The sequence below is a fragment of the Cibotium barometz genome, chromosome 32 (assembly GCF_041138505.1).
Source record: "Cibotium barometz isolate CiBa-2024 chromosome 32, ASM4113850v1, whole genome shotgun sequence".
Classification (NCBI taxonomy): Eukaryota; Viridiplantae; Streptophyta; class Polypodiopsida; order Cyatheales; family Cibotiaceae; genus Cibotium; species Cibotium barometz.
Window position 1 is genome coordinate 40,789,342 of NC_141077.1, and position 72,089 is coordinate 40,861,430.

The window sequence follows — 72,089 nt, forward strand, 5'->3', positions numbered from 1 at the left end:
AATTTCTTTATGCATCTTTCCATGCATAAAATCAAAATTGATAAGTATAACTCTTTTGAAAAAAAATCTCTAAGCATCTTTCCATGCATAAAATCAAAATTCATGAGAATAACTCTGTTGAAATAAAAAAAATCTTTATGCATCTTTTCATGTATAAAATCAAATTGATGAGAATAACTCTTTTGAAATAGAAATAAATTTCTTTATGCATCTTTCCATGCATAAAATGAAAATTGATGAGAATAACTCTTTTGAAATAAAAATAAATTTCTTTATGCATCTTTCCATGCATAACATCAAAATTGATGAGAACAACTCTTTTGAAAAAAAAATCTTTATGCATCTTTCCATGCATAAAATCAAAATTAATGAGAATAATTCTTTTGAAATAGAAATAAATTTCTTTATGCATCTTTCTATGCATAAAATCAAAATTGATAAGAATAACTCTTTTAAAATAAAAATAAATTTCTTTATGCATTTTTCAATGCATAAAATCAAAATTGATGTGAGAATAAATCTTTTGAAATAAAAAAAACTTCTTTATGCATCTTTCTATGCATAAAATGAAAATTGATGAGAACAACTCTTTTGAAATAAAAATAAATTTCTTTATGCATCTTTCTATGCATAAAATCAAAATTGATGAGAACAACTCTTTTGAAAAAAAAAATTCTTTATGTATCTTTCCATGCAAAAAATCAAAATTGCTAAAAATAACTCTTTTAAAATAAAAAAAATTCTTTATGTATCTTTCTATGCATAAAATCAAAATTATTGAGAATAATTCTTTTGAAATAAAAATAAATTTCTTTATGCATCTTTCTATGCATAAAATCAAAATTGATGAGAATAACTCTTTTGAAATAGAAATAAATTTCTTTATGTATCTTTCTATGCATAAAATCAAAATTGATGAGAATAACTCTTTTGAAATAGAAAAAAATTTCTTTATGCATCTTTCTATGCATAAAATCAAAATTGATGAGAATAACTCTTTTGAAATAAGAAAAAAGTCTTTATGCATCTTTCCATGCATAAAATCAAAATTAATGGGAATAACTCTTTTGAAATAAAAATAAATTTCTTTATGCATGATGAGAATAACTTCTTTGAAATAAAAATAATTTTTTTTATGCATATTTCTATGCATAAAATCAAAATTGATGAGAATAAATCTTTTGAAATAAAAATAAATATCTTAATGCATTTTTCTATACAAAAAAGTAAAATTAATGAGAATAAATCTTTTGAAATAAAATAAATTTCTTATGTATTTTTCTATGCATAAAATCAAAATTTATGAGAATAACTCTTTTGAAATTTAAAAAAAAATCCTTATGCATAAGAACAACTTCGGTGAAAAATAACACTTTAATAAAATCTATTTATGCATAAATTTAATTTTAAGGAGAATAACACTTTCTAAAAAAATAATCTTTTATGCATCTTTCTATCCATAAGTTTAATTTTAATGAGAATAAATCTATTGAAATAAAAATAAATTTCTATATGCATCTTTCCATGCAAAAAATCAAAATTGATGAGAATAACTCTTTTAAAATAAAAATAAATTTCTTTATGCATCTTTCCATGCATAGAATCAAAATTGATGAGAATAACTCTTTTGAAATAAGAAACAATTCTTTATGCATCTTTCCATGCATAAAATCAAAATTGATAAGAATAACTCTTTTGAAATAAAAATAAATTTCTTTATGCATCTTTCCATGCATAAAATCAAAATTGATAAGAATAACTCTTGAAATAAATATAAAATTCTTTATGCATCTTTCCATGCATAAAATCAAAATTGATGAGAATAACTCTTTTGAAATTAAAAAAATTCTTTATGCATAAAATCAAAATGGATGAGAATAACTCTTTTGAAATAGAATTAAATTTTTTTATTGATAAATGCATAAGAATAACTTCAGTGGTGGGAAATAACACTTTTATAAAAATCCGTTTATGCATCTATTTATGCATAAAATCAATTTTAAGGAGAATAACACTTTCTATGCATAAATTCAATTTCAATGAGAATTACTCTTTTAAAATAAAAAAAATCTTTATGCATCTTTCCATGCCATAAAATCTAAATTGCTGAGAATAACTCTCTTGAAATAAAAATAAATTTCTTTATGGATCTTTCCATGCAAAAAATCCAAATTGATGAGAATAACTCTTTTTAAATAAAAATAAATTTCTTTATGCATCAATTTATGGATAAGAACAACTTCAGTGGAGAATAACACTTTTATAAAAATCTACTTTCACATCTATTTATGCATAAATTTATTTTTAAGGAGAATAACACTTTCGAAAAAAAATTAAAACTTTTATGCATCTTTCTATGCATAAATTCATCTTTAATGAGAACAACTCTATTGAAATAAAATTAAATTTCTTTATGCATCTTTCCATGCATAAAATCAAAATTGATGTGAATAACTCTTTTGAAATGAACATAAATTTTTTTATGTATCTTTTCATGCATGAAATCAAAATTGATGAGAATAACTCCTTTGGAAAAATAAATAAATTTCTTTATACATATTTCTATGCACAAAATCAAAATTGATGAGAATAACTCTTTTGAAATAAAAATAAATTTCTTTTATGCATCTTTCTATGTAAAAAATTAAAATTGATGAGAATAAATCTTTTGAAATAAAAAAAATTCTTTATGTATTTTTCTATGCATAAATCAAAAGTGCTGAGAATAATTCTTTTGAAATAAAAGAAAATTTCTTTATGCATAAAAACAACTTCGGTGGGAAATAACACTTTTATAAAAACCCGTTTATGTATTTATTTATGCATAAATTTAATTTTAAGGAGAAAAAAATTTTTCAAAAAAAAATAAATCTTTTACGCATTTTTCTATGCATAAGTTCAATTTTAATGAGAATAAAACTTTTGAAATAAAAAAAATTTTCTATATGCATCTTTCCATGCATAAAATAAATTTCTATATGCATCTTTCCATGCATAAAATAAAAATTGATGAGAATAACTCTTTTAAAATAAAAATAAATTTTTTTATGCATCTTTCCATGCATAAAATCAAAATTGATGAGAATAACTCTTTTGAAATAGGGAAAAATTCTTTATGCATCTTTCTACGCATAAAATAAAAATTGATAAGAATAACTCTTTTGAAATAAAAGTAAGTTTCTTTATGCATCTTTCCATGCATAAAATCAAAATTGATACGAATAACTCTTGAAATAAATATAAAATTCTTTATGCATCTTTCCATGCATAAAATCAAAATTGATGAGAATAACTCTTTTGAAATTGATAAGAATAACTATATTGAAATTAAAAAAAATTTATGCATAAAATCAAAATCGATGAGGATAACTCTTTTGAAATAGAATTAAATTTCTTTATTCATCTTTCTATGCATAAAATCAAAATTGATGAGAATAACTCTTTTGAAATAAAAATAAATTTCTTTATGCATCTTTCTATCAATAAAATCAAAATTGATGAGAATAAATCTGTTGAAATAAAAATAAATTTCTTTATGCATCTTTCTATGCATAAAATCAAAATTAATGGGAATAACTCTTTTGAAATAAAAATAAATTTCTTTATGCATAAGAACAACTTCAGTGCTGGGAAATAACACTTTTATAAAAATCCGTTTATGCATCTATTTATGCATAAAATCAATTTTAAGGAGAATAACACTTTCAAAATAAAAATAAATCTTTTATGCATCTTTCTTTGCATAAATTCAATTTTAATGAGAATTACTCTTTTTAAATAAAACAATCTTTATGCATCTTTCCATGATATAAAATCAAAATTAATGAGAATAACTCTTTTGAAATAAAAATAAATTTCTTTATGGATCTTTCCATGCATAAAATCAAAATTGATGAAAATAACTCTTTTGAAATAAGAATAAATTTCTTTATGCATCTATTTATGCATAAGAACAACTCAGTGGAAAATAACACTTTTATAAAATTCGTTTATGCACCTATTTATGCATAAATTTACTTTTCAGGAGAATAACACTTTCTAAATAAAAATAAATCTTTTATGCATCTTTCTATGCATAAATTCAATTTCAATGAGAATAACTCTTTTGAAATAAAAATAAATTTCTTTATGAATCTTTTAATGCATAAAATCAAAATTGATGAGAACAACTCTTTTGAAAAAAAAAATCTTTATGTATCTTTCCATGCATAAAATCAAAATTAATGAGAATAACTCTCTTGAAATAAAAATAAATTTCTTTATGCATCTTTCAATGCATAAAATCAAAAATATTGAGAATAACTCTTCTAAAATAAAAATAAATTTCTTTATGCATCTTTCTATGCAAAAAATTAAAATTGATGAGAATAAGTCTTTTGAAATAAAAATAAATTTCTTTATGCATCTTTCTCTGCATAAAATCAAAATTGATGAGAATAACTCTTTTGAAATTAAAAAAATTCTTTACGCATAAAATCAAAAGAAATGAGAATAACTCTTTTGAAATAGAAATAAAATTTTTTATGCATCTTTCTATGCATAAAATCAAAATTGATGAGAATAAATCTTTTGAAATAAAAATAAATTTCTTTATGCATCTTTCTAAAATCAAAATTGATGAGAATAACTCTTTTGAAATTAAAAAAATTCTTTATGCATAAAATCAAAATTGATGAGAATAACTCTTTTGAAATAGAAATAAATTTCTTTATGCATCTTTCTATGCATAAAATCAAAATTGATGAGAATAAAATCTTTTGAAATAAAAATAAATTTCTTTATGCATCTTTTCATGCATAAAATAAAAATTGATGAGAAAAACTCTTTTGAAATTAAAAAAAATTCTTTATGCATCTATTTTTGCATAACAATAACTTCAGTGGGAAATAACACTTTTATAAAAATCCGTTTATGCATAAACTTAATTTTAAGAATAACACTTTTCAAATAAAAAAATCTTTTATGCATCTTTCTATGCATAAATTCAATTTCAATGAGAATAACTCTTTTGAAATAAAAATAAATTTCTTTATGCATCTTTCCATGCATAAAATCAAAATTGATGAGAATAACTCTTTTGAAATAAAAATAAATTTCTTTATGCATTTTTTTATGCATAAAATGAAAATTCATGAGAATAACTCTTTTGAAATTAAAAAAGAATTTCTTTATGAATCTTTCCATGCATAAAATCAAAATTGATGAGAACAACTCTTTTGAAAAAAAAATCTTTATGTATCTTTCCATGCATAAAACTAAAATTGTTGAAAATAACTCTTCTGAAATAAAAATAAATTTCTTTATGCATCTTTCTATGCATAAAATCGAAATTGATGAGAATAAATCTTTTGAAATAAAAATAAATTTCTTTATGCATCTTTCTCTGCATAAAATCAAAATTGATGAGAATAACTCTTTTGAAATTAAAAAAATTCTTTACGCATAAAATCAAAAGAAATGAGAATAACTCTTTTGAAAAAGAAATAAAAATTTTTATGCATCTTTCTATGCATAAAATCAAAATTGATGAGAATAAATCTTTTGAAATAAAAATAAATTTCTTTATGCATCTTTCTATGTATAAAATCAAAATTGATGAGAATAACTCTTTTGAAATTAAAGAAATTCTTTATGCATAAAATCACAATTGATGAGAACAACTCTTTTGAAATATAAATAAATTTCTTTATGCATCTTTCCATGCATAAAATCAAAATTGATGAGAATAACTCTTTTGAAATTAAAAAAATTCTTTATGCATAAAATCAAAATGGATGAGAATAACTCTTTTGAAATAGAATTAAATTTTTTTATTGATAAATGCATAAGAATAACTTCAGTGGTGGGAAATAACACTTTTATAAAAATCCGTTTATGCATCTATTTATGCATAAAATCAATTTTAAGGAGAATAACACTTTCTATGCATAAATTCAATTTCAATGAGAATTACTCTTTTAAAATAAAAAAAATCTTTATGCATCTTTCCATGCCATAAAATCTAAATTGCTGAGAATAACTCTCTTGAAATAAAAATAAATTTCTTTATGGATCTTTCCATGCAAAAAATCCAAATTGATGAGAATAACTCTTTTTAAATAAAAATAAATTTCTTTATGCATCAATTTATGGATAAGAACAACTTCAGTGGAGAATAACACTTTTATAAAAATCTACTTTCACATCTATTTATGCATAAATTTATTTTTAAGGAGAATAACACTTTCGAAAAAAAATTAAAACTTTTATGCATCTTTCTATGCATAAATTCATCTTTAATGAGAACAACTCTATTGAAATAAAATTAAATTTCTTTATGCATCTTTCCATGCATAAAATCAAAATTGATGTGAATAACTCTTTTGAAATGAACATAAATTTTTTTATGTATCTTTTCATGCATGAAATCAAAATTGATGAGAATAACTCCTTTGGAAAAATAAATAAATTTCTTTATACATATTTCTATGCACAAAATCAAAATTGATGAGAATAACTCTTTTGAAATAAAAATAAATTTCTTTTATGCATCTTTCTATGTAAAAAATTAAAATTGATGAGAATAAATCTTTTGAAATAAAAAAAATTCTTTATGTATTTTTCTATGCATAAATCAAAAGTGCTGAGAATAATTCTTTTGAAATAAAAGAAAATTTCTTTATGCATAAAAACAACTTCGGTGGGAAATAACACTTTTATAAAAACCCGTTTATGTATTTATTTATGCATAAATTTAATTTTAAGGAGAATAATATTTTTCAAAAAAAAATAAATCTTTTACGCATTTTTCTATGCATAAGTTCAATTTTAATGAGAATAAAACTTTTGAAATAAAAAAAATTTTCTATATGCATCTTTCCATGCATAAAATAAATTTCTATATGCATCTTTCCATGCATAAAATAAAAATTGATGAGAATAACTCTTTTAAAATAAAAATAAATTTTTTTATGCATCTTTCCATGCATAAAATCAAAATTGATGAGAATAACTCTTTTGAAATAGGGAAAAATTCTTTATGCATCTTTCTACGCATAAAATAAAAATTGATAAGAATAACTCTTTTGAAATAAAAGTAAGTTTCTTTATGCATCTTTCCATGCATAAAATCAAAATTGATACGAATAACTCTTGAAATAAATATAAAATTCTTTATGCATCTTTCCATGCATAAAATCAAAATTGATGAGAATAACTCTTTTGAAATTGATAAGAATAACTATATTGAAATTAAAAAAATTTATGCATAAAATCAAAATCGATGAGGATAACTCTTTTGAAATAGAATTAAATTTCTTTATTCATCTTTCTATGCATAAAATCAAAATTGATGAGAATAACTCTTTTGAAATAAAAATAAATTTCTTTATGCATCTTTCTATCAATAAAATCAAAATTGATGAGAATAAATCTGTTGAAATAAAAATAAATTTCTTTATGCATCTTTCTATGCATAAAATCAAAATTAATGGGAATAACTCTTTTGAAATAAAAATAAATTTCTTTATGCATAAGAACAACTTCAGTGCTGGGAAATAACACTTTTATAAAAATCCGTTTATGCATCTATTTATGCATAAAATCAATTTTAAGGAGAATAACACTTTCAAAATAAAAATAAATCTTTTATGCATCTTTCTTTGCATAAATTCAATTTTAATGAGAATTACTCTTTTTAAATAAAACAATCTTTATGCATCTTTCCATGATATAAAATCAAAATTAATGAGAATAACTCTTTTGAAATAAAAATAAATTTCTTTATGGATCTTTCCATGCATAAAATCAAAATTGATGAAAATAACTCTTTTGAAATAAGAATAAATTTCTTTATGCATCTATTTATGCATAAGAACAACTCAGTGGAAAATAACACTTTTATAAAATTCGTTTATGCACCTATTTATGCATAAATTTACTTTTCAGGAGAATAACACTTTCTAAATAAAAATAAATCTTTTATGCATCTTTCTATGCATAAATTCAATTTCAATGAGAATAACTCTTTTGAAATAAAAATAAATTTCTTTATGAATCTTTTAATGCATAAAATCAAAATTGATGAGAACAACTCTTTTGAAAAAAAAAATCTTTATGTATCTTTCCATGCATAAAATCAAAATTAATGAGAATAACTCTCTTGAAATAAAAATAAATTTCTTTATGCATCTTTCAATGCATAAAATCAAAAATATTGAGAATAACTCTTCTAAAATAAAAATAAATTTCTTTATGCATCTTTCTATGCAAAAAATTAAAATTGATGAGAATAAGTCTTTTGAAATAAAAATAAATTTCTTTATGCATCTTTCTCTGCATAAAATCAAAATTGATGAGAATAACTCTTTTGAAATTAAAAAAATTCTTTACGCATAAAATCAAAAGAAATGAGAATAACTCTTTTGAAATAGAAATAAAATTTTTTATGCATCTTTCTATGCATAAAATCAAAATTGATGAGAATAAATCTTTTGAAATAAAAATAAATTTCTTTATGCATCTTTCTAAAATCAAAATTGATGAGAATAACTCTTTTGAAATTAAAAAAATTCTTTATGCATAAAATCAAAATTGATGAGAATAACTCTTTTGAAATAGAAATAAATTTCTTTATGCATCTTTCTATGCATAAAATCAAAATTGATGAGAATAAAATCTTTTGAAATAAAAATAAATTTCTTTATGCATCTTTTCATGCATAAAATAAAAATTGATGAGAAAAACTCTTTTGAAATTAAAAAAAATTCTTTATGCATCTATTTTTGCATAACAATAACTTCAGTGGGAAATAACACTTTTATAAAAATCCGTTTATGCATAAACTTAATTTTAAGAATAACACTTTTCAAATAAAAAAATCTTTTATGCATCTTTCTATGCATAAATTCAATTTCAATGAGAATAACTCTTTTGAAATAAAAATAAATTTCTTTATGCATCTTTCCATGCATAAAATCAAAATTGATGAGAATAACTCTTTTGAAATAAAAATAAATTTCTTTATGCATTTTTTTATGCATAAAATGAAAATTCATGAGAATAACTCTTTTGAAATTAAAAAAGAATTTCTTTATGAATCTTTCCATGCATAAAATCAAAATTGATGAGAACAACTCTTTTGAAAAAAAAATCTTTATGTATCTTTCCATGCATAAAACTAAAATTGTTGAAAATAACTCTTCTGAAATAAAAATAAATTTCTTTATGCATCTTTCTATGCATAAAATCGAAATTGATGAGAATAAATCTTTTGAAATAAAAATAAATTTCTTTATGCATCTTTCTCTGCATAAAATCAAAATTGATGAGAATAACTCTTTTGAAATTAAAAAAATTCTTTACGCATAAAATCAAAAGAAATGAGAATAACTCTTTTGAAAAAGAAATAAAAATTTTTATGCATCTTTCTATGCATAAAATCAAAATTGATGAGAATAAATCTTTTGAAATAAAAATAAATTTCTTTATGCATCTTTCTATGTATAAAATCAAAATTGATGAGAATAACTCTTTTGAAATTAAAGAAATTCTTTATGCATAAAATCACAATTGATGAGAACAACTCTTTTGAAATATAAATAAATTTCTTTATGCATCTTTCCATGCATAAAATCAAAATTGATGAGAATAACTCTTTTGAAATTAAAAAAATTCTTTATGCATAAAATCAAAATGGATGAGAATAACTCTTTTGAAATAGAATTAAATTTTTTTATTGATAAATGCATAAGAATAACTTCAGTGGTGGGAAATAACACTTTTATAAAAATCCGTTTATGCATCTATTTATGCATAAAATCAATTTTAAGGAGAATAACACTTTCTATGCATAAATTCAATTTCAATGAGAATTACTCTTTTAAAATAAAAAAAATCTTTATGCATCTTTCCATGCCATAAAATCTAAATTGCTGAGAATAACTCTCTTGAAATAAAAATAAATTTCTTTATGGATCTTTCCATGCAAAAAATCCAAATTGATGAGAATAACTCTTTTTAAATAAAAATAAATTTCTTTATGCATCAATTTATGGATAAGAACAACTTCAGTGGAGAATAACACTTTTATAAAAATCTACTTTCACATCTATTTATGCATAAATTTATTTTTAAGGAGAATAACACTTTCGAAAAAAAATTAAAACTTTTATGCATCTTTCTATGCATAAATTCATCTTTAATGAGAACAACTCTATTGAAATAAAATTAAATTTCTTTATGCATCTTTCCATGCATAAAATCAAAATTGATGTGAATAACTCTTTTGAAATGAACATAAATTTTTTTATGTATCTTTTCATGCATGAAATCAAAATTGATGAGAATAACTCCTTTGGAAAAATAAATAAATTTCTTTATACATATTTCTATGCACAAAATCAAAATTGATGAGAATAACTCTTTTGAAATAAAAATAAATTTCTTTTATGCATCTTTCTATGTAAAAAATTAAAATTGATGAGAATAAATCTTTTGAAATAAAAAAAATTCTTTATGTATTTTTCTATGCATAAATCAAAAGTGCTGAGAATAATTCTTTTGAAATAAAAGAAAATTTCTTTATGCATAAAAACAACTTCGGTGGGAAATAACACTTTTATAAAAACCCGTTTATGTATTTATTTATGCATAAATTTAATTTTAAGGAGAATAATATTTTTCAAAAAAAAATAAATCTTTTACGCATTTTTCTATGCATAAGTTCAATTTTAATGAGAATAAAACTTTTGAAATAAAAAAAATTTTCTATATGCATCTTTCCATGCATAAAATAAATTTCTATATGCATCTTTCCATGCATAAAATAAAAATTGATGAGAATAACTCTTTTAAAATAAAAATAAATTTTTTTATGCATCTTTCCATGCATAAAATCAAAATTGATGAGAATAACTCTTTTGAAATAGGGAAAAATTCTTTATGCATCTTTCTACGCATAAAATAAAAATTGATAAGAATAACTCTTTTGAAATAAAAGTAAGTTTCTTTATGCATCTTTCCATGCATAAAATCAAAATTGATACGAATAACTCTTGAAATAAATATAAAATTCTTTATGCATCTTTCCATGCATAAAATCAAAATTGATGAGAATAACTCTTTTGAAATTGATAAGAATAACTATATTGAAATTAAAAAAATTTATGCATAAAATCAAAATCGATGAGGATAACTCTTTTGAAATAGAATTAAATTTCTTTATTCATCTTTCTATGCATAAAATCAAAATTGATGAGAATAACTCTTTTGAAATAAAAATAAATTTCTTTATGCATCTTTCTATCAATAAAATCAAAATTGATGAGAATAAATCTGTTGAAATAAAAATAAATTTCTTTATGCATCTTTCTATGCATAAAATCAAAATTAATGGGAATAACTCTTTTGAAATAAAAATAAATTTCTTTATGCATAAGAACAACTTCAGTGCTGGGAAATAACACTTTTATAAAAATCCGTTTATGCATCTATTTATGCATAAAATCAATTTTAAGGAGAATAACACTTTCAAAATAAAAATAAATCTTTTATGCATCTTTCTTTGCATAAATTCAATTTTAATGAGAATTACTCTTTTTAAATAAAACAATCTTTATGCATCTTTCCATGATATAAAATCAAAATTAATGAGAATAACTCTTTTGAAATAAAAATAAATTTCTTTATGGATCTTTCCATGCATAAAATCAAAATTGATGAAAATAACTCTTTTGAAATAAGAATAAATTTCTTTATGCATCTATTTATGCATAAGAACAACTCAGTGGAAAATAACACTTTTATAAAATTCGTTTATGCACCTATTTATGCATAAATTTACTTTTCAGGAGAATAACACTTTCTAAATAAAAATAAATCTTTTATGCATCTTTCTATGCATAAATTCAATTTCAATGAGAATAACTCTTTTGAAATAAAAATAAATTTCTTTATGAATCTTTTAATGCATAAAATCAAAATTGATGAGAACAACTCTTTTGAAAAAAAAAATCTTTATGTATCTTTCCATGCATAAAATCAAAATTAATGAGAATAACTCTCTTGAAATAAAAATAAATTTCTTTATGCATCTTTCAATGCATAAAATCAAAAATATTGAGAATAACTCTTCTAAAATAAAAATAAATTTCTTTATGCATCTTTCTATGCAAAAAATTAAAATTGATGAGAATAAGTCTTTTGAAATAAAAATAAATTTCTTTATGCATCTTTCTCTGCATAAAATCAAAATTGATGAGAATAACTCTTTTGAAATTAAAAAAATTCTTTACGCATAAAATCAAAAGAAATGAGAATAACTCTTTTGAAATAGAAATAAAATTTTTTATGCATCTTTCTATGCATAAAATCAAAATTGATGAGAATAAATCTTTTGAAATAAAAATAAATTTCTTTATGCATCTTTCTAAAATCAAAATTGATGAGAATAACTCTTTTGAAATTAAAAAAATTCTTTATGCATAAAATCAAAATTGATGAGAATAACTCTTTTGAAATAGAAATAAATTTCTTTATGCATCTTTCTATGCATAAAATCAAAATTGATGAGAATAAAATCTTTTGAAATAAAAATAAATTTCTTTATGCATCTTTTCATGCATAAAATAAAAATTGATGAGAAAAACTCTTTTGAAATTAAAAAAAATTCTTTATGCATCTATTTTTGCATAACAATAACTTCAGTGGGAAATAACACTTTTATAAAAATCCGTTTATGCATAAACTTAATTTTAAGAATAACACTTTTCAAATAAAAAAATCTTTTATGCATCTTTCTATGCATAAATTCAATTTCAATGAGAATAACTCTTTTGAAATAAAAATAAATTTCTTTATGCATCTTTCCATGCATAAAATCAAAATTGATGAGAATAACTCTTTTGAAATAAAAATAAATTTCTTTATGCATTTTTTTATGCATAAAATGAAAATTCATGAGAATAACTCTTTTGAAATTAAAAAAGAATTTCTTTATGAATCTTTCCATGCATAAAATCAAAATTGATGAGAACAACTCTTTTGAAAAAAAAATCTTTATGTATCTTTCCATGCATAAAACTAAAATTGTTGAAAATAACTCTTCTGAAATAAAAATAAATTTCTTTATGCATCTTTCTATGCATAAAATCGAAATTGATGAGAATAAATCTTTTGAAATAAAAATAAATTTCTTTATGCATCTTTCTCTGCATAAAATCAAAATTGATGAGAATAACTCTTTTGAAATTAAAAAAATTCTTTACGCATAAAATCAAAAGAAATGAGAATAACTCTTTTGAAAAAGAAATAAAAATTTTTATGCATCTTTCTATGCATAAAATCAAAATTGATGAGAATAAATCTTTTGAAATAAAAATAAATTTCTTTATGCATCTTTCTATGTATAAAATCAAAATTGATGAGAATAACTCTTTTGAAATTAAAGAAATTCTTTATGCATAAAATCACAATTGATGAGAACAACTCTTTTGAAATATAAATAAATTTCTTTATGCATCTTTCCATGCATAAAATCAAAATTGATGAGAATAACTCTTTTGAAATTAAAAAAATTCTTTATGCATAAAATCAAAATGGATGAGAATAACTCTTTTGAAATAGAATTAAATTTTTTTATTGATAAATGCATAAGAATAACTTCAGTGGTGGGAAATAACACTTTTATAAAAATCCGTTTATGCATCTATTTATGCATAAAATCAATTTTAAGGAGAATAACACTTTCTATGCATAAATTCAATTTCAATGAGAATTACTCTTTTAAAATAAAAAAAATCTTTATGCATCTTTCCATGCCATAAAATCTAAATTGCTGAGAATAACTCTCTTGAAATAAAAATAAATTTCTTTATGGATCTTTCCATGCAAAAAATCCAAATTGATGAGAATAACTCTTTTTAAATAAAAATAAATTTCTTTATGCATCAATTTATGGATAAGAACAACTTCAGTGGAGAATAACACTTTTATAAAAATCTACTTTCACATCTATTTATGCATAAATTTATTTTTAAGGAGAATAACACTTTCGAAAAAAAATTAAAACTTTTATGCATCTTTCTATGCATAAATTCATCTTTAATGAGAACAACTCTATTGAAATAAAATTAAATTTCTTTATGCATCTTTCCATGCATAAAATCAAAATTGATGTGAATAACTCTTTTGAAATGAACATAAATTTTTTTATGTATCTTTTCATGCATGAAATCAAAATTGATGAGAATAACTCCTTTGGAAAAATAAATAAATTTCTTTATACATATTTCTATGCACAAAATCAAAATTGATGAGAATAACTCTTTTGAAATAAAAATAAATTTCTTTTATGCATCTTTCTATGTAAAAAATTAAAATTGATGAGAATAAATCTTTTGAAATAAAAAAAATTCTTTATGTATTTTTCTATGCATAAATCAAAAGTGCTGAGAATAATTCTTTTGAAATAAAAGAAAATTTCTTTATGCATAAAAACAACTTCGGTGGGAAATAACACTTTTATAAAAACCCGTTTATGTATTTATTTATGCATAAATTTAATTTTAAGGAGAATAATATTTTTCAAAAAAAAATAAATCTTTTACGCATTTTTCTATGCATAAGTTCAATTTTAATGAGAATAAAACTTTTGAAATAAAAAAAATTTTCTATATGCATCTTTCCATGCATAAAATAAATTTCTATATGCATCTTTCCATGCATAAAATAAAAATTGATGAGAATAACTCTTTTAAAATAAAAATAAATTTTTTTATGCATCTTTCCATGCATAAAATCAAAATTGATGAGAATAACTCTTTTGAAATAGGGAAAAATTCTTTATGCATCTTTCTACGCATAAAATAAAAATTGATAAGAATAACTCTTTTGAAATAAAAGTAAGTTTCTTTATGCATCTTTCCATGCATAAAATCAAAATTGATACGAATAACTCTTGAAATAAATATAAAATTCTTTATGCATCTTTCCATGCATAAAATCAAAATTGATGAGAATAACTCTTTTGAAATTGATAAGAATAACTATATTGAAATTAAAAAAATTTATGCATAAAATCAAAATCGATGAGGATAACTCTTTTGAAATAGAATTAAATTTCTTTATTCATCTTTCTATGCATAAAATCAAAATTGATGAGAATAACTCTTTTGAAATAAAAATAAATTTCTTTATGCATCTTTCTATCAATAAAATCAAAATTGATGAGAATAAATCTGTTGAAATAAAAATAAATTTCTTTATGCATCTTTCTATGCATAAAATCAAAATTAATGGGAATAACTCTTTTGAAATAAAAATAAATTTCTTTATGCATAAGAACAACTTCAGTGCTGGGAAATAACACTTTTATAAAAATCCGTTTATGCATCTATTTATGCATAAAATCAATTTTAAGGAGAATAACACTTTCAAAATAAAAATAAATCTTTTATGCATCTTTCTTTGCATAAATTCAATTTTAATGAGAATTACTCTTTTTAAATAAAACAATCTTTATGCATCTTTCCATGATATAAAATCAAAATTAATGAGAATAACTCTTTTGAAATAAAAATAAATTTCTTTATGGATCTTTCCATGCATAAAATCAAAATTGATGAAAATAACTCTTTTGAAATAAGAATAAATTTCTTTATGCATCTATTTATGCATAAGAACAACTCAGTGGAAAATAACACTTTTATAAAATTCGTTTATGCACCTATTTATGCATAAATTTACTTTTCAGGAGAATAACACTTTCTAAATAAAAATAAATCTTTTATGCATCTTTCTATGCATAAATTCAATTTCAATGAGAATAACTCTTTTGAAATAAAAATAAATTTCTTTATGAATCTTTTAATGCATAAAATCAAAATTGATGAGAACAACTCTTTTGAAAAAAAAAATCTTTATGTATCTTTCCATGCATAAAATCAAAATTAATGAGAATAACTCTCTTGAAATAAAAATAAATTTCTTTATGCATCTTTCAATGCATAAAATCAAAAATATTGAGAATAACTCTTCTAAAATAAAAATAAATTTCTTTATGCATCTTTCTATGCAAAAAATTAAAATTGATGAGAATAAGTCTTTTGAAATAAAAATAAATTTCTTTATGCATCTTTCTCTGCATAAAATCAAAATTGATGAGAATAACTCTTTTGAAATTAAAAAAATTCTTTACGCATAAAATCAAAAGAAATGAGAATAACTCTTTTGAAATAGAAATAAAATTTTTTATGCATCTTTCTATGCATAAAATCAAAATTGATGAGAATAAATCTTTTGAAATAAAAATAAATTTCTTTATGCATCTTTCTAAAATCAAAATTGATGAGAATAACTCTTTTGAAATTAAAAAAATTCTTTATGCATAAAATCAAAATTGATGAGAATAACTCTTTTGAAATAGAAATAAATTTCTTTATGCATCTTTCTATGCATAAAATCAAAATTGATGAGAATAAAATCTTTTGAAATAAAAATAAATTTCTTTATGCATCTTTTCATGCATAAAATAAAAATTGATGAGAAAAACTCTTTTGAAATTAAAAAAAATTCTTTATGCATCTATTTTTGCATAACAATAACTTCAGTGGGAAATAACACTTTTATAAAAATCCGTTTATGCATAAACTTAATTTTAAGAATAACACTTTTCAAATAAAAAAATCTTTTATGCATCTTTCTATGCATAAATTCAATTTCAATGAGAATAACTCTTTTGAAATAAAAATAAATTTCTTTATGCATCTTTCCATGCATAAAATCAAAATTGATGAGAATAACTCTTTTGAAATAAAAATAAATTTCTTTATGCATTTTTTTATGCATAAAATGAAAATTCATGAGAATAACTCTTTTGAAATTAAAAAAGAATTTCTTTATGAATCTTTCCATGCATAAAATCAAAATTGATGAGAACAACTCTTTTGAAAAAAAAATCTTTATGTATCTTTCCATGCATAAAACTAAAATTGTTGAAAATAACTCTTGTGAAATAAAAATAAATTTCTTTATGCATCTTTCTATGCATAAAATCGAAATTGATGAGAATAAATCTTTTGAAATAAAAATAAATTTCTTTATGCATCTTTCTCTGCATAAAATCAAAATTGATGAGAATAACTCTTTTGAAATTAAAAAAATTCTTTACGCATAAAATCAAAAGAAATGAGAATAACTCTTTTGAAAAAGAAATAAAAATTTTTATGCATCTTTCTATGCATAAAATCAAAATTGATGAGAATAAATCTTTTGAAATAAAAATAAATTTCTTTATGCATCTTTCTATGTATAAAATCAAAATTGATGAGAATAACTCTTTTGAAATTAAAGAAATTCTTTATGCATAAAATCACAATTGATGAGAACAACTCTTTTGAAATATAAATAAATTTCTTTATGCATCTTTCCATGCATAAAATCAAAATTGATGAGAATAACTCTTTTGAAATTAAAAAAATTCTTTATGCATAAAATCAAAATGGATGAGAATAACTCTTTTGAAATAGAATTAAATTTTTTTATTGATAAATGCATAAGAATAACTTCAGTGGTGGGAAATAACACTTTTATAAAAATCCGTTTATGCATCTATTTATGCATAAAATCAATTTTAAGGAGAATAACACTTTCTATGCATAAATTCAATTTCAATGAGAATTACTCTTTTAAAATAAAAAAAATCTTTATGCATCTTTCCATGCCATAAAATCTAAATTGCTGAGAATAACTCTCTTGAAATAAAAATAAATTTCTTTATGGATCTTTCCATGCAAAAAATCCAAATTGATGAGAATAACTCTTTTTAAATAAAAATAAATTTCTTTATGCATCAATTTATGGATAAGAACAACTTCAGTGGAGAATAACACTTTTATAAAAATCTACTTTCACATCTATTTATGCATAAATTTATTTTTAAGGAGAATAACACTTTCGAAAAAAAATTAAAACTTTTATGCATCTTTCTATGCATAAATTCATCTTTAATGAGAACAACTCTATTGAAATAAAATTAAATTTCTTTATGCATCTTTCCATGCATAAAATCAAAATTGATGTGAATAACTCTTTTGAAATGAACATAAATTTTTTTATGTATCTTTTCATGCATGAAATCAAAATTGATGAGAATAACTCCTTTGGAAAAATAAATAAATTTCTTTATACATATTTCTATGCACAAAATCAAAATTGATGAGAATAACTCTTTTGAAATAAAAATAAATTTCTTTTATGCATCTTTCTATGTAAAAAATTAAAATTGATGAGAATAAATCTTTTGAAATAAAAAAAATTCTTTATGTATTTTTCTATGCATAAATCAAAAGTGCTGAGAATAATTCTTTTGAAATAAAAGAAAATTTCTTTATGCATAAAAACAACTTCGGTGGGAAATAACACTTTTATAAAAACCCGTTTATGTATTTATTTATGCATAAATTTAATTTTAAGGAGAATAATATTTTTCAAAAAAAAATAAATCTTTTACGCATTTTTCTATGCATAAGTTCAATTTTAATGAGAATAAAACTTTTGAAATAAAAAAAATTTTCTATATGCATCTTTCCATGCATAAAATAAATTTCTATATGCATCTTTCCATGCATAAAATAAAAATTGATGAGAATAACTCTTTTAAAATAAAAATAAATTTTTTTATGCATCTTTCCATGCATAAAATCAAAATTGATGAGAATAACTCTTTTGAAATAGGGAAAAATTCTTTATGCATCTTTCTACGCATAAAATAAAAATTGATAAGAATAACTCTTTTGAAATAAAAGTAAGTTTCTTTATGCATCTTTCCATGCATAAAATCAAAATTGATACGAATAACTCTTGAAATAAATATAAAATTCTTTATGCATCTTTCCATGCATAAAATCAAAATTGATGAGAATAACTCTTTTGAAATTGATAAGAATAACTATATTGAAATTAAAAAAATTTATGCATAAAATCAAAATCGATGAGGATAACTCTTTTGAAATAGAATTAAATTTCTTTATTCATCTTTCTATGCATAAAATCAAAATTGATGAGAATAACTCTTTTGAAATAAAAATAAATTTCTTTATGCATCTTTCTATCAATAAAATCAAAATTGATGAGAATAAATCTGTTGAAATAAAAATAAATTTCTTTATGCATCTTTCTATGCATAAAATCAAAATTAATGGGAATAACTCTTTTGAAATAAAAATAAATTTCTTTATGCATAAGAACAACTTCAGTGCTGGGAAATAACACTTTTATAAAAATCCGTTTATGCATCTATTTATGCATAAAATCAATTTTAAGGAGAATAACACTTTCAAAATAAAAATAAATCTTTTATGCATCTTTCTTTGCATAAATTCAATTTTAATGAGAATTACTCTTTTTAAATAAAACAATCTTTATGCATCTTTCCATGATATAAAATCAAAATTAATGAGAATAACTCTTTTGAAATAAAAATAAATTTCTTTATGGATCTTTCCATGCATAAAATCAAAATTGATGAAAATAACTCTTTTGAAATAAGAATAAATTTCTTTATGCATCTATTTATGCATAAGAACAACTCAGTGGAAAATAACACTTTTATAAAATTCGTTTATGCACCTATTTATGCATAAATTTACTTTTCAGGAGAATAACACTTTCTAAATAAAAATAAATCTTTTATGCATCTTTCTATGCATAAATTCAATTTCAATGAGAATAACTCTTTTGAAATAAAAATAAATTTCTTTATGAATCTTTTAATGCATAAAATCAAAATTGATGAGAACAACTCTTTTGAAAAAAAAAATCTTTATGTATCTTTCCATGCATAAAATCAAAATTAATGAGAATAACTCTCTTGAAATAAAAATAAATTTCTTTATGCATCTTTCAATGCATAAAATCAAAAATATTGAGAATAACTCTTCTAAAATAAAAATAAATTTCTTTATGCATCTTTCTATGCAAAAAATTAAAATTGATGAGAATAAGTCTTTTGAAATAAAAATAAATTTCTTTATGCATCTTTCTCTGCATAAAATCAAAATTGATGAGAATAACTCTTTTGAAATTAAAAAAATTCTTTACGCATAAAATCAAAAGAAATGAGAATAACTCTTTTGAAATAGAAATAAAATTTTTTATGCATCTTTCTATGCATAAAATCAAAATTGATGAGAATAAATCTTTTGAAATAAAAATAAATTTCTTTATGCATCTTTCTAAAATCAAAATTGATGAGAATAACTCTTTTGAAATTAAAAAAATTCTTTATGCATAAAATCAAAATTGATGAGAATAACTCTTTTGAAATAGAAATAAATTTCTTTATGCATCTTTCTATGCATAAAATCAAAATTGATGAGAATAAAATCTTTTGAAATAAAAATAAATTTCTTTATGCATCTTTTCATGCATAAAATAAAAATTGATGAGAAAAACTCTTTTGAAATTAAAAAAAATTCTTTATGCATCTATTTTTGCATAACAATAACTTCAGTGGGAAATAACACTTTTATAAAAATCCGTTTATGCATAAACTTAATTTTAAGAATAACACTTTTCAAATAAAAAAATCTTTTATGCATCTTTCTATGCATAAATTCAATTTCAATGAGAATAACTCTTTTGAAATAAAAATAAATTTCTTTATGCATCTTTCCATGCATAAAATCAAAATTGATGAGAATAACTCTTTTGAAATAAAAATAAATTTCTTTATGCATTTTTTTATGCATAAAATGAAAATTCATGAGAATAACTCTTTTGAAATTAAAAAAGAATTTCTTTATGAATCTTTCCATGCATAAAATCAAAATTGATGAGAACAACTCTTTTGAAAAAAAAATCTTTATGTATCTTTCCATGCATAAAACTAAAATTGTTGAAAATAACTCTTCTGAAATAAAAATAAATTTCTTTATGCATCTTTCTATGCATAAAATCGAAATTGATGAGAATAAATCTTTTGAAATAAAAATAAATTTCTTTATGCATCTTTCTCTGCATAAAATCAAAATTGATGAGAATAACTCTTTTGAAATTAAAAAAATTCTTTACGCATAAAATCAAAAGAAATGAGAATAACTCTTTTGAAAAAGAAATAAAAATTTTTATGCATCTTTCTATGCATAAAATCAAAATTGATGAGAATAAATCTTTTGAAATAAAAATAAATTTCTTTATGCATCTTTCTATGTATAAAATCAAAATTGATGAGAATAACTCTTTTGAAATTAAAGAAATTCTTTATGCATAAAATCACAATTGATGAGAACAACTCTTTTGAAATATAAATAAATTTCTTTATGCATCTTTCCATGCATAAAATCAAAATTGATGAGAATAACTCTTTTGAAATTAAAAAAATTCTTTATGCATAAAATCAAAATGGATGAGAATAACTCTTTTGAAATAGAATTAAATTTTTTTATTGATAAATGCATAAGAATAACTTCAGTGGTGGGAAATAACACTTTTATAAAAATCCGTTTATGCATCTATTTATGCATAAAATCAATTTTAAGGAGAATAACACTTTCTATGCATAAATTCAATTTCAATGAGAATTACTCTTTTAAAATAAAAAAAATCTTTATGCATCTTTCCATGCCATAAAATCTAAATTGCTGAGAATAACTCTCTTGAAATAAAAATAAATTTCTTTATGGATCTTTCCATGCAAAAAATCCAAATTGATGAGAATAACTCTTTTTAAATAAAAATAAATTTCTTTATGCATCAATTTATGGATAAGAACAACTTCAGTGGAGAATAACACTTTTATAAAAATCTACTTTCACATCTATTTATGCATAAATTTATTTTTAAGGAGAATAACACTTTCGAAAAAAAATTAAAACTTTTATGCATCTTTCTATGCATAAATTCATCTTTAATGAGAACAACTCTATTGAAATAAAATTAAATTTCTTTATGCATCTTTCCATGCATAAAATCAAAATTGATGTGAATAACTCTTTTGAAATGAACATAAATTTTTTTATGTATCTTTTCATGCATGAAATCAAAATTGATGAGAATAACTCCTTTGGAAAAATAAATAAATTTCTTTATACATATTTCTATGCACAAAATCAAAATTGATGAGAATAACTCTTTTGAAATAAAAATAAATTTCTTTTATGCATCTTTCTATGTAAAAAATTAAAATTGATGAGAATAAATCTTTTGAAATAAAAAAAATTCTTTATGTATTTTTCTATGCATAAATCAAAAGTGCTGAGAATAATTCTTTTGAAATAAAAGAAAATTTCTTTATGCATAAAAACAACTTCGGTGGGAAATAACACTTTTATAAAAACCCGTTTATGTATTTATTTATGCATAAATTTAATTTTAAGGAGAATAATATTTTTCAAAAAAAAATAAATCTTTTACGCATTTTTCTATGCATAAGTTCAATTTTAATGAGAATAAAACTTTTGAAATAAAAAAAATTTTCTATATGCATCTTTCCATGCATAAAATAAATTTCTATATGCATCTTTCCATGCATAAAATAAAAATTGATGAGAATAACTCTTTTAAAATAAAAATAAATTTTTTTATGCATCTTTCCATGCATAAAATCAAAATTGATGAGAATAACTCTTTTGAAATAGGGAAAAATTCTTTATGCATCTTTCTACGCATAAAATAAAAATTGATAAGAATAACTCTTTTGAAATAAAAGTAAGTTTCTTTATGCATCTTTCCATGCATAAAATCAAAATTGATACGAATAACTCTTGAAATAAATATAAAATTCTTTATGCATCTTTCCATGCATAAAATCAAAATTGATGAGAATAACTCTTTTGAAATTGATAAGAATAACTATATTGAAATTAAAAAAATTTATGCATAAAATCAAAATCGATGAGGATAACTCTTTTGAAATAGAATTAAATTTCTTTATTCATCTTTCTATGCATAAAATCAAAATTGATGAGAATAACTCTTTTGAAATAAAAATAAATTTCTTTATGCATCTTTCTATCAATAAAATCAAAATTGATGAGAATAAATCTGTTGAAATAAAAATAAATTTCTTTATGCATCTTTCTATGCATAAAATCAAAATTAATGGGAATAACTCTTTTGAAATAAAAATAAATTTCTTTATGCATAAGAACAACTTCAGTGCTGGGAAATAACACTTTTATAAAAATCCGTTTATGCATCTATTTATGCATAAAATCAATTTTAAGGAGAATAACACTTTCAAAATAAAAATAAATCTTTTATGCATCTTTCTTTGCATAAATTCAATTTTAATGAGAATTACTCTTTTTAAATAAAACAATCTTTATGCATCTTTCCATGATATAAAATCAAAATTAATGAGAATAACTCTTTTGAAATAAAAATAAATTTCTTTATGGATCTTTCCATGCATAAAATCAAAATTGATGAAAATAACTCTTTTGAAATAAGAATAAATTTCTTTATGCATCTATTTATGCATAAGAACAACTCAGTGGAAAATAACACTTTTATAAAATTCGTTTATGCACCTATTTATGCATAAATTTACTTTTCAGGAGAATAACACTTTCTAAATAAAAATAAATCTTTTATGCATCTTTCTATGCATAAATTCAATTTCAATGAGAATAACTCTTTTGAAATAAAAATAAATTTCTTTATGAATCTTTTAATGCATAAAATCAAAATTGATGAGAACAACTCTTTTGAAAAAAAAAATCTTTATGTATCTTTCCATGCATAAAATCAAAATTAATGAGAATAACTCTCTTGAAATAAAAATAAATTTCTTTATGCATCTTTCAATGCATAAAATCAAAAATATTGAGAATAACTCTTCTAAAATAAAAATAAATTTCTTTATGCATCTTTCTATGCAAAAAATTAAAATTGATGAGAATAAGTCTTTTGAAATAAAAATAAATTTCTTTATGCATCTTTCTCTGCATAAAATCAAAATTGATGAGAATAACTCTTTTGAAATTAAAAAAATTCTTTACGCATAAAATCAAAAGAAATGAGAATAACTCTTTTGAAATAGAAATAAAATTTTTTATGCATCTTTCTATGCATAAAATCAAAATTGATGAGAATAAATCTTTTGAAATAAAAATAAATTTCTTTATGCATCTTTCTAAAATCAAAATTGATGAGAATAACTCTTTTGAAATTAAAAAAATTCTTTATGCATAAAATCAAAATTGATGAGAATAACTCTTTTGAAATAGAAATAAATTTCTTTATGCATCTTTCTATGCATAAAATCAAAATTGATGAGAATAAAATCTTTTGAAATAAAAATAAATTTCTTTATGCATCTTTTCATGCATAAAATAAAAATTGATGAGAAAAACTCTTTTGAAATTAAAAAAAATTCTTTATGCATCTATTTTTGCATAACAATAACTTCAGTGGGAAATAACACTTTTATAAAAATCCGTTTATGCATAAACTTAATTTTAAGAATAACACTTTTCAAATAAAAAAATCTTTTATGCATCTTTCTATGCATAAATTCAATTTCAATGAGAATAACTCTTTTGAAATAAAAATAAATTTCTTTATGCATCTTTCCATGCATAAAATCAAAATTGATGAGAATAACTCTTTTGAAATAAAAATAAATTTCTTTATGCATTTTTTTATGCATAAAATGAAAATTCATGAGAATAACTCTTTTGAAATTAAAAAAGAATTTCTTTATGAATCTTTCCATGCATAAAATCAAAATTGATGAGAACAACTCTTTTGAAAAAAAAATCTTTATGTATCTTTCCATGCATAAAACTAAAATTGTTGAAAATAACTCTTCTGAAATAAAAATAAATTTCTTTATGCATCTTTCTATGCATAAAATCGAAATTGATGAGAATAAATCTTTTGAAATAAAAATAAATTTCTTTATGCATCTTTCTCTGCATAAAATCAAAATTGATGAGAATAACTCTTTTGAAATTAAAAAAATTCTTTACGCATAAAATCAAAAGAAATGAGAATAACTCTTTTGAAAAAGAAATAAAAATTTTTATGCATCTTTCTATGCATAAAATCAAAATTGATGAGAATAAATCTTTTGAAATAAAAATAAATTTCTTTATGCATCTATTTTTGCATAACAATAACTTCAGTGGGAAATAACACTTCTATAAAAATCCGTTTATGCATCTATTTATGCATAAACTTAATTTTAAGAAGAATAACACTTTTCAAATAAAAAAAAATCTTTTATGCATCTTTCTATGCATAAATTCAATTTCAATGAGAATAACTCTTTTGAAATAAAAATAAATTTCTTTATGCATCTTTCCATGCATAAAATCAAAATTGATGAGAATAACTCTTTTGAAATAAAAATAAATTTCTTTATGCATCTTTCCATGCATAAAATGAAAATTCATGAGAATAACTCTTTTGAAATTAAAAAAGAATTTCTTTATGAATCTTTCTATGCATAAAATCAAAATCGATGAGAATAACCCTTTTGAAATAGAATTAAATTTCTTTGTTCATCTTTCTATGCATAAAATCAAAATTGATGAGAATAACTCTTTTGAAATAAAAATAAATTTCTTTATGCATCTTTCCATGCATAAAATGAAAATTCATGAGAATAACTCTTTTGAAATTAAAAAAGAATTTCTTTATGAATCTTTCTATGCATAAAATCAAAATCGATGAGAATAACCCTTTTGAAATAGAATTAAATTTCTTTGTTCATCTTTCCATGCATAAAATCAAAATTGATGAAAATAACTCTTTTGAAATAAGAATAAATTTCTTTATGCATCTATTTATGCATAAGAACAACTCAGTGGAAAATAACACTTTTATAAAATTCGTTTATGCACCTATTTATGCATAAATTTACTTTTCAGGAGAATAACACTTTCTAAATAAAAATAAATCTTTTATGCATCTTTCTATGCATAAATTCAATTTCAATGAGAATAACTCTTTTGAAATAAAAATAAATTTCTTTATGAATCTTTTAATGCATAAAATCAAAATTGATGAGAACAACTCTTTTGAAAAAAAAAATCTTTATGCATCTTTCCATGCATAAAATCAAAATTAATGAGAATAACTCTCTTGAAATAAAAATAAATGTCTTTATGCATCTTTCAATGCATAAAATCAAAAATGTTGAGAATAACTCTTCTAAAATAAAAATAAATTTCTTTATGCATCTTTCTATGCAAAAAATTGAAATTGATGAGAATAAGTCTTTTGAAATAAAAATAAATTTCTTTATGCATCTTTCTCTGCATAAAATCAAAATTGATGAGAATAACTCTTTTGAAATTAAAAAAATTCTTTACGCATAAAATCAAAAGAAATGAGAATAACTCTTTTGAAATAGAAAAAAAAAATTTATGCATCTTTCTATGCATAAAATCAAAATTGATGAGAATAAATCTTTTGAAATAAAAATAAATTTCTTTATGCATCTTTCTATGTATAAAATCAAAATTGATGAGAATAACTCTTTTGAAATTAAAGAAATTCTTTATGCATAAAATCACAATTGATGAGAACAACTCTTTTGAAATATAAATAAATTTCTTTATGCATCTTTCTATGCATAAAATCAAAATTGATGAGAATAAAATCTTTTGAAATAGAAATAAATTTCTTTATGCATCTTTTCATGCATAAAATAAAAATTGATGAGAATAACTCTTTTGAAATTAAAAAAAATTCTCTATGCATCTATTTTTGCATAACAATAACTTCAGTGGGAAATAACACTTCTATAAAAATCCGTTTATGCATCTATTTATGCATAAAATTAATTTTAAGAAGAATAACACTTTCCAAAAAAAAAATTCTTTTATGCATCTTTCTATGCATAAATTCAATTTCAATGAGAATAACTCTTTTGAAATAAAAATAAATTTCTTTATGCATCTTTCCATGCATAAAATCAAAATTGATGAGAATAACTCTTTTGAAATAAAAATAAATTTCTTTATGCATCTTTCCATGCATAAAATGAAAATTCATGAGAATAACTCTTTTGAAATTAAAAAAGAATTTCTTTATGAATCTTTCTATGCATAAAATCAAAATCGATGAGAATAACTCTTTTGAAATAGAATTAAATTTCTTTGTTCATCTTTCTATGCATAAAATCAAAATTGATGAGAATAACTCTTTTGAAATAAAAATAAATTTCTTTATGCATCTTTCTATCAATAAAATCAAAATTGATGAGAATAAATCTGTTGAAATAAAAATAAATTTCTTTATGCATCTTTCTATGCATAAAATCAAAATTAATGGGAATAACTCTTTTGAAATAAAAATAAATTTCTTTATGCATAAGAACAACTTCAGTGCTGGGAAATAACACGTTTATAAAAATCCGTTTATGCATCTATTTATGCATAAAATCAATTTTAAGGAGAATAACACTTTCAAAATAAAAATAAATCTTTTAAGCATCTTTCTTTGCATAAATTCAATTTTAATGAGAATTACTCTTTTTAAATAAAACAATCTTTATGCATCTTTCCATGATATAAAATCAAAATTAATGAGAATAACTCTTTTGAAATAAAAATAAATTTCTTTATGGATCTTTCCATGCATAAAATCAAAATTGATGAAAATAACTCTTTTGAAATAAGAATAAATTTCTTTATGCATCTATTTATGCATAAGAACAACTCAGTGGGAAATAACACTTTTATAAAATTCGTTTATGCACCTATTTATGCATAAATTTACTTTTCAGGAGAATAACACTTTCTAAATAAAAATAAATCTTTTATGCATCTTTCTATGCATAAATTCAATTTCAATGAGAATAACTCTTTTGAAATAAAAATAAATTTCTTTATGAATCTTTTACTGCATAAAATCAAAATTGATGAGAACAACTCTTTTGAAAAAAAAAATCTTTATGCATCTTTCCATGCATAAAATCAAAATTAATGAGAATAACTCTCTTGAAATAAAAATAAATGTCTTTATGCATCTTTCAATGCATAAAATCAAAAATATTGAGAATAACTCTTCTAAAATAAAAATAAATTTCTTTATGCATCTTTCTATGCAAAAAATTGAAATTGATGAGAATAAGTCTTTTGAAATAAAAATAAATTTCTTTATGCATCTTTCTCTGCATAAAATCAAAATTGATGAGAATAACTCTTTTGAAATTAAAAAAATTCTTTACGCATAAAATCAAAAGAAATGAGAATAACTCTTTTGAAAAAGAAATAAAAATTTTTATGCATCTTTCTATGCATAAAATCAAAATTGATGAGAATAAATCTTTTGAAATAAAAATAAATTTCTTTATGCATCTTTCTATGTATAAAATCAAAATTGATGAGAATAACTCTTTTGAAATTAAAAAAATTCTTTATGCATAAAATCACAATTGATGAGAACAACTCTTTTGAAATATAAATAAATTTCTTTATGCATCTTTCTATGCATAAAATCAAAATTGATGAGAATAAAATCTTTTGAAATAGAAATAAATTTCTTTATGCATCTTTTCATGCATAAAATAAAAATTGATGAGAATAACTCTTTTGAAATTAAAAAAAATTCTCTATGCATCTATTTTTGCATAACAATAACTTCAGTGGGAAATAACACTTCTATAAAAATCCGTTTATGCATCTATTTATGCATAAACTTAATTTTAAGAAGAATAACACTTTTCAAATAAAAAAAAATCTTTTATGCATCTTTCTATGCATAAATTCAATTTCAATGAGAATAACTCTTTTGAAATAAAAATAAATTTCTTTATGCATCTTTCCATGCATAAAATCAAAATTGATGAGAATAACTCTTTTGAAATAAAAATAAATTTCTTTATGCATCTTTCCATGCATAAAATGAAAATTCATGAGAATAACTCTTTTGAAATTAAAAAAGAATTTCTTTATGAATCTTTCTATGCATAAAATCAAAATCGATGAGAATAACCCTTTTGAAATAGAATTAAATTTCTTTGTTCATCTTTCTATGCATAAAATCAAAATTGATGAGAATAACTCTTTTGAAATAAAAATAAATTTCTTTATGCATCTTTCTATCAATAAAATCAAAATTGATGAGAATAAATCTGTTGAAATAAAAATAAATTTCTTTATGCATCTTTCTATGCATAAAATCAAAATTAATGAAAATAACTCTTTTGAAATAAAAATAAATTTCTTTATGCATAAGAACAACTTTAGTGCTGGGAAATAACACTTTTATAAAAATCCGTTTATGCATCTATTTATGCATAAAATCAATTTTAAGGAGAATAACACTTTCAAAATAAAAATAAATCTTTTATGCATCTTTCTTTGCATAAATTCAATTTTAATGAGAATTACTCTTTTTAAATAAAACAATCTTTATGCATCTTTCCATGATATAAAATCAAAATTAATGAGAATAACTCTTTTGAAATAAAAATAAATTTCTTTATGGATCTTTCCATGCATAAAATCAAAATTGATGAAAATAACTCTTTTGAAATAAGAATAAATTTCTTTATGCATCTATTTATGCATAAGAACAACTCAGTGGGAAATAACACTTTTATAAAATTCGTTTATGCACCTATTTATGCATAAATTTACTTTTCAGGAGAATAACACTTTCTAAATAAAAATAAATCTTTTATGCATCTTTCTATGCATAAATTCAATTTCAATGAGAATAACTCTTTTGAAATAAAAATAAATTTCTTTATGAATCTTTTAATGCATAAAATCAAAATTGATGAGAACAACTCTTTTGAAAAAAAAAATCTTTATGCATCTTTCCATGCATAAAATCAAAATTAATGAGAATAACTCTCTTGAAATAAAAATAAATGTCTTTATGCATCTTTCAATGCATAAAATCAAAAATGTTGAGAATAACTCTTCTAAAATAAAAATAAATTTCTTTATGCATCTTTCTATGCAAAAAATTGAAATTGATGAGAATAAGTCTTTTGAAATAAAAATAAATTTCTTTATGCATCTTTCTCTGCATAAAATCAAAATTGATGAGAATAACTCTTTTGAAATTAAAAAAATTCTTTACGCATAAAATCAAAAGAAATGAGAATAACTCTTTTGAAATAGAAAAAAAAAAATTTATGCATCTTTCTATGCATAAAATCAAAATTGATGAGAATAAATCTTTTGAAATAAAAATAAATTTCTTTATGCATCTTTCTAAAATCAAAATTGATGAGAATAACTCTTTTGAAATTGAAAAAATTCTTTATGCATAAAATCAAAATTGATGAGAATAACTCTTTTGAAATAGAAATAAATTTCTTTATGCATCTTTCTATGCATAAAATCAAAATTGATGAGAATAAAATCTTTTGAAATAAAAATAAATTTCTTTATGCATCTTTTCATGCATAAAATAAAAATTGATGAGAAAAACTCTTTTGAAATTAAAAAAAATTCTTTATGCATCTATTTTTGCATAACAATAACTTCAGTGGGAAATAACACTTTTATAAAAATCCGTTTATGCATAAACTTAATTTTAAGAATAACACTTTTCAAATAAAAAAATCTTTTATGCATCTTTCTATGCATAAATTCAATTTCAATGAGAATAACTCTTTTGAAATAAAAATAAATTTCTTTATGCATCTTTCCATGCATAAAATCAAAATTGATGAGAATAACTCTTTTGAAATAGAAATAAAATTTTTTATGCATCTTTCTATGCATAAAATCAAAATTGATGAGAATAACTCTTTTGAAATTAAAAAAATTCTTTATGCATAAAATCAAAATTGATGAGAATAACTCTTTTGAAATAGAAATAAATTTCTTTATGCATCTTTCTATGCATAAAATCAAAATTGATGAGAATAAAATCTTTTGAAATAAAAATAAATTTCTTTATGCATCTTTTCATGCATAAAATAAAAATTGATGAGAAAAACTCTTTTGAAATTAAAAAAAATTCTTTATGCATCTATTTTTGCATAACAATAACTTCAGTGGGAAATAACACTTTTATAAAAATCCGTTTATGCATAAACTTAATTTTAAGAATAACACTTTTCAAATAAAAAAATCTTTTATGCATCTTTCTATGCATAAATTCAATTTCAATGAGAATAACTCTTTTGAAATAAAAATAAATTTCTTTATGCATCTTTCCATGCATAAAATCAAAATTGATGAGAATAACTCTTTTGAAATAGAAATAAAATTTTTTATGCATCTTTCTATGCATAAAATCAAAATTGATGAGAATAAATCTTTTGAAATTAAAAAAGAATTTCTTTATGAATCTTTCCATGCATAAAATCAAAATTGATGAGAACAACTCTTTTGAAAAAAAAATCTTTATGTATCTTTCCATGCATAAAACTAAAATTGTTGAAAATAACTCTTCTGAAATAAAAATAAATTTCTTTATGCATCTTTCTATGCATAAAATCGAAATTGATGAGAATAAATCTTTTGAAATAAAAATAAATTTCTTTATGCATCTTTCTCTGCATAAAATCAAAATTGATGAGAATAACTCTTTTGAAATTAAAAAAATTCTTTACGCATAAAATCAAAAGAAATGAGAATAACTCTTTTGAAAAAGAAATAAAAATTTTTATGCATCTTTCTATGCATAAAATCAAAATTGATGAGAATAAATCTTTTGAAATAAAAATAAATTTCTTTATGCATCTTTCTATGTATAAAATCAAAATTGATGAGAATAACTCTTTTGAAATTAAAAAAATTCTTTATGCATAAAATCAAAATTGATGAGAACAACTCTTTTGAAATATAAATAAATTTCTTTATGCATCTTTCTATGCATAAAATCAAAATTGATGAGAATAAAATCTTTTGAAATAAAAATAAATTTCTTTATACATCTTTTCATGCATAAAATAAAAATTGATGAGAATAACTCTTTTGAAATTAAAAAAAATTCTCTATGCATCTATTTTTGCATAACAATAACTTCAGTGGGAAATAACACTTTTAGAAAAATCCGTTTATGCATCTATTTATGCATAAACTTAATTTTAAGAAGAATAATACTTTCCAAATAAAAAAAATCTTTTATGCATCTTTCTATGCATAAATTCAATTTCAATGAGAATAACTCTTTTGAAATTAAAAAAGAATTTTTTTATGAATCTTTCCATGCATAAAATCAAAATTGATGAGAACAACTCTTTTGAAAAAAAATCTTTATCTTTCCATGCATAAAATCAAAATTACTGAAAATAACTCTCTTGAAATTAAAAATAAATTTCTTTATGCATCTTTCTATGCATAAAATCAAAATTGATGAGAATAAATCTTTTGAAATGAAAATAAATTTCTTTGTGCATCTTTCTATGCATAAAATAAAAATTGATGAGAATAAATCTTTTGAAATAAAAATAAATTTCTTTGTGCATCTTTCTATGCATAAAATCGAAATTGATGACAAAAACTCTTTTCAAATTAAAAAATATAAGTCTTTCTCATCTTTTGAAATAAAATTACATTTCTTTATGCATCCTTCCATGCATAAAATTGAAATTGATGAGAATAACTCTTTTGAAATAAAAATAAATATCTTTATGCATCTTTCTATATATAAAATCAAAATTGATGAGAATAACTCTTTTGAAATAAAAATAAATTTCTTTATGCATCTTTCCATGCATAAAAGAAAAATTCATGAAAATAACTCTTTTGAAAATAAAAAAGAATTTCTTTATGAATCTTTCCATGCATAAAATCAAAATTGATGAGAACAACTCTTTTGAAAAAAAAAATCTTTATGTATCTTTCCATGCATAAAATCAAAATTGCTTAAAATAACTCTTCTGAAATGAAAATAAATTTCTTTATGCATCTTTCTATGCATAAAATCAAAATTGATGAGAATAAATCTTTTGAAATAAAAATAAATTTCTTTATGCATCTTTCTCTGCATAAAATCAAAATTGATGAGAATAACTCTTTTGAAATTAAAAAAATTCTTTACGCATAAAATCAAAAGAAATGAGAATAACTCTTTTGAAAAAGAAATAAAATTTTTTATGCATCTTTCTATGCATAAAATATAAATTGATGAGAATAAATCTTTTGAAATAAAAATAAATTTCTTTATGCATCTTTCTATGTATAAAATCAAAATTGATGAGAATAACTCTTTTGAAATTAAAAAAATTCTTTATGCATAAAATCAAAATTGATGAGAACAACTCTTTTGAAATATAAATAAATTTCTTTATGCATCTTTCTATGCATAAAATCCAAATTGATGAGAATAAAATCTTTTGAAATAGAAATAAATTTCTTTATGCATCTTTTCATGCATAAAATAAAAATTGATGAGAATAACTCTTTTGAAATTAAAAAAAATTCTTTATGCATCTATTTTTGCATAACAATAACTTCAGTGGAAAATAACACTTCTATAAAAATCCGTTTATGCATCTATTTATGCATAAACTTAATTTTAAGAAGAATAACACTTTCCAAATAAAAAAAAATCTTTTATGCATCTTTCTATGCATAAATTCAATTTCAATGAGAATAACTCTTTTGAAATAAAAATAAATTTCTTTATGGATCTTTCCATGCATAAAATCAAAATTGATAAGAATAACTCTTTTGAAATTTAAAAAAAACTTTATGCATAAGAACAACTTCGGTGGGAAATAACACTTTTATAAAGATCTGTTTATGCATTTATTTATGCATAAATTTAATTTTAAGGAGAATAATATTTTTCAAAAAAAATAAATCTTTTATGCATCTTTCTATGCATAAGTTCAATTTTAATGAGAATAAACCTTTTGAAATAAAAATAAATTTCTATATGCATCTTCCCATGCATAAAATCAAAATTGATAAGAATAACTCTTTTAAAACAAAAATAAATTTCTTTATGCATCTTTCCATGCATAAAATCAAAATTGATGAGAATAACTCTTTTGAAATAAGAAAAAGTTCTTTATGCATCTTTTTACGCATAAAATCAAATTTGATAAGAATAACTCTTTTGAGATAAAAATAAATTTCTTTATGCATCTTTTCATGCATAAAATCAAAATTGATAAGAATAACTCTTGAAATAAATATAAAATTCTTTATGCATCTTTCCATGCATAAAATCAAAATTGATGAGAATAACTCTTTTGAAATTAAAAAAATTCTTTATGCATAAAATCAAAATTAATGAGAAAAACTCTTTTGAAATAGAAATAAATTTCTTTATGCATCTTTCTATGCATAAAATCAAAATTGATGAGAATAACGCTTTTGAAATCAAAATACATTTCTTTATGCATCTTTCTATGCATAAAATCAAAATTGATGAGAATAAATCTTTTGAAATAAAATAAATTTCTTTATGCATCTTTCTATGCATAAAATCATATTTAATGAGAATAACTCTTTTGAAATAAAAATAAATTTCTTTATGCATCTATTTATACATAAGAACAACTTTAGTGGTGGAAAATAACACTTTATGCATCTTTCTATGCATAAGAACAACTTTAATGGTGGAAAATAACTCTTTTGAAATAAAATTAAATTTCTTTATGCATCTTTCCATGCATAAAATCAAAATTGATGTGAATAACTCTTTTGAAATAAACATAAATTTATTTATGCATCTTTTCATGTATAAAATCAAAATTGATAAGAATAACTCCTTTGAAATAAAAAGAAATTTCTTTATGCATATTTCTATGCATAAAATCAAAATTGATGAGAATAAATCTTTTAAAATAAAAATAAATATCTTTATACATCTTTCTATGCATAAAATTTAAAATGATGAGAATAAATCTTTTGAAATAAAATAAATTTCTTTATGTATTTTTCTATGCATAAAATCAAAATTAATGAGAATAACTCTTTTGAAATTTAAAAAAAAACTTTATGCATAAGAACAACTTCGATGGGAAATAACACTTTTATAAAAATCCGTTTATGCATTTATTTATGCATAAATTTTATTTTAAGAAATTTTATTTTAAGGAGAATAACACTTTTCAAAAAAAATAAATCTTTTATGCATCTTTCTATGCATAAGTTCAATTTTAATGAGAATAAACCTTTTGAAATAAAAATAAATTTCTATATGCATCTTTCCATGCATAAAATCAAAATTGATGAGAATAACTCTTTTAAAACAAAAATAAATTTCTTTATGCATCTTTCCATGCATAAAATCAAAATTGATGAGAATAACTCTTTTGAAATAAAAAACATTTCTTTATGCATCTTTCTATGCATAAAATCAAATTTGATAAGAATAACTCTTTTGAAATAAAAGTAAATTTCTTTATGCATCTTTCCATGCATAAAATCAAAATTGATAAGAATAACTCTTGAAATAAATATAAAATTCTTTATGCATCTTTCCATGCATAAAATCAAAATTGATGAGAATAACTCTTTTGAAATTAAAAAAATTCTTTATGCATAAAATCAAAATTGATGAGAATAACTCTTTTGAAATAGAACTAAATTTCTTTGTTCATCTTTCTATGCATAAAATCAAAATTGATGAGAATAACTCTTTTGAAATAAAATAAATTTCTTTATGCATCTTTCTATTAATAAAATCAAAATTGATGAGAATAAATCTGTTGAAATAAAAAAATTTCTTTATGCATCTTTCTATGCATAAAATCAAAATTAATGAGAATAACTCTTTTGAAATAAAAATAAATTTCTTTATGCATAAGAACAACTTTAGTGGTGGGAAATAACACTTTTATAAAAATCCGTTTATGCATCTATTTATGCATAAAATCGATTTTAAGGAGAATAACACTTTCAAAATAAAAATAAATCTTTTATGTATCTTTCTTTGCATAAATTTAATTTTAATGAGAATTACTCTTTTTAAATAAAAAAATCTTTATGCATCTTTCCATGATATAAAATCAAAATTAATGAGAATAACTCTTTTGAAATAAAAGTAAATTTCTTTATGCATCTTTCCATGCATAAAATCAAAATTGATAAGAATAACTCTTGAAATAAATATAAAATTCTTTATGCATCTTTCCATGCATAAAATCAAAATTGATGAGAATAACTCTTTTGAAATTAAAAAAATTCTTTATGCATAAAATCAAAATTGATGAGAATAACTCTTTTGAAATAGAACTAAATTTCTTTGTTCATCTTTCTATGCATAAAATCAAAATTGATGAGAATAACTCTTTTGAAATAAAATAAATTTCTTTATGCATCTTTCTATTAATAAAATCAAAATTGATGAGAATAAATCTGTTGAAATAAAAAAATTTCTTTATGCATCTTTCTATGCATAAAATCAAAATTAATGAGAATAACTCTTTTGAAATAAAAATAAATTTCTTTATGCATAAGAACAACTTTAGTGGTGGGAAATAACACTTTTATAAAAATCCGTTTATGCATCTATTTATGCATAAAATCGATTTTAAGGAGAATAACACTTTCAAAATAAAAATAAATCTTTTATGTATCTTTCTTTGCATAAATTTAATTTTAATGAGAATTACTCTTTTTAAATAAAAAAATCTTTATGCATCTTTCCATGATATAAAATCAAAATTAATGAGAATAACTCTTTTGAAATTAAAAAAATTCTTTATGCATAAAATCAAAATTGATGAGAACAACTCTTTTGAAATATAAATAAATTTCTTTATGCATCTTTCTATGCATAAAATCAAAATTGATGAGAATAAAATCTTTTGAAATAAAAATAAATTTCTTTATACATCTTTTCATGCATAAAATAAAAATTGATGAGAATAACTCTTTTGAAATTAAAAAAAATTCTCTATGCATCTATTTTTGCATAACAATAACTTCAGTGGGAAATAACACTTTTAGAAAAATCCGTTTATGCATCTATTTATGCATAAACTTAATTTTAAGAAGAATAATACTTTCCAAATAAAAAAAATCTTTTATGCATCTTTCTATGCATAAATTCAATTTCAATGAGAATAACTCTTTTGAAATTAAAAAAGAATTTTTTTATGAATCTTTCCATGCATAAAATCAAAATTGATGAGAACAACTCTTTTGAAAAAAAATCTTTATCTTTCCATGCATAAAATCAAAATTACTGAAAATAACTCTCTTGAAATTAAAAATAAATTTCTTTATGCATCTTTCTATGCATAAAATCAAAATTGATGAGAATAAATCTTTTGAAATGAAAATAAATTTCTTTGTGCATCTTTCTATGCATAAAATAAAAATTGATGAGAATAAATCTTTTGAAATAAAAATAAATTTCTTTGTGCATCTTTCTATGCATAAAATCGAAATTGATGACAAAAACTCTTTTCAAATTAAAAAATATAAGTCTTTCTCATCTTTTGAAATAAAATTACATTTCTTTATGCATCCTTCCATGCATAAAATTGAAATTGATGAGAATAACTCTTTTGAAATAAAAATAAATATCTTTATGCATCTTTCTATATATAAAATCAAAATTGATGAGAATAACTCTTTTGAAATAAAAATAAATTTCTTTATGCATCTTTCCATGCATAAAAGAAAAATTCATGAAAATAACTCTTTTGAAAATAAAAAAGAATTTCTTTATGAATCTTTCCATGCATAAAATCAAAATTGATGAGAACAACTCTTTTGAAAAAAAAAATCTTTATGTATCTTTCCATGCATAAAATCAAAATTGCTTAAAATAACTCTTCTGAAATGAAAATAAATTTCTTTATGCATCTTTCTATGCATAAAATCAAAATTGATGAGAATAAATCTTTTGAAATAAAAATAAATTTCTTTATGCATCTTTCTCTGCATAAAATCAAAATTGATGAGAATAACTCTTTTGAAATTAAAAAAATTCTTTACGCATAAAATCAAAAGAAATGAGAATAACTCTTTTGAAAAAGAAATAAAATTTTTTATGCATCTTTCTATGCATAAAATATAAATTGATGAGAATAAATCTTTTGAAATAAAAATAAATTTCTTTATGCATCTTTCTATGTATAAAATCAAAATTGATGAGAATAACTCTTTTGAAATTAAAAAAATTCTTTATGCATAAAATCAAAATTGATGAGAACAACTCTTTTGAAATATAAATAAATTTCTTTATGCATCTTTCTATGCATAAAATCCAAATTGATGAGAATAAAATCTTTTGAAATAGAAATAAATTTCTTTATGCATCTTTTCATGCATAAAATAAAAATTGATGAGAATAACTCTTTTGAAATTAAAAAAAATTCTTTATGCATCTATTTTTGCATAACAATAACTTCAGTGGAAAATAACACTTCTATAAAAATCCGTTTATGCATCTATTTATGCATAAACTTAATTTTAAGAAGAATAACACTTTCCAAATAAAAAAAAATCTTTTATGCATCTTTCTATGCATAAATTCAATTTCAATGAGAATAACTCTTTTGAAATAAAAATAAATTTCTTTATGGATCTTTCCATGCATAAAATCAAAATTGATAAGAATAACTCTTTTGAAATTTAAAAAAAACTTTATGCATAAGAACAACTTCGGTGGGAAATAACACTTTTATAAAGATCTGTTTATGCATTTATTTATGCATAAATTTAATTTTAAGGAGAATAATATTTTTCAAAAAAAATAAATCTTTTATGCATCTTTCTATGCATAAGTTCAATTTTAATGAGAATAAACCTTTTGAAATAAAAATAAATTTCTATATGCATCTTCCCATGCATAAAATCAAAATTGATAAGAATAACTCTTTTAAAACAAAAATAAATTTCTTTATGCATCTTTCCATGCATAAAATCAAAATTGATGAGAATAACTCTTTTGAAATAAGAAAAAGTTCTTTATGCATCTTTTTACGCATAAAATCAAATTTGATAAGAATAACTCTTTTGAGATAAAAATAAATTTCTTTATGCATCTTTTCATGCATAAAATCAAAATTGATAAGAATAACTCTTGAAATAAATATAAAATTCTTTATGCATCTTTCCATGCATAAAATCAAAATTGATGAGAATAACTCTTTTGAAATTAAAAAAATTCTTTATGCATAAAATCAAAATTAATGAGAAAAACTCTTTTGAAATAGAAATAAATTTCTTTATGCATCTTTCTATGCATAAAATCAAAATTGATGAGAATAACGCTTTTGAAATCAAAATACATTTCTTTATGCATCTTTCTATGCATAAAATCAAAATTGATGAGAATAAATCTTTTGAAATAAAATAAATTTCTTTATGCATCTTTCTATGCATAAAATCATATTTAATGAGAATAACTCTTTTGAAATAAAAATAAATTTCTTTATGCATCTATTTATACATAAGAACAACTTTAGTGGTGGAAAATAACACTTTATGCATCTTTCTATGCATAAGAACAACTTTAATGGTGGAAAATAACTCTTTTGAAATAAAATTAAATTTCTTTATGCATCTTTCCATGCATAAAATCAAAATTGATGTGAATAACTCTTTTGAAATAAACATAAATTTATTTATGCATCTTTTCATGTATAAAATCAAAATTGATAAGAATAACTCCTTTGAAATAAAAAGAAATTTCTTTATGCATATTTCTATGCATAAAATCAAAATTGATGAGAATAAATCTTTTAAAATAAAAATAAATATCTTTATACATCTTTCTATGCATAAAATTTAAAATGATGAGAATAAATCTTTTGAAATAAAATAAATTTCTTTATGTATTTTTCTATGCATAAAATCAAAATTAATGAGAATAACTCTTTTGAAATTTAAAAAAAAACTTTATGCATAAGAACAACTTCGATGGGAAATAACACTTTTATAAAAATCCGTTTATGCATTTATTTATGCATAAATTTTATTTTAAGAAATTTTATTTTAAGGAGAATAACACTTTTCAAAAAAAATAAATCTTTTATGCATCTTTCTATGCATAAGTTCAATTTTAATGAGAATAAACCTTTTGAAATAAAAATAAATTTCTATATGCATCTTTCCATGCATAAAATCAAAATTGATGAGAATAACTCTTTTAAAACAAAAATAAATTTCTTTATGCATCTTTCCATGCATAAAATCAAAATTGATGAGAATAACTCTTTTGAAATAAAAAACATTTCTTTATGCATCTTTCTATGCATAAAATCAAATTTGATAAGAATAACTCTTTTGAAATAAAAGTAAATTTCTTTATGCATCTTTCCATGCATAAAATCAAAATTGATAAGAATAACTCTTGAAATAAATATAAAATTCTTTATGCATCTTTCCATGCATAAAATCAAAATTGATGAGAATAACTCTTTTGAAATTAAAAAAATTCTTTATGCATAAAATCAAAATTGATGAGAATAACTCTTTTGAAATAGAACTAAATTTCTTTGTTCATCTTTCTATGCATAAAATCAAAATTGATGAGAATAACTCTTTTGAAATAAAATAAATTTCTTTATGCATCTTTCTATTAATAAAATCAAAATTGATGAGAATAAATCTGTTGAAATAAAAAAATTTCTTTATGCATCTTTCTATGCATAAAATCAAAATTAATGAGAATAACTCTTTTGAAATAAAAATAAATTTCTTTATGCATAAGAACAACTTTAGTGGTGGGAAATAACACTTTTATAAAAATCCGTTTATGCATCTATTTATGCATAAAATCGATTTTAAGGAGAATAACACTTTCAAAATAAAAATAAATCTTTTATGTATCTTTCTTTGCATAAATTTAATTTTAATGAGAATTACTCTTTTTAAATAAAAAAATCTTTATGCATCTTTCCATGATATAAAATCAAAATTAATGAGAATAACTCTTTTGAAATAAAAGTAAATTTCTTTATGCATCTTTCCATGCATAAAATCAAAATTGATAAGAATAACTCTTGAAATAAATATAAAATTCTTTATGCATCTTTCCATGCATAAAATCAAAATTGATGAGAATAACTCTTTTGAAATTAAAAAAATTCTTTATGCATAAAATCAAAATTGATGAGAATAACTCTTTTGAAATAGAACTAAATTTCTTTGTTCATCTTTCTATGCATAAAATCAAAATTGATGAGAATAACTCTTTTGAAATAAAATAAATTTCTTTATGCATCTTTCTATTAATAAAATCAAAATTGATGAGAATAAATCTGTTGAAATAAAAAAATTTCTTTATGCATCTTTCTATGCATAAAATCAAAATTAATGAGAATAACTCTTTTGAAATAAAAATAAATTTCTTTATGCATAAGAACAACTTTAGTGGTGGGAAATAACACTTTTATAAAAATCCGTTTATGCATCTATTTATGCATAAAATCGATTTTAAGGAGAATAACACTTTCAAAATAAAAATAAATCTTTTATGTATCTTTCTTTGCATAAATTTAATTTTAATGAGAATTACTCTTTTTAAATAAAAAAATCTTTATGCATCTTTCCATGATATAAAATCAAAATTAATGAGAATAACTCTTTTGAAATAAAAATAAATTTCTTTATGGATCTTTCCATGCATAAAATCAAAATTGATGAGAATAACTCTTTTGAAATAAAAATAAATTTCTTTATGAATCTATTTATGCATGACAACAACCCAGTGGGAAATAACACTTGTATAAAAATTTGTTTATGCATAAATTTTATTTTAAGGAGAATAACACTTTCCAAATAAAAATAAATCTTTTATGCATATTTCTATGCATAAATTCAATTTCAATGAGTATAACTCTTTTGAAATAAAAATAAATTTCTTTATGCATCTTTCCATGCATAAAATCAAAATTGATGAGAATAACTCATTTGAAAAAAAAAATTTCTTTATGTATCTTTCCATGCATAAAATGAAAATTGATGAGAACAACTCTTTTGAAATAAAAATAAATTTCTTTATGCATCTTTTCATGCATAAAATCAAAATTGATGAGAATAACTCTTTTGAAATAAAAATAAATTTCTTTATGTATCTTTCCATGCATAAAATAAAATTTGATGAGAATAACTCTTTTGAAATTAAAAAAAAATTCTTTATGCATCCTTACATTCATAAAATCAAAATTGATGAGAACAACTCTTTTGGAAAAAAAAACTTTATGCATCTTTCCATGCATAAAATTAAAATTACTGAATATAACTCTTTTGAAATAAAAATAAATTTCTTTATGCATCTTTCTATGCATAAAATCAAAATTGTTTGAGAATAAATCTTTTGAAATAAAAATACATTTCTTTATGCATCTTTCTATGTATAAAATCAAAATTGATGAGAATAAATCTTTTGAAATAAAAATAAATTTCTTTATGCATCTTTCTATGCATAAAATCAAAATTGATGAGAATAACTCTTTTGAAATTAAAAAAATTCTTTATGCATAAAATCAAAATTGATGAGAATAACTCTTTTGAAATAGAAATAAATTTCTTTATGCATCTTTTTATGCATAAAATCAAAATTGATGAGAATAACTCTTTTGAAATAAAATTAAATTTCTTTATTCATCTTTCTATGAATAAAAGCAAAATTGATGAGAATAAATCTTTTGAAATCAAAATAAATTTCTTTATGCATCTTTCTATGCATAAAATTAAAATTAATAAGAATAACTCTTTTGAAATAAGAATAATTTTCTTTATACATAAGAACTTCAGTAGTGGGAAATAACACTTTTATAAAAATCTGTTTATTCATCTATTTATGCATAAAATCAATTTTAAGAAGAATAACACTTTCAAAATAAAAATAAATCTTTTATGCATCTTTCTATGCATAAATTTAATTTTAATGAGAATTACTCTTTTGAAATTAAAAAAAATTCTTTATACATCTTTCCATGTCATAAAATCAAAATTACTGAGAATAACTCTTTTGAAATAAAAAAAAATTTCTTTATGGATCTTTTCATGCATAAAATCAAAATTGATGAGAATAACTCTTTTGAAATAAAAATAAATTTCTTTATGCATCTATTTATGCATAAGAATAACTTTAGTGAGAAATAACACTTTTATAAAAATTCATTTATGCATCTATTTATGCATAAAATAAATTTTAAGGAGAATAACACTTTCTAAATAAAAATAAATCTTTTATACATCTTTTTATGCAGAAATTCAATTTCAATGAGAATAATTCTTTTGAAATAAAAATAAAATTCTTTATGCATCTTTTCATGCATAAATAAACATTGATGAGAATAACTCTTTTGAAATAAAAATAAGTTTCTTTATGCATCTTTTCATGCATAAATAAAAATTGATGAGAATAACTCTTTTGAAATAAAATAAGTTTCTTTATGCATCTTTCCATGCATAAAATGAAAATTAATGAGAACAACTCTTTTGAAATAAAAATAAATTTCTTTATGCATCTTTTCATGCATAAAATCAAAATAGACGAGAACCACTCTTTAAAAAAGAAAATCTTTATGCATCTTTCCATGCATAAAATCAAAATTGCTGAAAATAACTCTTTTGAAATAGAAATAAATTTCTTTATGCATCTTTCTATGCATAAAATTAAAATTGTTTGAGAATAACTCTTTTGAAATAAAAATAAATTTCTTTATGCATCTTTTAATGCATAAAATCAAAATTGATGAGAATAAATCTTTTGAAATATAAATAAATTTCTTTATGCATCTTTCTATGCATAAAATCAAAATTGATGAGAATAACTCTTTTGAAATAAAAATAAGTTTCTTTATGCATCTTTCTATGTATCGAAATAAAAATAAATCTTTTATGCATCTTTCTATGCACAAATTCATCTTTAATGAGAACAACTCTTTTGAAATAAAATTAAATTTCTTTATGCATCTTTCCATGCATAAAATCAAAATTGATGTGAATAACTCTTTTGAAATAAACATAAATTTTTTTATGTATCTTTCCATGCATAAAATCAAAATTGATGAGAATAACTCCTTTGGAAAAATAAATAAATTTCTTTATACATATTTCTATGCATAAAATCAAAATTGATGAGAATAACTCTTTTGAAATAAAAATAAATTTCTTTTATGCATTTTTCTATGTAAAAAATAAAAATTGATGAGAATAAATCTTTTGAAATAAAAAAAATTCTTTATGTATTTTTCTATGCATAAAATCAAAAGTGATGAGAATAACTCTTTTGGAATAAAAGATAATTTATTTATGCATAAAAATAACTTCGGTGGAAAATAACACTTTTATAAAAATCCGATTATACATTTATTTATGCATAAATTTAATTTTAAGGAGAATAATATTTTTTAAAAAAATAAATCTTTTATGTATTTTTCTATTCATAAGTTCAATTTTAATGAGAATAAACCTTTTGAAATTAAAAAAAAATCTATATGCATCTTTCCATGCATTAAATCAAAATTGATCAGAATAACTCTTTTAAAATAAAAATAAATTTCTCTATGCATCTTTCCATGCATAAAATCAAAATTGATGAGAATAACTCTTTCGAAATAGGAAACAATTCTTTATGCATCTTTCCACGCATAAAATCAAAATTGATAAGAATAACTCTTTTGAAATAAAAGTAAATTTCTTTATGCATCTTTCCATGCATAAAATCAAAATTGATAAGAATAACTCTTGAAATAAATGTAAAATTCTTTATGCATCTTTCCATGCATAAAATCAAAATTGATGAGAATAACTCTTTTGAAATTTAAAAAATTCTTTATGCATAAAATCAAAATTGATGAGAATAACTCTTTTGAAATAGAAATAAATTTCTTTGTTCATCTTTCTGTGCATAAAATCAAAATTGATGAGAATAACTCTTTTGAAATAAAAAACAATTCTTTATGCATCTTTCTATCAATAAAATCAAAATTGATGAGAATAAATCTGTTGAAATTAAAAAAAATTCTTTATGCATCTTTATATGCATAAAATCAAAATTAATGAGAATAACTCTTTTGAAATAAAAAAGAACAACTTCAGTGCTGGGAAATAACACTTTTATAAAAATCCATTTATGCATCTATTTATACATAAAATCAATTTTAATGAGAATAACACTTTCAAAATAAAAATAAATCTTTTATGTATCTTTCTTTACATAAATTCAATTTTAATGAGAATTACTCTTTTTAAATAAAAAATCTTTATGCATCTTTCTATGATATAAAATCAAAATTAATGAGAATAACTCTTTTGAAATAAAAATAAATATCTTTATGGATCTTTCCATGCATAAAATCGAAATTGATGAGAATAACTCTTTTGAAATAAGAATAAATTTCTTTATGCATCTATTTATGCATAAGAACAACTCAGTGGGAAACAACACTTTTATAAAAATTCGTTTATGCATCTATTTATGCATAAATTTTATTTTAAAGAGAATGACACTTTTCAAATAAAAATAAATCTTTTATGCATAAATTCAATTTCAATGAGTATAACTCTTTTGAAATAAAAATAAATTTCTTTATGCATCTCTCCATGCATAAAATCAAAATTTATGAGAATAACTCTTTCGAAATAAAAATAAATTATTTTATGCATCTTTCCATGCATAAAATCAAACTTCATGAGAACAACTCTTTTGAAATTAAAAAAGACTTTCTTTATGAATCTTTCCATGCATAAAATCAAAATTGATGAGAACAACTCTTTTGAAAAAAAATCTTTATACATCTTTCCATGCATAAAATAAAAATTACCGAAAATAACTCTCTTGAAATAAAAAAAAATTTCTTTATGCATCTTTCTATGCATAAAATCAAAATTATTGAGAATAACTCTTTTGAAATAAAAATAAATTTCTTTATGCATCTTTCTATGCATAAAATTAATTTTAAGGAGAATAACACTTTTCAAAATAAAATAAATCTTTTTTGCATCCACTTTTCAAATAAAAATAAATCTTTTTTGCATCTTTCTATGCATAAATTCCATGCATAAAATCGAAATTTATGAGAATAACTCTTTTGAAATAAAAATAAATTTTTTTATGCATCTTTTCATGCATAAAATGAAAATTCATGAGAACAACTCTTTTGAAATTAAAAAAAATCTTTCTGAATCTTTCCATGCATAAAATTAAAATTGATGAGAACAACTCTTTTGAAAAAAAAATCTTTATGCATCTTTCCATGCATAAAATCAAAATTATCGAAAATAACTCTCTTGAAATAAAAATAACTTCAGTGAAAAATAACACTTTTATAAAAATCCGTTTATGCATCTATTTATGCATAAATTTAATTTTAAGAAGAATAACACTTTTCAAATAAGAATTAATCTTTTATGCATCTTTCTATGCATAAATTCAATTTCAATGAGAATAACTCTTTTGAAATAAAAATAAATTTCTTGATGCATCTTTCCATGCATAAAATGAAAATTCATGAGAACAACTCTTTTGAAATTAAAAAAAAATCTTTATGAATCTTTCCATGCATAAAATCAAAATTGATGAGAACAACTCTTTCGAAAAAAAACTTTATGCATCGTTCCATGCATAAAATCAAAATTATCGAAAATAACTCTCTTGAAATAAAAATAACTTTAGTGAAAAATAACACTTTTATAAAAATCCGTTTATGCATCTATTTATGCATAAATTTAATTTTAAGGAGAATAACACTTTCCAAATAAGAATTAATCTTTTATGCATCTTTCTATGTATAAATTCAATTTCAATGAGAATAACTCTTTTGAAATAAAAATAAATTTCTTTATGCATCTTTCCATGCATAAAATGAAAATTCATGAGACCAACTCTTTTGAAATTAAAAAAAAATTCTTTATGATTCTTTTCATGCATAAAATCAAAATTGATGAGAACAACTCTTTTGAAAAAAAAATCTTTATGCATCTTTCCATGCATAAAATCAAAACTATTGAAAATAACTCTCTTGAAATAAAAATAACTTTAGTGAAAAATAACACTTTTATAAAAATTCGTTTATGCATAAATTTAATTTTAAGGAGAATAACACTTTCCAAATAAGAATTAATCTTTTATGCATCTTTCTATGCATAAATTCAATTTCAATGATAATAACTCTTTTGAAATAAAAATAAATTTCTTTATGCATCTTTCCATGCATAAAATCAAAATTGATGAGAATAACTCTTTTGAAATACAAATAAATTTCTTTATGCATCTTTCCATGCATAAAATAAAAAATGATTAAAAAAACTCTTTTGAAATTAAAAAAAATTCTTTATGCATCTATTTATGCATAAGAACAACTTCAGTGGGAAATAACACTTTTATAAAAATCCGTTTATGCATCTATTTATACATAAGTTGAATTTTAAGGAGAACACTTTCCAAATAAAATTAAATCTTTTATGCATCTTTATATGCATAAATTCAATTTCAATGAGAATAACTCTTTTGAAATAAAAATAAATTTCTTTATGCATCTTTCCATGCATAAAATGAAAATTGATGAGAACAACTCTTTTGAAATAAAAAAGAATTTCTTTATGCATTTTTCCATGCATAAAATCAAAATTGATGAGAACAACTCTTTTGAAAAAAAAATCTTTATGCATCTTTCCATGCATAAAGTCAAAATTGCTGAAAATAACTCTTTTGGAATAAAAATAAATTTCTTTATGTATCTTTCTATGCATAAAATCAAAATTAATGAGAGTAACTCTTTTGAAATAAAAATAAATTTCTTTAAGCATCTATTTATGCATAAGAACAACTTCAGCGGTGAAAAATAAAACTTTTATAAAAAATTATTTATGCATAAAATCAATTTTAAGGAGAATAACACTTTCAAAATAAAAATAAATCTTTTATGCATCTTTCTATGCATAAATTCAATTTTAATGAGAATTACTCTTTTGAAATAAAAAAAAATTCTTTATGCATCTTTCCATGCCATAAAATCCAAATTGCTTAGAATAACTCTCTGGAAATAAAATAAATTTCTTTATGCATCTTTCCATGCATAAAATCAAAATTGATGAGAATAACTCTTTTGAAATAAAAATAAATTTCTTTATGCATCTATTTATAGATAAGAACAACTTCTTTGAACTTACTTCCGTTTGGAGACTAGTCTAGGCTCCCTCTATCATAGTCCAAAGAGCCTGGCACATGATCTTTTTCACTGTGACATCCAATCGCATTATCTACACACCAATCCACATCAATTCACATCATCCATACATCCATCCACATCATCCACACATCCATTCACATCAATCCACATCATCCATACATCCATCTACATCAATCCACATCATCCATACATCCATCCACATCAATCCACATTATCCACATCATTCACTCATCATACACACACCAATCCACATCATCCGCATCAATTTATATCATCCACTCATCAATCCACATCGTTCATACATCAATCCACATCATTCATACATCAATCCACATCATCCATACATCCATCCACATCAATCCACATCATCCATACATCTATCCACATCAATCCATATTATCCACACATCCATCCACATCAATCCACATCCATCCACATCAATCCACATCATTCACTCATCATACACACAGCAATCCACATCATCCACATCAATTTATATCATCCACTCATCAATCCACATCGTTCATACATCAATCCACATCATTCATACATCAATCCACATCATTCATACATCAATCCGCATGATTCATACGTCCATCCACATTCATTGCATAAGCATTCCCATTCTCATCTAATCACATCTTTTTCTATCTCATCACTTATTTCTTCATTTAACCTCATCAGATCTCATCCACTTGCATCTACCCATATATCTCATCACTTCACCACTTATCGTTCATTCACATCCCTATTCACATCAAATCACATCCATTCACATTCACATTCACATCACATCCATTCACATCCCTTATCATTCATTCACATCCTGATTCACATACTAACACATTCATTCACATCTCGATTCACATGCTAACACATTTATTCACATCCTATATCATTCATTCACATCCCGATTCACATGCTAACACATTTATTCACATCCTATATCATTCATTCACATCCCGATTCACATGCTAACATATTCATTAACATCCTATATCATTCATTCACATCCGGATTCACATGCTAAAACACATTCATTCACATCTCGATTCGCATGCTAACACATTCATTCACATCTTATATCATTCATTTACATCCATACTTATCACATACATCCACATCCATAGTTATCACATACACATCCACATCTATCCTCTCACATACATCCACATCCATCCTTTCACATACACACATCCACATCCATTCTTTCACATACATCCACTTCCATATTTATCACATACACATCCACATCCATTCTTTCACATACATCCACTTCTATTTTCTCATACATCCACATCCATACTTATCACATACACATCCACATCTATCCTCTCACATTCTCATCTATCTGATTCATATCACCTATCATCACATCTATTTATAGAATGCAAGAGAATTCTTATTTTTGATATAAAGATTCTTTACGCATCTATTTATGCATAAGAACAACTTCAATGGGAAATAACACTTTTATAAAAATCCGTTTATCCATCTATTTATGCATGAATTCAATTTTAAGGAGAATAACACTTTCAAAATAAAAATAAATCTTTTATGCATCTTTCTATGCATAAATTCAATTTTAATGAGAAAAACTCTTTTGAAATAAAAATAAATTTCTTTAGGCATCTTTCCATGCATAAAATCAAAATTGATGAGAATAACTCTTTTGAAATAAAAAAAATTTCTTTATGCATCTTTCCATGCATAAAATCAAAATTGATGAGAATAACTCTTTTGAAATTTAAAAAAAAATCTTTATGTATCTTTCCATGTATAAAATCAAAAATGATGAGAATAACTCTTTTGAAATAAAAATAAATTTCTTTATGCATCGTTCCATGCATAAAATCAAAATTGATAAGAATAACTCTTGAAATAAATATAAAATTCTTTATGCATCTTTCCATGCATAAAATCAAAATTGATGAGAATAACTCTTTTGAAATTAAAAAAATTTCTTGATGCATAAAATCAAAATTGATGTGAATAACTCTTTTGAAAAAAAAAATCTTTATGCATCTTTTTATGCATAAAATCAAAAAAGATGAGAATAACTCTTTTAAAATAAAAATAAATTTCTTTATTCATCTTTCTATGAATAAAATCAAAATTGATGAGAATAAATCTTTAGAAATAAAAAAAAATTTCTTTATGCATCTCTCTATGCATAAAATCAAAATTAATGAGAATAACTCTTTTGAAATTAAAAAAAATTTCTTTATAAATCTATTTATGCATAAGAACAACTTCAGTGAAAAATAACACTTTTATAAAAATTTGTTTATGCATCTATTTATGCATAAATTTAATTTTAAGAAGAATAGCACTTTCAAAATAAAACTAAATCTTTTATGCATCTTTCTATGCATAAATTCAATTTTAATGAGAATAACTCTTTTGAAATTAAAAAAATTTCTTGATGCATCTTTCCATGCATAAAATAAAAATTGCTGAGAATAACTCTTTTGAAATAAAAATAAATTTCTTTATGCATCTTTCCATGCATAAAACCCAAAAACATTATGCATCTTTCTATGCATAAATTCAATTTTAATGAGAATAACTCTTTTGAGAAAAAAAATCTTTATGCATCTTTCCATGCATAAAATCAAAATTGCTGAGAATAACTCTTTTAAATTTCTTTATGTATCTTTCCATGCATAAAACCAAAATTGATGAGAATAACTCTTTTGAAATAAAAATAAATTTCTTTATGCATCTATTTATGCATAAGAACAACTTACGTGGGAAATAACACTTTTATACAAAACCGTTTATGCATCTATTTATGCATAAATTTAATTTTAAGGAGAATAACACTTTCTAAATAAAAATAAATCTTTTATGCATCGTTTTATGCATAAATTCACATTTAATGAGAATAACTCTTTTGATATAAAAATAAATTTCTTTATGCATCTTTCCATGCATAAAATCAAAATTGATAAGAATAACCCTTTTGGAAAAAAAATCTTTAAGTATCTTTCCATGCATAAAATCAAAATTCATGAGAATAACTCTGTTGAAATTTAAAAAAAATCTTTATGCATCTTTTCATGCATAAAAACAAAATTGATGAGAATAACTCTTTTGAAATAGAAATAAATTTCTTTATGCATCTTTCCATGCATAAAATGAAAATTGATGAGAACAACTCTTTTGAAATAAAAATAAATTTCTTTATGCATCTTTCCATGCACAACATCAAAATTGATGAGAACAACTCTTTTGAAAAAAAAATCTTTATGCATCTTTCCATGCATAAAATCAAAATTAATGAGAATAATTCTTTTGAAATAGAAATAAATTTCTTTATGCATTTTTCTATGCATAAAATCAAAATTGATAAGAATAACTCTTTTAAAATAAAAATAAATTTCTTTATGCATTTTTCAATGCATAAAATCAAAATTGATGAGAATAAATCTTTTGAAATAAAAAAACTTCAATATGCATCTTTCTATGCATAAAATGAAAATTGATGAGAACAACTCTTTTGAAATAAAAATAAATTTCTTAACGCATCTTTCTATGCATAAAATCAAAATTGATGAGAACAACTCTTTTGAAATAAAAATAAATTTCTTTATGCATCTTTCCATGCATAAAATCAAAATTGATGAGAATAACTCTTTTGAAATTTAAAAAATTCTTTATGCATAAAATCAAAATTGATAAGAATAACTCTTTTGAAATAGAAATAAATTTCTTTGTTCATCTTTCTGTGCATAAAATCAAAATTGATGAGAATAACTCTTTTGAAATAAAAAACAATTCTTTATGCATCTTTCTATCAATAAAATCAAAATTGATGAGAATAAATCTGTTGAAATTAAAAAAAATTCTTTATGCATCTTTATATGCATAAAATCAAAATTAATGAGAATAACTCTTTTGAAATAAAAAAGAACAACTTCAGTGCTGGGAAATAACACTTTTATAAAAATCCATTTATGCATCTATTTATACATAAAATCAATTTTAATGAGAATAACACTTTCAAAATAAAAATAAATCTTTTATGTATCTTTCTTTACATAAATTCAATTTTAATGAGAATTACTCTTTTTAAATAAAAAATCTTTATGCATCTTTCTATGATATAAAATCAAAATTAATGAGAATAACTCTTTTGAAATAAAAATAAATATCTTTATGGATCTTTCCATGCATAAAATCGAAATTGATGAGAATAACTCTTTTGAAATAAGAATAAATTTCTTTATGCATCTATTTATGCATAAGAACAACTCAGTGGGAAACAACACTTTTATAAAAATTCGTTTATGCATCTATTTATGCATAAATTTTATTTTAAAGAGAATGACACTTTTCAAATAAAAATAAATCTTTTATGCATAAATTCAATTTCAATGAGTATAACTCTTTTGAAATAAAAATAAATTTCTTTATGCATCTCTCCATGCATAAAATCAAAATTTATGAGAATAACTCTTTCGAAATAAAAATAAATTATTTTATGCATCTTTCCATGCATAAAATCAAACTTCATGAGAACAACTCTTTTGAAATTAAAAAAGACTTTCTTTATGAATCTTTCCATGCATAAAATCAAAATTGATGAGAACAACTCTTTTGAAAAAAAAATCTTTATACATCTTTCCATGCATAAAATAAAAATTACCGAAAATAACTCTCTTGAAATAAAAAAAAATTTCTTTATGCATCTTTCTATGCATAAAATCAAAATTATTGAGAATAACTCTTTTGAAATAAAAATAAATTTCTTTATGCATCTTTCTATGCATAAAATTAATTTTAAGGAGAATAACACTTTTCAAAATAAAATAAATCTTTTTTGCATCCACTTTTCAAATAAAAATAAATCTTTTTTGCATCTTTCTATGCATAAATTCCATGCATAAAATCGAAATTTATGAGAATAACTCTTTTGAAATAAAAATAAATTTTTTTATGCATCTTTTCATGCATAAAATGAAAATTCATGAGAACAACTCTTTTGAAATTAAAAAAAATCTTTCTGAATCTTTCCATGCATAAAATTAAAATTGATGAGAACAACTCTTTTGAAAAAAAAATCTTTATGCATCTTTCCATGCATAAAATCAAAATTATCGAAAATAACTCTCTTGAAATAAAAATAACTTCAGTGAAAAATAACACTTTTATAAAAATCCGTTTATGCATCTATTTATGCATAAATTTAATTTTAAGAAGAATAACACTTTTCAAATAAGAATTAATCTTTTATGCATCTTTCTATGCATAAATTCAATTTCAATGAGAATAACTCTTTTGAAATAAAAATAAATTTCTTGATGCATCTTTCCATGCATAAAATGAAAATTCATGAGAACAACTCTTTTGAAATTAAAAAAAAATCTTTATGAATCTTTCCATGCATAAAATCAAAATTGATGAGAACAACTCTTTCGAAAAAAAACTTTATGCATCGTTCCATGCATAAAATCAAAATTATCGAAAATAACTCTCTTGAAATAAAAATAACTTTAGTGAAAAATAACACTTTTATAAAAATCCGTTTATGCATCTATTTATGCATAAATTTAATTTTAAGGAGAATAACACTTTCCAAATAAGAATTAATCTTTTATGCATCTTTCTATGTATAAATTCAATTTCAATGAGAATAACTCTTTTGAAATAAAAATAAATTTCTTTATGCATCTTTCCATGCATAAAATGAAAATTCATGAGACCAACTCTTTTGAAATTAAAAAAAAATTCTTTATGATTCTTTTCATGCATAAAATCAAAATTGATGAGAACAACTCTTTTGAAAAAAAAATCTTTATGCATCTTTCCATGCATAAAATCAAAACTATTGAAAATAACTCTCTTGAAATAAAAATAACTTTAGTGAAAAATAACACTTTTATAAAAATTCGTTTATGCATAAATTTAATTTTAAGGAGAATAACACTTTCCAAATAAGAATTAATCTTTTATGCATCTTTCTATGCATAAATTCAATTTCAATGATAATAACTCTTTTGAAATAAAAATAAATTTCTTTATGCATCTTTCCATGCATAAAATCAAAATTGATGAGAATAACTCTTTTGAAATACAAATAAATTTCTTTATGCATCTTTCCATGCATAAAATAAAAAATGATTAAAAAAACTCTTTTGAAATTAAAAAAAATTCTTTATGCATCTATTTATGCATAAGAACAACTTCAGTGGGAAATAACACTTTTATAAAAATCCGTTTATGCATCTATTTATACATAAGTTGAATTTTAAGGAGAACACTTTCCAAATAAAATTAAATCTTTTATGCATCTTTATATGCATAAATTCAATTTCAATGAGAATAACTCTTTTGAAATAAAAATAAATTTCTTTATGCATCTTTCCATGCATAAAATGAAAATTGATGAGAACAACTCTTTTGAAATAAAAAAGAATTTCTTTATGCATTTTTCCATGCATAAAATCAAAATTGATGAGAACAACTCTTTTGAAAAAAAAATCTTTATGCATCTTTCCATGCATAAAGTCAAAATTGCTGAAAATAACTCTTTTGGAATAAAAATAAATTTCTTTATGTATCTTTCTATGCATAAAATCAAAATTAATGAGAGTAACTCTTTTGAAATAAAAATAAATTTCTTTAAGCATCTATTTATGCATAAGAACAACTTCAGCGGTGGAAAATAAAACTTTTATAAAAAATTATTTATGCATAAAATCAATTTTAAGGAGAATAACACTTTCAAAATAAAAATAAATCTTTTATGCATCTTTCTATGCATAAATTCAATTTTAATGAGAATTACTCTTTTGAAATAAAAAAAAATTCTTTATGCATCTTTCCATGCCATAAAATCCAAATTGCTTAGAATAACTCTCTGGAAATAAAATAAATTTCTTTATGCATCTTTCCATGCATAAAATCAAAATTGATGAGAATAACTCTTTTGAAATAAAAATAAATTTCTTTATGCATCTATTTATAGATAAGAACAACTTCTTTGAACTTACTTCCGTTTGGAGACTAGTCTAGGCTCCCTCTATCATAGTCCAAAGAGCCTGGCACATGATCTTTTTCACTGTGACATCCAATCGCATTATCTACACACCAATCCACATCAATTCACATCATCCATACATCCATCCACATCATCCACACATCCATTCACATCAATCCACATCATCCATACATCCATCTACATCAATCCACATCATCCATACATCCATCCACATCAATCCACATTATCCACATCATTCACTCATCATACACACACCAATCCACATCATCCGCATCAATTTATATCATCCACTCATCAATCCACATCGTTCATACATCAATCCACATCATTCATACATCATCCATACATCCATCCACATCAATCCACATCATCCATACATCTATCCACATCAATCCATATTATCCACACATCCATCCACATCAATCCACATCCATCCACATCAATCCACATCATTCACTCATCATACACACAGCAATCCACATCATCCACATCAATTTATATCATCCACTCATCAATCCACATCGTTCATACATCAATCCACATCATTCATACATCAATCCGCATGATTCATACGTCCATCCACATTCATTGCATAAGCATTCCCATTCTCATCTAATCACATCTTTTTCTATCTCATCACTTATTTCTTCATTTAACCTCATCAGATCTCATCCACTTGCATCTACCCATATATCTCATCACTTCACCACTTATCGTTCATTCACATCCCTATTCACATCAAATCACATCCATTCACATTCACATTCACATCACATCCATTCACATCCCTTATCATTCATTCACATCCTGATTCACATACTAACACATTCATTCACATCTCGATTCACATGCTAACACATTTATTCACATCCTATATCATTCATTCACATCCCGATTCACATGCTAACACATTTATTCACATCCTATATCATTCATTCACATCCCGATTCACATGCTAACATATTCATTAACATCCTATATCATTCATTCACATCCGGATTCACATGCTAAAACACATTCATTCACATCTCGATTCGCATGCTAACACATTCATTCACATCTTATATCATTCATTTACATCCATACTTATCACATACATCCACATCCATAGTTATCACATACACATCCACATCTATCCTCTCACATACATCCACATCCATCCTTTCACATACACACATCCACATCCATTCTTTCACATACATCCACTTCCATATTTATCACATACACATCCACATCCATTCTTTCACATACATCCACTTCTATTTTCTCATACATCCACATCCATACTTATCACATACACATCCACATCTATCCTCTCACATTCTCATCTATCTGATTCATATCACCTATCATCACATCTATTTATAGAATGCAAGAGAATTCTTATTTTTGATATAAAGATTCTTTACGCATCTATTTATGCATAAGAACAACTTCAATGGGAAATAACACTTTTATAAAAATCCGTTTATCCATCTATTTATGCATGAATTCAATTTTAAGGAGAATAACACTTTCAAAATAAAAATAAATCTTTTATGCATCTTTCTATGCATAAATTCAATTTTAATGAGAAAAACTCTTTTGAAATAAAAATAAATTTCTTTAGGCATCTTTCCATGCATAAAATCAAAATTGATGAGAATAACTCTTTTGAAATAAAAAAAATTTCTTTATGCATCTTTCCATGCATAAAATCAAAATTGATGAGAATAACTCTTTTGAAATTTAAAAAAAAATCTTTATGTATCTTTCCATGTATAAAATCAAAAATGATGAGAATAACTCTTTTGAAATAAAAATAAATTTCTTTATGCATCGTTCCATGCATAAAATCAAAATTGATAAGAATAACTCTTGAAATAAATATAAAATTCTTTATGCATCTTTCCATGCATAAAATCAAAATTGATGAGAATAACTCTTTTGAAATTAAAAAAATTTCTTGATGCATAAAATCAAAATTGATGTGAATAACTCTTTTGAAAAAAAAAATCTTTATGCATCTTTTTATGCATAAAATCAAAAAAGATGAGAATAACTCTTTTAAAATAAAAATAAATTTCTTTATTCATCTTTCTATGAATAAAATCAAAATTGATGAGAATAAATCTTTAGAAATAAAAAAAAATTTCTTTATGCATCTCTCTATGCATAAAATCAAAATTAATGAGAATAACTCTTTTGAAATTAAAAAAAATTTCTTTATAAATCTATTTATGCATAAGAACAACTTCAGTGAAAAATAACACTTTTATAAAAATTTGTTTATGCATCTATTTATGCATAAATTTAATTTTAAGAAGAATAGCACTTTCAAAATAAAACTAAATCTTTTATGCATCTTTCTATGCATAAATTCAATTTTAATGAGAATAACTCTTTTGAAATTAAAAAAATTTCTTGATGCATCTTTCCATGCATAAAATAAAAATTGCTGAGAATAACTCTTTTGAAATAAAAATAAATTTCTTTATGCATCTTTCCATGCATAAAACCCAAAAACATTATGCATCTTTCTATGCATAAATTCAATTTTAATGAGAATAACTCTTTTGAGAAAAAAAATCTTTATGCATCTTTCCATGCATAAAATCAAAATTGCTGAGAATAACTCTTTTAAATTTCTTTATGTATCTTTCCATGCATAAAACCAAAATTGATGAGAATAACTCTTTTGAAATAAAAATAAATTTCTTTATGCATCTATTTATGCATAAGAACAACTTACGTGGGAAATAACACTTTTATACAAAACCGTTTATGCATCTATTTATGCATAAATTTAATTTTAAGGAGAATAACACTTTCTAAATAAAAATAAATCTTTTATGCATCGTTTTATGCATAAATTCACATTTAATGAGAATAACTCTTTTGATATAAAAATAAATTTCTTTATGCATCTTTCCATGCATAAAATCAAAATTGATAAGAATAACCCTTTTGGAAAAAAAATCTTTAAGTATCTTTCCATGCATAAAATCAAAATTCATGAGAATAACTCTGTTGAAATTTAAAAAAAATCTTTATGCATCTTTTCATGCATAAAAACAAAATTGATGAGAATAACTCTTTTGAAATAGAAATAAATTTCTTTATGCATCTTTCCATGCATAAAATGAAAATTGATGAGAACAACTCTTTTGAAATAAAAATAAATTTCTTTATGCATCTTTCCATGCACAACATCAAAATTGATGAGAACAACTCTTTTGAAAAAAAAATCTTTATGCATCTTTCCATGCATAAAATCAAAATTAATGAGAATAATTCTTTTGAAATAGAAATAAATTTCTTTATGCATTTTTCTATGCATAAAATCAAAATTGATAAGAATAACTCTTTTAAAATAAAAATAAATTTCTTTATGCATTTTTCAATGCATAAAATCAAAATTGATGAGAATAAATCTTTTGAAATAAAAAAACTTCAATATGCATCTTTCTATGCATAAAATGAAAATTGATGAGAACAACTCTTTTGAAATAAAAATAAATTTCTTTACGCATCTTTCTATGCATAAAATCAAAATTGATGAGAACAACTCTTTTGAGAAAAAAATTCTTTATGCATCTTTCCATGCAAAAAATCAAAATTGCTGAAAATAACTCTTTTGAAATAAAAAAATTTCTTTATGCATCTTTCTATGCATAAAATCAAAATTATTGAGGATAATTCTTTTGAAATAAAAATAAATTTCTTTATGCATCTTTCTATGCATAAAATCAAAATTGCTGAGAATAACTCTTTTGAAATAGAAATAAATTTCTTTATGCATCTTTCTATGCATAAAATCAAAATTGATGAGAATAACTCTTTTGAAATAAAAATAAATTTTTTATGCATCTTTCTATGCATAAAATCAAAATTGATGAGAATAACTCTTTTGAAATAAGAAAAAAGTCTTTCTGCATCTTTCCATGCATAAAATCAAAATTGATGAGAATAACTCTTTTGAAATAAAAATAAATTTCTTTATGCATCTTTCTATGCATAAAATCAAAATTGATGAGAATAACTCCTTTAAAATAAAAATAAAATTTCTTTATGCATCTTTTCATGCACAAAAAAAATAATGAGACTAACTCTTTTGAAATAAAAAAAATTCTTTATGCATCTATTTATGCATAAGAATAACTTCAGTCGGAAATAACACTTTTATAAAAATCCGTTTATGCATCATTTTATGCAAAAATTTAATTTTAAGGAGAATAACACTTTCCAAATAAAAATAAATCTTCTTTGCATCTTTCTATGCATAAATTCAATTTCAATGAGAATAACTATTTTGAAATTAAAAAAATTTCTTTATGCATCTCTCTATGCATAAAATTAAAATTGATGAGAATAACTCTTTTGAAATAAAAATAAATTATTTTATGCATCTTTACATGCATAAAATCAAAATTCATGAGAACAACTCTTTTGAAATTAAAAAAGACTTTCTTTATGAATCTTTCCATGCATAAAATCAAAATTGATGAGAACAACTCTTTTGAAAAAAAATCTTTATGCATCTTTCCATGCATAAAATCAAAATTATCGAAAATAACTCTCTTGAAATAAAAATAAATTTCTTTATGCATCTTTCTTTGCATAAAATCAAAATTATTGAGAATAACTCTTCTCAAATAAAAATAAATTTCTTTATGCATCTTTCTATGCATAAAATTAATTTTAAGGAGAATAACACTTTCCAAATAAAAATAAATCTTTTTTGCCTCGACTTTTCAAATAAAAATAAATCTTCTTTGCATCTTTCTATGCATAAATTCAATTTCAATGAGAATAACTCTTTTGAAACTAAAATAAATTTCTTTATGCATCTTTCCATGCATAAAATCAAAATTGATGAGAATAACTCTTTTGAAATAAAAATAAATTTCTTTATGCATCTTTCCATGCATAAAATGAAAATTCATAAGAACAACTCTTTTGAAAATAAAAAAGAAATTCTTTATGAATCTTTCCATGCATAAAATCAAAATTGATGAGAACAACTCCTTTGAAAAAAAAATCTTTATGCATCTTTCCATGCATAAAATCAAAATTATCGAAAATACCTCTCTTGAAATAAAAATAACTTCAGTGGGAAATAACACTTTTATAAAAATCCGTTTATGCATCTATTTATGCATAAATTTAATTTTAAGGAGAATAACACTTTCCAAATAAGAATTAATCTTTTATGCATCTTTCTATGCATAAATTCAATTTCAATGAGAATAAATCTTTTGAAATAAAAATAAATTTCTTTATGCATCTTTCCATGCATAAAATCAAAATTGATGAGAATAACTCTTTTGAAACACAAATAAATTTCTTTATGCATCTTTCCATGCATAAAATAAAAAATAATGAGAATAACTCTTTTGAAATTAAAAAAAATTCTTTATGCATCTATTTATGCATAAGAACAACTTCAGTGGGAAATAACACTTTTATAAAAATCCGTTTATGCATCTATTTATGCATAAGTTGAATTTTAAGGAGAATAACACTTTTCAAATAAAATAAATCTTTTATGCATCTTTCTATGCATAAATTTAATTTCAATGAGAATAACTCTTTTGAAATAAAAATAAATTTCTTTATGCATCTATTTATGCATAAGAACAACTCAGTGAAAAACAACACTTTTATAAAAATTCGTTTATGCATCTATTTATGCATAAATTTTATTTTAAGGAGAATAACACTTTCCAAATAAAAATAAATCTTTTATGCATCTTTCTGTGCATAAATTCAATTTCAATGAGTATAACTCTTTTGAAATAAAAATAAATTTCTTTATGCATCTCTCCATGCATAAAATCAAAATTGATGAGAATAACTCTTTTGAAATAGAATTAAATTTCTTTATGCATCTTTCTATGAATAAAATCGAAATTGATAGATGCATAAGAATAACTTCAGTGGTGGGGAATAACACTTTTATAAAAATCCGTTTATACATCTATTTATGCATAAAATCAATTTTAAGGAGAATAACACTTTCAAAATAAAAATAAATCTTTTATGCATCTTTCTATGCATAAATTCAATTTCAATGAGAATTACTCTTTTGAAATAAAAAAAATTCTTTATGCATCTTTCCATGCCATAAAATCCAAATTGCTGAGAATAACTCTCTTGAAATAAAAATAAATTTCTTTATGGATATTTCCATGCAAAAAATCCAAATTGATGAGAATAACTCTTTTGAAATAAAAATAAATTTCTTTATGCATCAATTTATAGATAAGAACAACTTTAGTGGAGAATAACACTTTTATAGAAATCTATTTTCGCATCTATTTATGCATAAATTTATTTTTAAGGAGAATAACACTTTCGAAATAAAAATAAATCTTTTATGCATCTTTCTATGCACAAATTCATCTTTAATGAGAACAACTCTTTTGAAATAAAATTAAATTTCTTTATGCATCTTTCCATGCATAAAATCAAAATTGATGTGAATAACTCTTTTGAAATAAACATAAATTTTTTTATGTATCTTTCCATGCATAAAATCAAAATTGATGAGAATAACTCCTTTGGAAAAATAAATAAATTTCTTTATACATATTTCTATGCATAAAATCAAAATTGATGAGAATAACTCTTTTGAAATAAAAATAAATTTCTTTTATGCAATTTTCTATGTAAAAAATAAAAATTGATGAGAATAAATCTTTTGAAATAAAAAAAATTCTTTATGTATTTTTCTATGCATAAAATCAAAAGTGATGAGAATAACTCTTTTGAAATAAAAGATAATTTATTTATGCATAAAAACAACTTCGGTGGAAAATAACACTTTTATAAAAATTCGATTATGCATTTATTTATGCATAAATTTAATTTTAAGGAGAATAACATTTTTCAAAAAAATAAATCTTTTATGTATTTTTCTATTCATAAGTTCAATTTTAATGAGAATAAACCTTTTGAAATTAAAAAAAAATTCTATATGCATCTTTCCATGCATAAAATCAAAATTGATCAGAATAACTCTTTTAAAATAAAAATAAGTTTCTCTATGCATCTTTCCATGCATAAAATCAAAATTGATGAGAATAACTCTTTCGAAATAGGAAAAAATTCTTTATGCATCTTTCCACGCATAAAATCAAAATTGATAAGAATAACTCTTTTGAAATAAAAGTAAATTTCTTTATGCATCTTTCCATTCATAAAATCAAAATTGATAAGAATAACTCTTGAAATAAATGTAAAATTCTTTATGCATCTTTTCATGCATAAAATCAAAATTGATGAGAATAACTCTTTTGAAATTTAAAAAATTCTTTATGCATAAAATCAAAATTGATGAGAATAACTCTTTTGAAATAGAAATAAATTTCTTTGTTCATCTTTCTGTGCATAAAATCAAAATTGATGAGAATAACTCTTTTGAAATAAAAAACAATTCTTTATGCATCTTTCTATCAATAAAATCAAAATTGATGAGAATAAATCTGTTGAAATTAAAAAAAATTCTTTATGCATATTTCTATGCATAAAATCAAAATTAATGAGAATAACTCTTTTGAAATAAAAAAGAACAACTTCAGTGCTGGGAAATAACACTTTTATAAAAATCCATTTATGCATCTATTTATACATAAAATCAATTTTAATGAGAATAACACTTTCAAAATAAAAATAAATCTTTTATGTATCTTTCTTTACATAAATTCAATTTTAATGAGAATTACTCTTTTTAAATAAAAAAATCTTTATGCATCTTTCTATGATATAAAATCAAAATTAATGAGAATAACTCTTTTGAAATAAAAATAAATATCTTTATGGATCTTTCCATGCATAAAATCGAAATTGATGAGAATAACTCTTTTGAAATAAAAATAAATTTCTTTATGCATCTATTTATGCATAAGAACAACTCAGTGGGAAACAACACTTTTATAAAAATTCGTTTATGCATCTATTTATGCATAAATTTTATTTTAAGGAGAATAACACTTTCCAAATAAAAATAAATCTTTTATGCATAAATTCAATTTCAATGAGTATAACTCTTTTGAAATAAAAATAAATTTCTTTATGCATCTCTCCATGCATAAAATCAAAATTGATGAGAATAACTCTTTCGAAATAAAAATAAATTATTTTATGCATCTTTCCATGCATAAAATCAAACTTCATGAGAACAACTCTTTTGAAATTAAAAAAGACTTTCTTTATGAATCTTTCCATGCATAAAATCAAAATTGATGAGAACAACTCTTTTGAAAAAAAAATCTTTATACATCTTTCCATGCATAAAATAAAAATTACCGAAAATAACTCTCTTGAAATAAAAAAAAATTTCTTTATGCATCTTTCTATGCATAAAATCAAAATTATTGAGAATAACTCTTTTGAAATAAAAATAAATTTCTTTATGCATCTTTCTATGCATAAAATTAATTTTAAGAAGAATAACACTTTTCAAATAAAAATAAATCTTTTTTGTATCCACTTTTCAAATAAAAATATATCTTTTTTGCATCTTTCTATGCATAAATTCAATTTCAATGAGAATAACTCTCTTGAAACTAAAAAAAGTTTCTTTATGCATCTTTCCATGCATAAAATCAAAATTTATGAGAATAACTCTTTTGAAATAAAAATAAATTTTTTAGTGCATCTTTCCATGCATAAAATGAAAATTCATAAGAACAACTCTTTTGAAATTAAAAAAAAATCTTTATGAATCTTTCCATGCATAAAATTAAAATTGATGAGAACAACTCTTTTGAAAAAAAAATCTTTATGCATCTTTCCATGCATAAAATCAAAATTATCGAAAATAACTCTCTTGAAATAAAAATAACTTCAGTGAAAAATAACACTTTTATAAAAATCCGTTTATGCATCTATTTATGCATAAATTTAATTTTAAGAAGAATAAAACTTTCCAAATAAGAATTAATCTTTTATGCATCTTTCTATGCATAAATTCAATTTCAATGAGAATAACTCTTTTGAAACAAAAATAAATTTCTTTATGCATCTTTCCATGCATAAAATGAAAATTCATGAGAACAACTCTTTTGAAATTAAAAAAAAAATTCTTTATGAATCTTTCCATGCATAAAATCAAAATTGATGAGAACAACTCTTTCGAAAAAAAACATTATGCATCGTTCCATGCATAAAATCAAAATTATCGAAAATAACTCTCTTGAAATAAAAATAACTTTAGTGAAAAATAACACTTTTTATAAAAATCCGTTTATGCATCTATTTATGCATAAATTTAATTTTAAGGAGAATAACACTTTCCAAATAAGAATTAATCTTTTATGCATCTTTCTATGCATAAATTCAATTTCAATGAGAATAACTCTTTTGAAATAAAAATAAATTTCTTTATGCATCTTTCCATGCATAAAATGAAAATTCATGAGACCAACTCTTTTGAAATTAAAAAAAAATTCTTTATGAATCTTTTCATGCATAAAATCAAAATTGATGAGAACAACTCTTTTGAAAAAAAAATCTTTATGCATCTTTCCATGCATAAAATCAAAATTATTGAAAATAACTCTCTTGAAAAAAAAATAACTTTAGTGGAAAATAACACTTTTATAAAAATTCGTTTATGCATAAATTTAATTTTAAGGAGAATAACACTTTCCAAATAAGAATTAATCTTTTATGCATCTTTCTATGCATAAATTCAATTTCAATGAGAATAACTCTTTTGAAATAAAAATAAATTTCTTTATGCATCTTTCCATGCATAAAATCAAAATTGATGAGAATAACTCTTTTGAAATACAAATAAATTTCTTTATGCATCTTTTCATGCATAAAATAAAAAATGATAAAAATAACTCTTTTGAAATTAAAACAAATTCTTTATGCATCTATTTATGCATAAGAACAACTTCAGTGGGAAATAACACTTTTATAAAAATCCGTTTATGCATCTATTTATACATAAGTTGAATTTTAAGGAGAACGCTTTTCAAATAAAATTAAATCTTTTATGCATCTTTATATGCATAAATTCAATTTCAATGAGAATAACTCTTTTGAAATAAAAATAAATTTCTTTATGCATCTTTCCATGCATAAAATAAAAATTGATGAGAACAACTCTTTTGAAATAAAAAAGAATTTCTTTATGCATTTTTCCATGCATAAAATCAAAATTGATGAGAACAACTCTTTTGAAAAAAAAATCTTTATGCATCTTTCCATGCATAAAGTCAAAATTGCTGAAAATAACTCTTTTGGAATAAAAATAAATTTCTTTATGTATCTTTCTATGCATAAAATCAAAATTAATGAGAGTAACTCTTTTGAAATAAAAATAAATTTCTTTAAGCATCTATTTTTTATGCATAAGAACAACTTCAGCGGTGGAAAATAAAACTTTTATAAAAAATTGTTTATGCATAAAATCAATTTTAAGGAGAATAACACTTTCAAAATAAAAATAAATCTTTTATGCATCTTTCTATGCATAAATTCAATTTTAATGAGAATTACTCTTTTAAAATAAAAAAAATTCTTTATGCATCTTTCCATGCCATAAAATCCAAATTGCTTAGAATAACTCTTTGGAAATAAAATAAATTTCTTTATGCATCTTTCCATGCATAAAATCAAAATTGATGAGAATAACTCTTTTGAAATAAAAATAAATTTCTTTATGCATCTATTTATAGATAAGAACAACTTCAGTGGGAAATAACACTTCTATAAAAAAATCGTTTATGCATCTTTCTATGCATAAATTCATCTTTAATGAGAATAACTCTTTTGAAATAAAATAAAATTTCTTTATGCATCTTTCCATGCATAAAATCAAAATTGATGAGAATAACTCCTTTGAAATAAAAATAAATTTCTTTATGTATTTTTCTATGCATAAAATCAAAATTGATGAGAATAACTCTTTTGAAATTTAAAAAAAAATTCCTTATGCATAAGAACAACTTCGGTGAAAAATAACACTTTAATAAAATCTGTTTATGCATCTATTTATGCATAAATGTAATTGTAAGGAGAATAACACTTTCCAAAAAAATAATCTTTTATGTATCTTTCTATGCATAAGTTTAATTTTAATGAGAATAAATCTATTGAAATAAAAATAAATTTCTATATGTATCTTTCCATGCAAAAAATCAAAATTGATGAGAATAACTCTTTTAAAATTAAAAAAAAATCTTTATGCATCTTTCCATGCATAGAATCAAAATTGATGAGAATAACTCTTTTGAAATTAGAAACAATTCTTTATGCATCTTTCCATGCATAAAATCAAAATTGATAAGAATAACTCTTTTGAAATAAAAATGAATTTCTTTATGCATCTTTCCATGCATAAAATCAAAATTGATAAGAATAACTCTTGAAATAAATATAAAATTCTTTATGCATCTTTCCATACATAAAATCAAAATTGATGAGAATAACTCTATTGAAATTAAAAAATTTCTTTATGCATAAAATCAAAATTGATGAGAATAACTCTTTTAAAATAGAATTAAATTTCTTTATTGATAGATGCATAAGAATAACTTCAGTGGTGGAGAATAACACTTTTATAAAAATCCGTTTATGCATCTTTCCATGCATAAAATCAAAATTGATGAGAATAACTCTTTTGAAATAAAAATAAATTTCTTTATGCATCTATTTATAGATAAGAACAACTTCAGTGGGAAATAACACTTTTATAAAAAATCGTTTATGCATCTATTTATGCATCTTTCTATGCATAAATTCATCTTTAATGAGAATAACTCTTTTGAAATAAAATTAAATTTCTTTATGCATCTTTTCATGCATAAAATCAAAATTGATGTGAATAACTCTTTTGAAATAAACATAAATTTCTTTATGCATCTTTCCATGCATAAAATCAAAATTGATGAGAATAACTCCTTTGAAATAAAAATAAATTCCTTTATGTATTTTTCTATGCATAAAATCAAAATTGATGAGAATAACTCTTTTGAGATTCTTTGTTATATTCGGAAAACGTGAAGTATATCTACAAGGTACTTCACTTTGCCATTCTGCATAGACAATGGCACATCTCCAACATGGGCAATTGGATGAGCAGTGTCATCCCCTGTTTCCATAAAACCTAGTCTTTCAAGGTTTTTTATCTCCTTGAACCACTCCCCATGACTTGTCATGTGGTTTGAACCACTCCCCATGACTTGTCATGTGGTTTGAAGCACCTGAATCCACATACCATACATTATCTTTTTGTGCTGCTTCAACATTTTCAGACATGGCATTCACGACATGCTGCATAACAAATAACCTTTCATTATCCTCATTGTTTCTTCTTGAGGATGCATAGTTATTCTGCTGCACTTTCCCATTTTGCATGTCAGCCTGCTTCTTATAACATTCTGCCTCCACATGTCCAGGCTTACCACAATAAAAGCATTCACGTGCATCATTATATTGCCTTTGCCAATTTCCACGTCCTCTTTGACTCCTCCTGCCTCTGAATTTGCCTCTTCCACCTGTGTGTTGTTGATATTGTTGTTGTATATTTTGGGACTGTTGTTATTGCTGCTACTGCTAGCCATAATTCTGATTACCTGTTCGGCCACCTCCTTGACCGCGTCCACGGCCTCCTCTACCTCGTCCTCTTCCTGAACTTTTGTAGAAGGCCTATTACTCTGAACTGTTTTTATTTTGTGAAGACTGTTGGTCTTCATCCAAGCTCTTCTCTTCTATAATCAGCATAGACACCAAATCTGTAAAGTTGGGAATGTTTTACCGAGTCTGAGAAATAGACGTCTTGAACGCCTTGTATTGTGGCCCGAGACCACGTAGACAGACTTCCACCTTATCATCATCATCTACTGACACACCAATAGATGCAAGGGATTCCACAATACCCTTTATCTTCAATGCATAGTCATTCACAGACATGCTCTTTTTCTCCATAGTATGAAGTTCATTCTTCAACTGTATCTTACGTGCCTTGCTATTTGTTTCATAGAGTTTTACCAAGGTGTCCCATGCCTCCTTGGGGGACTTGGCATCCTGAATGTGCCCAATCATGGTGTCCTGTATACTAATGGAGAGCCAATACATAACTTTCCTGGCTCCTTGGTTCCAGTCTTTAAACTCTTTCACATCTGCAGTAGTAGTTGGATTTATGTCCGGTATCTCCGATGCCTCTTCATGCTCACCTTCTATGTAGTCCCAATAGCCCTTTCCCATCAGGAAATTTATCAACCTGAACCTCCAAGCATGGAAGTTGTTCTTATCAAGCTTCTCAGCCACAATCTGTGTTATGCCATCATTTGACATCTTGGCAGACACACAATTTTACCAGAAATAGCACTCTAGTTTATCCTACACAAACTGCTATATTTCTGTAGAAAGCGGTACTGTAGTACTCTCAAATGTCACAACCAGTGACCTCAATATGCATACATACACCCAATGGCAACTGTTGACCTCTTTGTAGCACCCACAGTGTCTGCACAGCCAATCTGTCTTCCTGCAGTTCTTAAAACTGATTTCTACTGAGAATCGATGACTTACCCGCAGTGCTCGAAATCGCCTGCTTTCTGAAAAATGGAGGTCCAGACGTGCCCGAAATGCGTTTTCGGCCTAGAAAATTTTATCCGATAGGACTTTATAGTTGCCCTATAGCTTCACTCCCGCGAAGAAAGCTCCTCAATCAGAGATCGTTTGCCGGTGCCTCCCGTAGAGCTCCCGACAAGGGTGTAGTCACCAACACAAATAGGGAAGAGTAGTTGAAGCTCTTACCCTCGTACCGCTTCCTGTGGTTCTCTTGCTTGTAGCTCAGCCCTTAGCATGAACCAAGCTCTGATACTATGAAAAGATGCAGGGAGAAGAGAGCTTGAGCTCTTGCAAGCACACACACACACACTCACAAAACCCTAATAGAGAACACACAAGGTGAGAGGTTGAAAATCTTCTTCTTCTTCACTCAACACTCAACACACCATATACAAAGATAAGAGTACACATAATATGAAAGGTACTCAACCAATACATACGAGGGTTCTCTATAGTGTGAACCCAACTAAATGAGCTGGTGCTATAACTATGCTAGTCTCTAGAGTGGTGTCACACAGCCTGTCATCCCACTGGCCGCATATCACCCATGATCTCACCAACCATGCCAGTGGTATAAGTGTGGGGCCTATCCCCCAGGCGGGTCATCAGTGTCCACCGCCTCACTAGATGAGCTCAATATCTCAACAGGGATAAAATCCTATTACTTAAGGATGGGCATTTTACCATGTGAAGCTCCAAAATTTTTCCATATTCACCTGTAGTAGCAGCAAGTAGCTATGTTTAGGTGTTTGGCCATTTCTATGTGAATAGCTACTATTTCACGTGGGAACAAGCTGCACATGTAGGTACTTAGGTTAGCTAGAGAACTATGTACAAGTTTTATTTTTCTCTTCTCCTCTGTTTTTTGGAGTAAGTATGTGTGTACAATTTCAGAATTGGTATATGAGTATGTTGTTTGAATAGATACGTGCATATTTTTGGAATTAGAATATACACACCATTTAAAGTATGCATGGTTTGAGATGAGTAAGTTTTTGAAAGGATACAGTTTTTGAACGTGTATATGTTTGGGATCAATATGCCTTTTTAAATGTACATGTTTTGGATTAATGTGCCTTTTGAATGTGTACATGATTGGGATCAATATGCCTTTTGAAATGTGCATGTTTTGGATTGATGTGCCTTTTTAATGTAACACGATTGTAGATGCACTGGGTAATATCTCCTAAGAATGAGAACTATTTGATATCTTTAAGATTCTCTAAAAAAAGATCCATTTTTAATTATATTTTGAAAAAACCATGATGCTTACATACAATCATATCTAAAAGTACAAATGTATATGTTTTAAGATCTGCTAAAAGTGAAAATACCCTTAAAAATATACTTTATAAATTTAAAAAAAAGGTAAATCTAAATTTTGTTTAATTAAAGTGTACAAAATAGCCCCAAAATAAAATTTTAAGCTTTATGACAATAGCTTTCAAAAGAATCATCAACTTTTTTATAATACATTAATTTTAAGTCCTCTACATTAAAGAAAGAAAGACACTTCTTAATTCAATCAAGGATAATGAAGTGATATAGATTTTCTCTATGCTAAATAAATTAATTTATTATTTTAAGTTTCTTTTGAACTTAAATTGACTAAATTTATTATTTATAAAAAAATAAAATAAAAAATAATAAATATCTTATTTAAACTTTTAGTAATATTTATTTATTTTATCATATTTTTTTAGTTTTTTATATTTAATATCATAAAAATATTAAAGATGATATATAGATAATGGCTATTGATTTCAAATATGATTAGTATACATAAAGATTTCAAGTTCAATAAAAAAGTACATATTGAGTATTGATTTCTTGAATAAAAAACTAGTACATATTGGGTATTGATTTTCAATATGAAACCAAATATTGAGATGTTGAAAGATTACTTTTTTAAATAGATACTGTGTATGCATTTTCAAGTTTTTTTAACGCTTTAATTTATTTCAAATTATTCACTATAATGTTTTATTCTAAATTATTCCCTATAATATTCATTTTATTGGTGAGATTTTGATATTAAAAATCTTTTTATTCCAAATTATTCACTATTATGCACTATAGTGAATAATTTATTTCAAATTATTTAGATACCAAGTATCTACATTGTGTTGAAAACACACAATTTGGATACTAAAGTATCCAAAATTAAAAACACACAAATCTCGATACTTGATATCCATTTTCTAAAACAAACAAAAAGCTAAAATAAGTAAAAGCTACATGTTTTAGGAAATGGATACCAACTTGAAAACCTTGGGTGTTTACAACACGAATTGTGTTAAAAACAAGCAAAGAGCTTCCAAAACAAGTAAAGCTGTTCATTTTGGAAAATAGGTACCAAGTTAAAAGGCTTGTGTGTTTTCAACACAATTTGTATTGAAAACACACAAGCTTTTTAACTTGGTATATCTATTTGTTTTGAACAAACAATGATATTCTACTTGTTTTTTGGTTTTTTTCCTAAAAAACAATACCAAAATTTAAGTTTCTTGAAATACAATAACTTGAGCTACAATACATAAATTTTAAATATTTTGGCGCCAATGTATCATTTAGATTGCACACATCTTTTGACACCAACGTAGCATTTAGATTACATGCATGTGTTTTAGTTATAATCTAAACGTTATGTTGGTGTCAAAAATTTTAAAAATTGAGCATTGTGTTTTTTTTAAACTTGTACTTTTATATCCCTTTTTAAAAGAAAAGAAAAACATAATTCATGTTGAAAACACACAAATCTTTCAACTTGGTATGAATTCGCATTGAAAAAACACAAGTCTTTCAACTTGATATCCATATTCTAAAACAGGTAGCTTTTACTTGTCTTCATAGGTTCCTATCCTGTTTTAGAAAAATGGATACAAAGTATCTAATTTTATGCATTTTCAACATAATTTAGATATTTGGTATCCAAATTGTGTGTTTTTGACACAATGTTCATCTCCCCATCTTGTGATACATCCTCCCTGCCACCTCCGCCCCCTCAAAGACACAAGTTTTGAGTCCCCGATGAGGTAAGCCACTCTTGCCCAAGCCACCGGGGATGTCTATTCTTCTCTATCACATCTCCAAGAACAGCAACGATTAGCAAATATAGAGATTGCACGCACCATTATTGAGTGCAATCTCTTATTCCATGTAATCAAGGTAGATCAATGGAAGACAGTGGTGAAAGCCATTGCAAATGTGGGCCTATGTGAAGGATGGACTGGCATCTCCTACCATGACATGCGCACAGACAGGCTTGTTGATGGAAGGAGAGATTCGATAGATCTCTCAATCCAATGCAAGCAGCGCCAATATGTGGCTCCTCTTGGAGCCCCTCTACGATGTGACATCCCCCTTCGCCAACTAGTGGTCTCAACAATGTGGAATGAGTGGGATGAGCGAGAAGTCAAAGTCAAATCTGAGGATGAAGAGGAGGCTAATCTTGTTGATTGAGATTGGGCGTTTTAGTTTCTTTGTAAAAGTATTTTCTTTGTGGTACTAAGTGCCTATGTGATTCCTTAATCTACACACCCTGCATGG